Raw genomic sequence first — 59,813 nt, forward strand, 5'->3', positions numbered from 1 at the left:
AAGACCACCAGAGAAGAAAATATTGTAGCCTAAATGCTTCCTGGTGGAGTGTATAGACCAAGATTGAGTATTTGCCCTGAAAAATCACCAAATAATAAGTCTTGAGCACAAAAGATGGAAGGAGGCGCCGAAAAAGAGGCGGCGGTGGCCGGAAATTGCTTGGGTTCGCCGGAGAGTTGAGTACTTGACCGGAAAAATCGCGTCTTGATACTCGGTGAAGGTGAGGGTGCACGATTGTACCTGAAATTTGGTGAGAAGAGATGAATTGAGTGAGATTGAGAGAGTGGGGGCGAAAAATTCGGAAAGGGGGGCGAGGGTTTCGAGTGGGGAGAGGAGAAAAAAGTGTAGCAGATTTTAAGTCTGCGCGATCCGCCCGGGCGGCTATAAGTTTCCGCCCGGGCGGATAATCCTCGAATTTTTTTTTGAAAAGGGCCGCGCCCAGGCGGATGTAAGTTTCCGCCCTGGCGGATGGTCCTCGAAATTTTTTTAAAAAAGGGCGCGCCCGGGCGGATTGAAAAGGGCGCGCCCGGGCGGTTGTAGGTTTCCGCCCGGGCGGATATAAATTCCCGCACGGGCGGAAGCTTCACGACTGTGCACACCAAAAAAAAAAAATTTTTTTATATAAAACTAAACAAGAGCTAGAGAAAATAACCAAATCGACACGAAAGAAAAATTAAATCAAATGCAAGAGAAGGGGAAGAAAAGTAGTAGTCGAGAGCTTGACTGTCGGTCCGTCTCAGTTCGGCATGTCTTGGAACCGGGTGATTCCAAGTTGTGGCTCGATTGTGCCCCCCATGTAGTGCTTAAGGCGCTGGGCATTGACTGTAAATGTCTCATCCTTCCCATCTTTCAACTCTACCGCTCCCGATGGGTATACTTTCGAAATCACGAATGGACCGGACCATCGTGACTTCAGTTTTCCGGGAAATAGTCGCAACCGAGAGTTGTAGAGCAGGACGTTTTCACCTTCTTTGAATTCTCTTTCGATGATCCGCCTATCATGAGCCTTCTTTGTCTTTTTTTTGTATGACAGTGCTAGATCATAGGCCAGATTCCGGAATTCCTCCAACTGATCTAGTTGAAGCAAACGTCGTTCACCTGCATCAATAAAGTTAAAGTTTAGTGCTTTTGTTGCCCAATATGCCCGATGCTCTAACTCTACAGGTAGATGACATGCTTTACCAAACAAAACCTATACGGTGTAGTGCCTATAGGTGTTTTAAAAGCAGTCCTATATGCCCACAGAGCATCGTCTAACTTCACCGACCAATCTTTCCTATTGACACCTACCACTTTCTCCAAAATTCGCTTTATCTCTCGGTTCGACACATCCACTTGACCACTCGTCTGGGGGTGATAGGGGGTAGATATCTTATGTGTGACACCATATTTGCTCAAAAGTTTTTCAAATAGTCTGTTGCAAAAATGCGTGCCACCATCACTAATGATTGCTCGTGGTGTTCCAAATCGGTTAAAAATGTTTTTCTTTAAAAATTTTAGGACCACTTGAGCATCATTAGTGGCATACGCTTCCTCCTCTACCCACTTAGACACATAATCCACCGCAACCAAGATGTATTTTTTCGTGAAAGAACTAGGAAACGGTCCCATAAAGTCTATCCCCCACACATAAAAAACCTCACACTCAATGATATTATTTAAAGGCATTTCGTGACGGTTAGAGATGTTACCTGTCCGCTGGCATTTATCACAATGTAGCACATAAGAACGAGCATCTTTAAAGAGAGTTGGCCAATAAAAGCCACATTCAAGTACCGTGGATGCCGTCCTTATTGGTCCGAAATGACCACCTACCTCACGGTCATGGCAATGGTTGAGAATTTGATCAAACTCTTCCTCCGCAACACACCGTCTTATCATGGAATCTGCACAAATTTTAAACAAAAAAGGTTCCTCCCAAAAATAGTATTTCACGTCAGAAAAGAATTTCTTTCGTTGGTGAAACGATAGGTTTGGTGGAGGGGTGCCTGTGACAAGAAAGTTAGCGAAATTTTCATACCATGGACAATGTTTCATCTCAAGCAATTGTTCATCAGGAAACCAGTCATCTATATCATCGTCACTGCCCTTAATTCTAACATGCTCAAGCCTAGACAGATGATCAGCAACTACATTTTTCACACCCTTTTTATCTCGAATCTCGAGATCAAATTCTTGCAATAATAAAATCCACCTAATTAACCTAGGTTTCGCATCTTTCTTAGCAAGCAAGTATTTTAGGGCAGAATGATCTGTATACACAATTACTTTAGACAGAACAAGGTATGAATGAAATTTGTCGAAAGCAAATACTATAGCAAGTAATTCCTTTTCACTAGTAGCGTAATTCAATTGAGCATCATTTAAAGTCTTGCTTGCATAGTAGATGGTATGAAATACCTTGTTCTTCCTTTGACCCAGCACCGCACCAACAACTGTATCACTAGCATCGCACATTACCTCAAACGGTAACTCCCAATCAGGGATAGTCAGAACAGGTGCTGTCACCAAGCTTTCCTTGAGTATCTCGAATGCATGCAGACAAGTAGAATCAAAATTAAATTCAACATCTTTCATCAGCAAAGAGGATAAAGGTTTAGCAATTTTAGAAAAATCTTTAATAAAACGCCTATAAAAACCAGCATGCCCTAGGAAACTTCTAACTCCTTTTATTGATGAAGGTGGTGGTAGGTTTTTGATTACTTCCACCTTGGCCTTGTCGACCTCAATTCCATTCTCTGATACCTTGTGTCCTAACACAATCCCCTCTTGAACCATAAAATGACACTTCTCCCAATTTAACACCAAATTTCTCTCTTCACATCTAATTAACACCAAGTTCAAATTCTCTAAACATTCATTAAATGAGGAGCCAAAAATAGAGAAATCATCCATAAAAATTTCAAGGAAATTTTCAATCATGTCATGAAAGATAGCGGTCATGCATCTTTGAAATGTTGCAGGTGCATTGCATAAACCAAATGGCATATGCCTAAACGCAAAAGTACCATAAGGGCAAGTGAAAGTAGTTTTCTCTTGGTCCTCGGGTGCAATTGTGATTTGATTGTATCCCGAATATCCATCTAAAAAGCAATAAAATTCATGACCTGCTAATCGTTCAATCATTTGATCGATAAATGGCAAGGGAAAGTGATCTTTACGGGTTTCATCATTCAATTTCCTATAATCTATGCACACACGCCAACCCCTAACAGTTCTAGTGGGAATCAACTCATTTTTTTCATTAGTAATAACAGTAATCCCACCCTTTTTAGGCATACATTGTACATGACTTACCCACGCACTATCAGAGATAGGATAGATAATACCTGCATCCAGAAGTTTAATTGTTTCAGCTTTTACTACCTCTTGCATCTTTGGATTGAGTCACCTTTGTGGTTGTGCTAGAGGTGAGTATTTATCTTCCATCAGAATTTTGTGCATGCAGATCGAAGGACTTATCCCTTTTATGTCTGAAACCTTCCAAGCGAATGCTCCTTTATGCTCCTTGAGGACTCCCAAGAGCTTACTCTCCATATCATCTGTCAAAGAAGAGGAAATAATAACAGGCAATTTATTATTTTCTCCTAAATATACTTACTTGAGATGTGGAGGTAGTGGTTTGAGCTCCACAGTAGGTGGCTCCTCTAGGCTTGACTTTTGAGGCATTAAATCTTTTCTGTCTCCCAATTCCTCTAGTCTAAGCCTTACTTGCTTTCTCCAAGGTGGAATGGCATTCAAGTGAGCTACCATCTCCATCTTTTCCTCGTCTAGCTCGTCCTCCTGCTTTTCAGTGGTGAGAGTGGCCTCCAATGGTTCTTTCAATCCATCCTGCATAAAATCACAAACGAGAGAATCCAAGACATCAATACGAAAACAACTATCATCGTGCATTGTGTGCTTGAGAGTATTGAAGACATCAAAAATAATTTCTTCTTCTCAAACTCTCAGTCTCAATTTCCCCTCTTCAACATCAATCAGTGCTTTCCCAGTAGCCAGAAACGGTCTCCCTAGGATTAAAGGCATCTCTAAATCTTCCTCTATGTCAAGTACCACAAAATCTGCAGGAAAAATAAACTTATCCACTTTCACCAAAACATCTTCGATAATCCCACGTGGATACTTGACAGATCTGTCAGCCAGCTGCAACGACATCCTAGTTGGCTTGGGTTCACCTAATCCCAGTCTCCTAAACACAGAAAAAGGCATCAGATTAATACTCGCACCAAGATCACATAGAGCTTTTTGAAAATTAATGTCACCAATAATGCAAGGTATAGAGAAACTCCCTGGATCTTTTTGCTTAGGAGGCATCTTGTTTTGAACTAAAGCGGAGCAATTTTCAGTCAAATTCACCGTCATATGATCTTCTAGCTTCCGCTTATTTGCTAAGATATCTTTCAAGAATTTTGCATAACTTGGCATATTCAATAAAGCATCAGCAAAAGGAATGTTCATATGCAATTTTTTAAATATCTCAAGAAATTTACCAAATTTTGCATCTAATTTAGCTTTCTTCATTGCTGCAGGAAAAGGTGGAGGGATAGAAATTTTATTCTGTGCAATAGGTGTAGATGTAGAGTTAGAAGACTTACCTCCTCGCTTTTCCACCTCATCCTCACCGTGCTTGGTCTTTTCCTCATTAGACTCGAGTGCTTTTCCACTACGCAATTCCACAGCCTTCACATGTTCTCTTGGGTTAGTTTCCGTGTTGCTTGGAAAAGCTCCTTGCTCCCTATTAGCAATCAACTTAGCCAATTGTCCAATTTGATTCTCTAACCCCTTTATGGATGCATCTTGGTTCTGAAATCTCGTCTCTGTTGCAGAAATAAATTTAGTCATCATTTGCTCTAAATTGGACTTCTCCTCCCGAGGCGGTTCTGGCTTGAATCCTTGGTGCATCCCATATGGTGGACCTCTTTGTTGGCGATTTTGGTTGTTTTGACCTCCCCATGAAAAGTTTGGGTGATTCCTCCATCCCAGATTATATGTGTTCGAATAAGGGTCATTTCTAGGACGGTTCTGGAATCCCACTTGTTTTACCGGTGCTCCCTCAGGCACATAGAATGGATTGCCATATTGGCAATCCTGCACGTCATGCTCACCCCCACACTTATCACAGAAAATTTCTTGCAGACGCATAGCCGACCCACTCATGCTCATCCCATCAATCTTTCTATTCAAAGCCTCTAACTGTGCTGAAACCGCCGACAAATCATCAACTTGATTAACTCCAGCACCTCGTCTCTGCCTATCAGACTGAGGATGATAGCTACTAGCAGCCATCTCCTCCAATAACTCATATCCTTCCTCAACCATTTTTCTCAGTAAGTTACCACAGGCAGCAGCATCTATCATAGTGCGGTTAGGAGTAAGCAGACCGTAGTACAAAGTTTGAACAACTAACCCAAGAGGCATCTCATGGTGTGGACATCTCCTCAACAAGTCCTTGTAGCGCTCCCATGCCTCGTAAAGTGACTCTTGCTCATATTGAGCAAAATTAGTAATGTCGGCTCTAAGCTTCATAGTCTTCGACGGAGGAAAGTACTTGATCAGGAATGCCTTTGCCATATCCTCCCATGTAGTAATAGACCCTACAGGCAAACATTTTAACCACGACTTAGCTTTATCTCTCAGTGAAAATGGAAATAAACGCAAACGAACAACATCATCAGACACGCCATTAAACTTAAAAGTATCACAAATTTCAAGAAAGTCAGCTATATGAGAATTAGGGTCGTCAAGTGCACTTCCCCCAAATTGGACAGTGTTCTGAATCATCTGAATGATAGCTGGCTTGATCTAAAACTGATTAGCTCGGATGACTGGTCTTAAGATGCTTGGACGTGCTCCATCAAGAGACGGTTGTGCGTAATCCATCATCGGTATACGCCTTGTCTCCTCTCTGTGTTGATCGTCTTCCATTCTTTCCTTCGCTCTTTGCTGCTGTAGTCGACGTCTAGCTGTGCGTTCAATCTCGGGGTCAAAAGGCTCAAGCTTAACCTTGAGTGATCTTCGCATGCCCCACAAGAAAAATCTGCAACACAATGAGAGTATCAAATAACAATAAAATAAATAATACTAAAGAATTTAAATGAAAAACAAAAAATTTTGAATCAATAGTCCCCGGCAACGGCGCCAAAAACTTGATCGAGCAAAACTTGCACAGTGAATAGTCCCAAAATTTATTTTATAAATGAAAGCTCGATTTAAATATCGCAAGTGCACGATAGTCAAGTTATAATAAACGTAAATGAATACGAGTATCGTTCCACAAGGACTGCGTTACGCTATTTTTATTTTCAAGTAAAATTTCTTTAGCAACGATAAAATGAGTTGATGATTAAACTAATGTAAATTAAACAACTAAAATAATTAAAATGCAAAGAAGACGTATTCAAGAAAGCAATGATTAATTTGGATTAAATAAAATGAGAAATGAATTTGTTGGGAATTAGCCAGGGACGGATCCAGGAATAAGAGTTGGGGTGGGCTTGAACTCAATATGATAAATTATATATTATTAAAAAAAGTACATTATATCGTTCAACGAAGTTGTGCCTTACGGGATTTTAAAACATAAAATTCATCAACAATAGAATTTACATCAATATGTTTAACTAAATCTCGTTCAATATAGAGTGTCAAACAATCGGCAAGAAAGTCATCCTCCATTTTATTGCGAAGTGTCGTCTTCACATGCTTCATTGTTGAAAAAGCCCGTTCAATAGTGGCAGTAGACACAGATAATGTCAAAACAAGATGAATCAATCTAGTCAACATAACATAAACACTTGACCGTCCACTCTCGGTCAATTGCTGACACAATTCAACAAGTGTAGAAACCTTTAAATTCTGCATCACATCGAGTTTATAAATGTATCAATGCATACTTCAAAACAACAATTTCTTGATCTGTGAAATCTCCAGGATAAAACTTCTTCGCAAACTTGCAAATATCATCACTGTTAAATGAGTCAAATGAATTTTTAGGATCTAAAGCTATACTAAGATAAAGAAGTTTCACCGATGACTCATTGAACCGAATATTTATCTCCATCAAAATGAAATTTATTGCTGCATTAAAAACATCAAAGTGGTAATTATGTTCTATTGAATAAACCGTCGCTAATTAAAACCGCCGATCCACCTTTTTTTATTTTTTAATAATTTAGCAACGGTTTTAGCAATAACCGTCGCTAATATTTGTGACGGTTTTTGATAAAACTGTCGCCGAACCACATCGGCGACGGGTTTACTAAAACCGTCGCAAATGTAGCGACGGTTATCAAAAAACCGTCGCTAAAACCGTCGCTAAATAAAAAAAATGGGCTGGGCTGCAGCCCAGTATAGCCCTAGCGTAGATCCGTCTCTGGAATTAGCAGTTCACCTACCACTCGTGTTTAAATAATTACACTCGACTTTTACTCGTGCATTCGATGGAATTCCCTAGACTAATTAATATACTCTGTCGAGCTATATTAATACTAATCATAAACATGCAGTACTCAAGTGTCCTCAATTATTTAACAGTTCAAGATTGCATTACATTCTATGGAATCCACTAGCTTTCATCCGGGTGAACTATCACTATCGACACGTACCCAATTCCGTATATCTACTAAAATTGTAAATCCGTGGTTTATACTATTTGATCCTATTGTTAATTATTCTATCGAAATCATCAACAACATGAAATAATCAAATGAAGTTAGCTAGGCTTCGATTGAAACAAGAAAGAACAATAGCATAAACAAATCACTAATAAAAACGTCGAGAAATAATGTTAAACATCGAGTACGGGGTAGGATCCCCTCAAATCCCAACAAATCTAGAGTTTAGCTACTGAAATTCATGATAAAAACCAACAATCAATGTAAGAAATAAAATACTGAATAATGAAAATACTAAAGATGACGATGGATGACGGCCACGACGCGTGAAAATCTCGAGGTCTTCGAAATCTCCTTTTTCTAGCCTCTCCTCCGAGAAAAGTGATGAAAAATATGATAAAGTCTCCCCAAACGGCTGCTGATCTCGTGTCTTAGGTTTTGGTGTAGGATAGAGTCCATAAAAAGTTGGAAACAAATCTTCCCGAATCTCGCTTCTCGCTAGGGCGGTATATTTTGACCGCCCTAGCGAGAGGTCCTCGCATAAACTTCCTCGAGCATGTCCCTGGTTTCGCTGGGGCGGTCACTTTTGACCGCCCTAACGAGACACTTGCGCAAAAATTCTCGGCCAGACCAAAATGCTCGCTGGGGCGGTCAAAAGTGACCGCCCTAGAGAATCCTCTTCGATATTTTGACAAATTTTCTCCCACATTTTGGTTCAATTCCTACAAAATAACCACAAAATACACGAGATCAATCACATGCTAAATAATGCTAAAAAAATGCAAAATTAAATTAAAAAAACTAATATGATGCATGAATTCGACTCAAAACCAACACTAAAAACACGTAAAAATGAGTCCTATCAGCTGTAGGGGCAACAGAAGCCCCAGGGGCAGTTTAGGAGGCCCCAGCAGCAGAGACCTCCTCAAGCGCCAGGGGCACCTCAGCCAGATGATAGACAGCCATGCCCGCAGTGCAACAAGTTCCATCTCGGCAAATGCTTACGGGGGACCTACAGATGCTTCGTTTGCAGGGATGAGGGTCACAAAGCAGCGGACTGCCCTAAGTACAAGGGCCCCACTACTTTCCGAGCTTATGTGATGCATGCCGAGGAGGTCAATGCAGAGACAGACTCGACAATGATTACTGGTAACCCTTGTGTTTAATATTTTACTCTATCGCATGATTGCATGGGTTTTATTCTTGTATGGGGAATTAGTTTTTGGGATTGATAACTTAGAAGTAATTACAACGCATGCTCAACCTAGTTGGGACTAAGAATGTACTTGTTTGATTGGAGAATTTTAGGAACCAATTGTAATAACCGTTAACTTTTTTATGGGGTAACTTTGCATATTTCGAAAATTTGGAGGACCAAAGTGTAATTTTCGAAACTTGAAGGGGCTATTTGGAAATTTTCGATTTTTCTCAGACTTAATTTCGAGATTTTTAAGAATAATTGAGTTAATTCTTTAAATTTGAGGATTTTGGGATAATTGCCGGTAAGAAATTACTTAATTTTAACACAATTAGATTTGATGATATGTTTTGTCGCAAGGAGGATATATATTTCAGGTGCAGCCACGCATGCACTGCTAGATTCAGGGGCTACACATTTGTTTATATCTGAATCCTTCGTCAAGCGACTGGGGATCATACCAGTAGCGATGGATTCAGGGTTCAGAGTATCAATCTCATCCGGGGACCTGATGTTCACTTCTCAGATAGTGAAGAGATTGGAGCTTCGGTTACAGAAATATACGGCGCAGGCGGATTTGTATAGTGCTACCGTTGCCGGAGTTTAACATCATTTTGGTTATGGATTGGATTTCTTTGAACGGAGCTGTCATAGACTTTCGACAGAGGTCAGTGTCTGTCCGACCACCCAGTGGTAGGCCATTTGTTTTTGAGGCAGCCAGGCACCATAGTTGTCGCACGTCATTTCCTGCATGTGTGTGAGGAAGCTTATCAAGAGAGGCTGCCAGGAATTCTTAACCAGCATTGTATCAGTGACATAGCCAGTAAGTCAGAGACTCGAGGACGTGGATGTGGTCAGTGAGTTCTCCAGTGTTTTCCCTGAGGATGTTTCAGACATTCCACCAGACAGAGAGGTGGACTTCTCTATTGAGCTCATTCCAGGTACAGTGCCGATCTCTAAGGCACCATATTGTCTAGCACATGCAGAAATGAAAGTGCCGAAAGACCATATACATGATTTTCTAGATAAAGGTTTAATTCTCCCTAGCTTTTCTCCATGGGGCGCACCGGTACTGTTTGTCAAGAAAAAGGATGGCAGTATGAGGCTTTGCATTGACTACCGAGAGCTGAACAGGGTCACAGTCAAGAACAAGTATCCGTTGTTGAGGATCGAGGATTTGTTTGATCAGCTTCAGGGAGCATCAGTGTTCTCGAAGATATACCTCCGATCCGGATACCATCAGCTGAAGATGAGAGAGTCTAACATGCATAAGACAACCTTCCAGACGCGTTATGGGCACTATGAGTTTATGGTGATGCCCTTCGGTTTGACAAACGCGCCAGCGATATTCATGGATGTAGTGCCCAAATTCAGTACACGTATAATTCATGCATTTATTTAATTATTAAATCATTTAACTAAATTTAAATTGATTTTTAGCAGTGCATGATTTATGAAAATGCATTATTTTAAATTAGTCATGTTTATTGTGATGCACGTTAAAATGTTTAGCGAGTTTCATGTTTCAGGCGATTATTCTAAGCGGGATCGAGGAAAAGACCGGTGACGATTTTTGGCATTTTAAAATGCGGTATTGTATTTTAAGCTGGGTTTGGGGCATTCTAAATGATATATTTAGTATTTAACCTTTTAAAGCCTTATTTATGTATTTAGTAATTTAAGAGTTTGGAACTTTTAAAATTAGTGTGTAATCATTTTTAAATGGGGAGTTTGATTAAATTAGTGTGTGTTAACTTTTGATTATTATTTAATTTAGTTTATTTAGCACTAAATTTTCCTAATTTACTACTCACACACATTCTACACACACTAGAAAACGTGTAACACACACAACACACACTACACCACTCATCTTTAGGTTTTATTTGAAAGAATACTAGGGTTCTTCAATAGAACAGCAGCCGCCCCACTCCCCTATTTTTATTCCAGCGATCTGGTGTGAATTCTTCAAAGATTTTAGCGCCACGTTCGTCTCGGATCAACCTCGCTTCCTTCTCCGCTTCGGTATCGCCGTTTCGGTAGAGTTATCATCAAAAGGCACGTATATTCTGTTCTTGATGCATCGATCACGTCATATTATGCGTGCGTTGTTATTTATGCTTAAAACCATGTGTACGATGTGTAGAAGTTTGAGCAATTGTGTTGGGATCACTTTCGAAACCACTTTAGGGATCAAAAATCGCGTTTTACTGTTCTGGTTGAAACTGCGAATTTTCAGTCGAGAGTTTGAGAAAACTTTCAACTAAAAATTTGTAGAACTCTTCGATGCCTTCAATTTGATATAAAATCCGAGATTTTTGGACGAAAATTGAGTGAGTTATGATGTTTTTCGTGAAACTGCTCAAACTGCGACTTTTACGAAAATTGTGTTCTTGAAGTTTTTGTGTTGCAGGCTTCGTTGGAAATCGACGGGTGATCGCTGATGCGTATAGGTACTTTGTTAATGATGTTGGGATGGTTATTATAGTGTGGTTTTGCATCGTTAGGCACCAAGTTGAATTAAGCGTCGTAGGAAGAAAGTTGGTGTCGAAATCCGAATTGTGTTGTTGGTTGTGGGTTGTTACTCTTGGGGTTATTTTTAATGTTCACTTGGGTTTGACATAATGCCTTAGTGTTCTAAGAAGTGTCTCGTGGTGTCTATTTGTAGTCCTTACGATTGAGTTTAGGTGTTAATCATATCAGGTTCAGAATTTTCACGTGTTGGCACGTCCCGCAGGTACACGGACCCGGGGACAGACCCTGGCACGGGGTTCGTGCCTTTGCTTCTTTTCGGTGTCTTTTTACATAGTCTAGACGGCTCCGGTCGAAGTCCAACGAATCCCTCAACGCCAAGTAAATATGTCGACGTGCAAGAAAATATTTTAAGTTTTTGAGGTATGCTAATTGTCTCGTGACCAAATTATGAATGGGTTTGGAAGTCGGTGAACGTGGCCGAGGACCTCTCCCACCGTTAAATTATGAACAGGTTAGATCGTGGTTGGAAAGCGTTAAATTATGAACGGGGACCAACCAGCCCGTTAAATTATGAACGGGGATCTCATGTATGTGGCAGTGGATACGTCCCTGTCAGCCCAGTACTGTGGTTTGTCTGATCAGGCGTTTATTATGTATGGGTCACTTGCCTTGAAACATCCTCTACGCAAAATGATGAAGTAATGTATGTTCTAGTATGCAGTATGTTTATGAAAAGTTTTCACGTTATGGCACGTCTATGTTATGTATGTATGTTCAAGTTTTAGTACGCAAATTCATGTTCAAGTATGTATGTTCTATTTTAAAGTTGCATTCGGTTTTATTATGTAGTACTCGCTACTTCCCAGTCTATACGTGTTGAGTCTTTAGACTCACTAGACTTGATCGATGCAGGAGAGTATGTTGATGAGGAGACAGGAGGTGGCGACCAAGGGGCAGGCTTGGACTGAGCGAGAGGCTAACCCGAGGACCGCAATGTTTATGTATTATGAAAATGTTAAATTACTCTGATTTCATGTTTTGAGGGAAAAACTTTGAGCAAACCTTTTGTGAGCAATTTTATTGTAGTTAATTTGAACAACCATGTCTTATGGGGGACTTGGTTGAGATATTTTATGGCAAACTTTGAATGTTATTTTATGTTTAAGAAAATTTTTAAATTTTTCCGCAAATTTTGAGTATGAAAAGTACGGTACGTTACAATGGATCTCATGAATCGCGTGTTTTAGCCATATTTGGATCAGTTCGTCATAGTTTTCATTGAAGACATTCTGATCTATTCGAGGAGCAAAGAAGAGCATAGCCATCATCTAAGGACCGTACTGCGGACATTACAGGACATGCGGCTGTACGCCAAGTTCAGTAAGTGCGAGTTCTGTCTTGACAAAGTGGGCATTCTTGGGCCACATTATATCTCGAGATGGTATTGAGGTTGACCCCAGTAAGGTCGAATCAGTCAGAGATTGACCAGTGCCTAAGAGCGTGACAGATATCTGTAGCTTCTTGGGATTGGCTGGGTACTACATGAAATTCATTCAAGGCTTCTCTTCAATTGTAGAAGACCGTTCAGAGCCGTCAGAAGATTTATGCAGATCAGAGGCGACGAGATCTTGAGTTCGCAGTAGGGGATCATGTTTTTTTGAAGGTCGCACCGATTAAGGGTGTGATGAGGTTCGGGAAGAAGGGCAAGCTTAGCCCTAGATTCATCGAGCCATTAGAGATCCTAGAGAGAGTCGAGACACTTGCATACAGAGTTGAATTATCGTCGAATCTGGTGGGAGTTCATAATGTGTTCCACGTCTCTATGCTGCGGAAGTTCATGTCGAACCCTTCACATGTGCTGAACTATGATCCACTGCAGCTGACACCGCACCTGTCATTCGAAGAGAAACCCAATCAGATACTGGACACACAGGAGAAGAGGCTCTGGAATAAGGTGATCCATATGGTCAAAGTCAAGTGGCTAAATCATTTTGAAGAGAAGGCTACTTGGGAGACGGAGACCGAAATGAGGAGTCGCTACCCGGAGTTATCGGTACGTTCTAAATTTTGAGGATGAAATTTTATTTAGGGGAATGGGGAGTTGTAAGGGCCAAGGAATTTAATCTACGTAACCTGAAAGCATGCAATCTAGGATTTTATTTAAATTATGTGTTTAATTTTTTTTTATGCATAATTATTGCATGATAGGATTTATTTCCATGATATTTTAAAAGTTCATGTATTAGGATTTTTAATTTGCATTTCGCGCTCGAACGTGGAACGAAAATAGGGGAATTATCAGGAAAATTATTTTAAGTACATGATTAATTTTTATTAATTAATATAAGGTGTTTTAAAATATATTTTCAAGAAATTGGCTTTTTTGGGTATTTTTACCTCCAGAGCATATTTTTAATCGGTACATAAATTTTATCGAAACGAAAGACTTTTGAGGGTTCGGCAATATTTCAAAAACTTACCAAAACGAAATATTTAACCGAGAGTATGTTTGGACTTGATGAGCCTATTTTTATTACTTAATGGGCTTAAACCCTTTTAATTTTTTTAAAAGCACCATTAAGGCCCATTTGCACCTTAATTACTACTTAAATATTATACTAATCTATCCTTAACCCTAACCCTCTCTCAGCAGCCGACACCTCTCCTTCAGAAACACCTCCCCTCGTGAATTGCAGCTGAAAGTCTCGGCCAAGCTTGTTCTCTCAAGAAAAATTCCTCCGGAAATTCCCCGACGCACGTTTCTTCGACCTTCTTGTGTAAAATACATTAAGGCACACATGTATAACCCTTTTCTCCTCATATACGCTGATAGTATGCTGAATTTTATACAAATGCATGAAAGTATTTTGATCTAACTCGGTGTCACGTTTTTATGCAAGAATTTTCCATGTAATGCATCCTTTTGTTAGCAACTCACGTTCTTCTGAAATTTTGTACAAGGGGTTGTTAATTTCATGATGCAAGGGCTGTACACGTTGTGTGTAAGGGTGTCTAAGTATTGGAGTTCCGATTTTTGTCAAGCTCGAAGGGGAATCACTCGGGTCTAGTGGTTGTAGTACGTTTGAGAGCAAGATCGAGGGGTTTGGGTTGACAGCCGTGAATGGCTCAATTCCAGCCTTGAAGCGCACCCTTGGGTCCGTTGTAGGGCTAGGAGGGGTCTGGGAATGGCTGGTCACGGTATGGAATGTAATTGAAGGAGCCTAGGTTGAGGGTGGTCTCGCCCGCGTCTAGGGTTAGGAGTTTTAAGGTGCTCGAGTGTTGTGGAATATGTGGGCTGCAAGTCTCGATTTGTTGTGGTCTAGTAGAGTCCTAGGGTGGTCTAAGTGAAGTTGTTTCGAGGCTGGTCCTCTTGGTCTTGGGCTAGGAACGAAAACTTGGAAAGGCGTTGCACACCTTCCCGAGTGGAAATAGGAAAATATTACCATGGATTTCATTGTGGGATTGGCGAGGACTATCAAGGGGTTTAATACTATATAGGTGATAGTTGATCGTCTTACGACATCAGTGCATTTTCTACCTATCAAGACGATATTCACCATGACACAGTATGTCGAGCTGTATATTCGAGAGATAGTTCAACTACATGGGATTTCAGTATCTATTGTTTCTGACAGAGATTCGAGGTTCACATCATCTTTCTGGAAGAGTCTGCATGCAGCGATGAGGACTAAATTTTTATTCACTACATCATTTCATCCTCAAATCGATGGTCGGTCAGAAAGGGTGATTCAAATTTTAGAAGATTTACTCCGAGCTTGTGTGATTGATTTCCAAGGAAGTTGGAAACCTAAGTTACCTCTAGTGGAGTTCACCTATAACAATAGGTATCAATCATCTAAAGAAATGGCTCCTTACGAGACACTTTATGGAAGGAAGTATAGATCACTCATACATTGGGACGAGGTTGGCGAAAAAAGAGAATTTGGTCCGGACTTGATCAAGCAAAAAGTGGAGCTAGTAGTAAAAATCCGAGATAGGATGAAGACTGCACAAAGCCGACAAAATGGCTACGCCGACAAGCGACGAAGAGAGCTAGAGTTTGCAGTGGGCGACCGCGTATTTGTGAAAATAGCACCTATGAAGAGTGTTATGAGATTTGGAAAGAAATGCAAACTTAGTCCAATGTTCATAGGACCATTTGAGATTTTGGAGAAGATTGGAACATTAGCCTATAGAGTGGATTTGCCACCGATGCTAGATGGAGTACAAAATGTGTTCCATATCTCGGTGCTGTGTAAGTATATGTCGAACCCTTCACATGTACTGAATGATGAACCACTACAGTTGACTCCAAACATGTCACACGAGGAAAGACCTATACAAATTCAAGGTAGACAAGAAAGAATACTTCGAAAAAAAGTTATACCAATGTTTAAAGTCGAGTGGCTAAATCACTTGGAGGAAGAAGCTACTTGGGAAACTGAGAGGGACATGAGGAGTCGCTACCCGAAGTTATTCGGTAAAATATGAACTTTTCAAGAACTCGACTAATATTTTCACGAACTTCCCTAAACAGAATATTTTAAATATTCACTAATGAGCTTAATGGGCCTATTATACTATGTTAATAGATCTAAGCTTGCACACATGATTTAATTAACAAATAAAAAGTCATAAACCCTACCCCAAAACCCTTAAACTCACACACACCACACACAACACACAAGAATTCTCCTAGCAGCAATCAAGCACACACACTCACACATATTGTTGAAGGGAAGGTCACGTTTTGAAGGGAAAAATTCATCAAGATCCTCCGTTCGTCGACGTTCTTCGCATCTCAACTTTTTTTTCGTGCGTAAAATATGAAAATGCACGCCTAATCTCCTTTTACTCATCTATCACACCATATTATATGTTCGAAGCATTTTTGCATGAAAAATATGTTAAAATTGTATTTATTTTCGTTTTTATGCCATGACATGTCAATAACTCAATTTTTTGTGGTCCAAAACCTATGATATTATTGCACAAAGGGGTTGCCATGGTAAGGTAACTTAGAAGGAAGATTTTACAGCGTGTTAGGGGTCACATGAGTCACAGCTAAGGGCTAGGCAAGGGCTATGAAAGGGTTGAACGAAAATTGCATGTTTTGCGCTCTAGGGTTTCGGCTAGGAGGAAGCAAGGCATGTGGCTCGACCAGGGCTTTACCAGGGCTTGGGCTAGACGTGTTTAGGAGTGAGGAAGAGTCCTAGCATGGCTAGAACTCATGTGCAGTGGCTAGGTAAGAGTCCATGCGATATAGGACTATTTCCCATGCAAACCGAGGGTAGCTGATGTGCAGAGGGAGACACGGCTTGGCCAGGGTGGTCTAGGCTAGGGCGAAGGGTGGTCCAGCAATGGTCAGGAGGGTTTTGGCCTATGTGGTAGATCGGTAGGAGAGTCCTAGTCGAGTAGGAGTCCTAACGCACTTAAGGACGCAGTCGCGGCTCACGTACAGGGGGTTGTGGCATGGGCTAGGGGCTGGTTAAATCGGTCAGGGTTGGTCAGCAGGGTCCCTAGGTGGTCTGGTCAGGGGGTGGTTTGGCGCGGCTCGGGTGTGGTTCGAAGATAGCTCAGTTGAACAAGTTAGGGTTTGAAATAGTGAACTAAATGGAAAAGGGTTCGAACCATGGTCTACAGGGATCGATTCATGGTTCATGAGGGTTGTTTAGGTATAAAAAGTCCATGTTTAAAGTTCGGGAAGAATATTTAAGTTTCAATTAAATCGAGATTAAAACGTTTCAAGAATTAGTATTAAGAATTACGTCGAAATCCTTGAGATTACGTTAATAAAAATATTAAAAGTAAAGAATTAAGCATATATAATTATTTGGGATAGTCTCGAATTAATAAAAGTGAGGAAAAAGTCAAAGAAATTCTAAGTCTAAGGGTAAAATGGTCATTTTACACCTGAAAAATGTTAGACGTCCTGGCAATGCCCTGAATACTATAAAATATGTTAATATGTTTATTTCAAATGTTTATGAAAGTTTATGATGAAACGTTAATGCTAAAAGACACGCTGCATGCTTGGTTTAAAAGAAAAACAATTTAATTGCGCTTGAATTTTTATAAGTGATGGAAATATGAAAAGTTAAAGGAGGTGAATTATTGTGACTAATATGATGATACGATGATATGTGAGGTCAAGGCTCAGTTGACGGGTGAGAGGGTCGCTGATGTCTCCGCCGCTCGGTACCGCGGTAATACGTAGATGGATCTATCGACCTTCAGCTAATACAAAAGTCACCATTGAGGATCTGAATTCAATAAAAAGAGAAACATATACATATATGATGAAAGAGAATATGATATGATATGTTGAAAGGAAAATGTTAAAGTTTATGTTCATGAAAAGTTATTTTTAGTAAAAATATTTTCATTGTTTCTTGTGAATGTATATGTATTACTTGTTATCATGATTATGATTTGCTGAGTCAATAGACTCACTAGGTGTGATCGATGCAGTTGAGCATGAGATTGATGTTAATGGAGGCCTTGATGCTTGATCTTGCTAGACTGAAGATGCACACAACCCGATGACCGTCTCTAGTTTCCGCAAATAAAACTATGTTTATGATTTAAGTTTACGTTAAAGATTTTATGACTTTTATGGTGCTTTTGAGAGGTTTTTGAGAGGATGTTAGAGTTAAGTTTATTTTTAAATATTATTAGTATAGGTTGGTTGAAGTTTTACGACTTTATGCTTTGAATTACTTTCTTTTGGATTTTTAAATAATAGTTGGTCGGTTTATTTTTAAATGGTGCAAAATATTCATAATTTAAATGCTTAGTGTTTCAGACGAATGAATTAAAAAGAAAAAAATTTCTAGTACTTTTTATGAAAAATGAGTAGTGTGTCACTAGATATATTAATGTGTGTATATGTATATGTATATGTATTGTGTGTGTCACTAGATATATTAATGTATGTCTTAATAACCCCATTTTGAGTATTTTAATACTCGTATTATTTTAACTGATTATATATATTTTATATCATTTGAATCTCAATATTCTAAAATATATATTTTTAACAAACTTTTCAAATTTATTTTGCATAAATTTTATTTTAATTTAATTTCTTAATAATTATTTTATTTATGTCAAATTATTAGATAATTAATTACAGTGCCTTACATTCGGCCAACCACCTGAGCTTTTATGGTTCTGAGTTGATTGATGCAGCCAAGGCCGAGCTCAAATCAACCCGCCCATGAAAATTTTCATGCGCTGATATACTTGCCTTTGCGACTCGTGACAACGCATGCGAGCTTAGTAGCATAAACTACACGGTCCCATCAGGTCGTCTCGATGGGAGAGTATCCATAGAATAAGATTTTACTCAAAATATTCCTCCCCTATTTTCAATGCAGCACAACTCATTCAAAACTTTCCACGAAAAGAGCTGTTGACAGACGAAATGGTGACCCTTTCCGAGGCACACTCCATCGAAATATCCCATTGTCTTTTTTTTCCTGAACCGAATCTAAAATTTCAAGTCCACTCATCTGATTGATCCTTCCATGGACTTGAAATTTTCTAGATAACTAAGAAGGAGGTGTCCTGCACCTTCATCCAATGCTAGAACTAATCCAACTGTGCCTCTAGACTTCCTTTCTCCAATAAATTGGATAACAAGTAGTATTTACTTCTAAAAAACAAATTGGGTTGCTAAATTCATATCAGACACTTAGCATTAGTTATTCCACTGCTTGGATAGTGATGAACGACGCAAAAAATGGATTTTCGTGGGCCAACAAGTTTTTGAAGGCCAAGATAAAAATGGGTTTATGTTAGAACATTTAACTTTAGTGATTTAACAAGGTTGTTGATCCAATAGATAATTACAGAGCCTAACTAGATCGAATTCGAGAAAAAAATGAATATTCACGAGGAAATTTTTCTACGTTAAAATCAGAGTTCAACTCCCTACCTAGCCAAAATTATAGTTCATTATTCAAAGTCAAAAGGGTACTAATAGTAAAAGTGATCAAATGACAACTGATGGAACCAAACTGATGGCATTTTATTTTAGTTGATCAGTCAGCCCAAATCCAAATATTCCATGAAGTTTATCAGTTTACTCATTGATTAAGAATCAGAGCTCAGTTGAATTCTCGGATAAAGTTTTCCGTACTAATAGTCACTGATTCTCAAAAGCATGTCAGAATCCATACACACTATCAGAATTATATGATATGGCAGAAAGGAAGGTGACGTTGCAACAACATACAAGATTCAAAAAGATGACCTTTCAGGAAAATTATATGAATAGATCAGTTAGACAAAGCTTTGAATCTCTCGACTCTCTGAAAATTTTGTGTACGCAATAAAAGTTTTATTTGCTCAAATTTTTTTAGAGCCAAACTGATCGAAACAAGAACACTTTGATTAGTTATAATTTGATCAATTTGTTTTTAGAATTTCTTTGTGAAATATTTGTAATTGAAAGTAAGAAGTTTTATTGCTCATTTGATTAAGAGTGAAGTATACTAAGATTTTCAGTTAGACAGTCATAACTCCTACTGAAGTGGGTGATTTCAAACCGTTTGTAATTACCAAAGTCTTTATTGTAATCCTTCTGTATGGAAGAAGGGGTGACATAAGAGTATTGAAATATCCGAATATCCAGAAACATACTCATGAATTTACATTTGAGTCTCCCTATTTTACTTTTCATTTGATGTCCCAAATGATTTTTTTTATAAGCCATTTCATGTTCAAACAGTTTCAGTCAGTCTTTTTCCGTCCAGTTTCCAATTCTAACTTACTGAGAACCCAACTAACAAGATTTTTATTACAGTATTGTTAACCCAATCGAAATATTTGTAAATTTTGTTGAGATTTTTTATTCACCCATCTCTAAATCAATCTTCGATCCTAACTGTTTTATTGAGGTCGTTACCGGAAATCAGGATGAGATCAGATTGTCAATTAAGTACTAGCAATTTTGTGTTTTATTTTTCTCTTTGTGCATTTTTCTTCATATTTTTTGATGATTAATTCAATTATAACTCGAATTTAAAATCTTAATATAATTTTATTAATTGATTATCTCTTTTTCTTGTTATAGTGTTTTATATTGAATGAACAGACAAATAAAAAAAATAGTATTAGAGGCTAAAAAAAATCTTAATTAATAATAATATGCATAATTATTATTAGTTATTCTTGCGCCCGAAGTACTCTTATCGTTGCTTTATCCTGCTAATAATTATGGTTGAAATATGTCAATACAAAAATAAAATAATTTAATATATGTACAAACATATATATATATATATATATATATATATATATATATAATGTATATGGTATCTAAATTACATTAGAAAATAAAAGCAAAACCTAAGTGAGAAAGGCAAGTATTATTATATGGTTTGTTGAAAACTATAAGATCGACTCCCCGCCTACAGTTGTCTCCATGCTACATCTTGAGTATTTATCCTCATCTAGTATGGTCAAATTTTAGTCATTAGATCATCAACATATATATCAACTTCCATAAAAATGTAAGATGACTTACATGATCTAACGATATTAGAAAATGAGAAGAAACACTCTCGGTATAGTATAGACTAATCTCATAGTATGGTAATGATAATTGAGAGCGAAAGAAGCGTTGTTCCGTAGTGTTTGGGTACGTAATCGGGTCACAGTCTCAGCACGTGCGAAGTCTAGGAATGCTTGCAAATTGGCATCAATGGCACCTCCATACGTGGCACACCACGTAGTCGACTGAATATATACAAATAAGAGATTTTAATTTATCAAGGTCAGACTAAACTCGATCGATATATAAAAATAATTTAAATGTCATCAAACGAAGTGACGTAATGTCCCTTGGGCAAGGCATTTCCATGCGCGAAAAAGGTCGAAACAAGACGCTAAATATATATTTTTCTTTGTTGTTGAATGCAATAATTGTCTCTGCTTGGTAGAGCGATCGAACCGTGGTGCTTGAGCTGCTGTGCAGTTTAAAAGATTTGAGTTGCACCATTGCTACTAGCTATAGCTTTTGCTAAAGCGGCAAGCGCTCGATCCTACAATTGGTATCAGAGCCAAGGTCACGGGTTCGATTCCCATTGATTGCAAGGAGTGCAATTATTGGGAGGAAGATTGTTGGGTGTAATAATTGTCCCTGCTTGGTAGAGCGATCGAACCGTGGTGCTTGAGCTGGTGTGCAGTTTAAAAGATTTGAGTTGCACTATTACTACTAGCTATAGCTTTTGGTAAAGCGGCAAGCGCTCGGTCCTACATTTGTCATTTGGCTTATTTTCTAATCTAATTTTGTTGTGTAGAAATGTTGCAAGTTTTGTGAGTTTAAATAGCTCTGAAACTAACTGCACAAATATTTTCGAATTAATGCATTACATAATTCGAAATATGATATTTTTTTACAAAGAAATTAATGTTTCTCAAATTGTCACGCCCCGGGACGGGGGTTAGTTGACATCGGCGTTGCTCTCAAATTTACATTCGAAAACAACAAGCCTCAGAAGTACAAAATTCAGAAACCAGTCTTTTATTCATAATAATCATTGTCTGATACAAACTCAATGATAAATGTTTTACAGCGGAAATGTAAAACCAGAAAATACAATGTCTGGATAGATGCAGTGGAATATAAAATATAAATCAGAACGAAGACAACGATCTTCATCACCAGCCCCAAAACTGATGTTGCTCCTCTTCTTCTAACAACTCTTCCTCGTTCTTATCTGAGATGGTTTGGTGGGTGAGTGATATGATTGTCACTCAGTAAGCGGGGACGGGAATAACTCCTAGTTTTCGAAATCATTTTCATACAGAAAAAGTAATACGAATAATATACATAAATTCTTATTTTCATAACAGAAATCAGTATTCAGTATTCTGAAATCAGGAATCAATATTCAGTAATCAGTAATCAGAGATTTAACAAGTAAGCACTGAGCACGTTCGTGAATTTAATGGCTAAACTGATATCAGTCCCCTATATGTTCTCCTCTAAGGGGTGAGGCCAGTAATCAGTAATCAGTAATGTTCAGAATATATATTCGTACCATTAGTTCACTAAGTTTCAATGCTTCGAAATCAAATATCAGGAATCAAGAATATACTTTGCTTTAAAACATAAATCATCAAACGTTTTTCAAGATATTTATACATAAGCCCACTTACCATAATTTGCTAAAAGTGTTTCGGTTGAAGTATGAAATCTGCTTGTTCTTGCTACTGGTTTCTACTGCTAGAAAATCAGCACTCTCTTAGCTCGAAAATTTAAGTGATAATCTCAAGATTTGTGTAACCCAATTCAGAGGTCTGAGAGTGTTATTTATAGGCCAAATTATGACTGTTAGCCCCCCAATTAATGACCATAATCTGACATTAACAGCTTTTATTCCATGTTAATGTTTCAGTTACAAGTCTAAGCTGAATCAGTAACTGTCTGCTGCTTTCTCGCTCTTCTGCTGCTGGATTCTGTCTGCTGGAAAATACATGTCTACTGGAAAAATACCAGCTTCTGAAATATGAGTTGTTGCTGGAATTTTGATAGCTGCTGAAACATTTCTAGCTGCTGAAATTCAGGTTCTCACACAAATTCATATCATATCAAGCAAAAACAAAGTAGAAATATGATATTACAAAATTGAGTTTCTTGGGTCATTTTTTATTAATTAATATGAAAATATTTAGTTCGAATTAAAGAATTTCGCACATATAAATATAAGGGTACTTTTGGTTGGAAGATAAAATTATGAAATGATTAAGAGAGAAATGATAAAAAGAATGATTGAAGTAGATAATGATAAAATAATATTATGTTTGATATGATTGTTAAGAATGAGATAATTAATAATCTTTTGATGAATTGATAAAATTGCCCTTCCACTTTTGCGACGGTGTTGGTCAGCCGACGGTGTGATTGTCGGCCGGTAGGAAGAGGGGGTGGTCGGATGCGGCGGCGCGCCTGGAGGAGGAGGGGGTGGTCGGCAGCGACGGGCGGCGGGGGTGGTTGGTCAACGGTTGGTGGGCGGTCGTTTAAGGGAATTTGTGGTGAGTTTGGATTTAGGAGAAAAGTAAAATTGAAAAAATAGGATGGATTAAGAGCATGATAAATAATTATAGGTGAAGACTGATTATTTTATCACAGTTAATATAACATAATCATTAATAAGAGAGATTGACTTAGTTAAATAAAAATCTTACCAAACATGAGATTAGGTGGGTTAAAGATTCATAAACCCACCTTTTCCCCAAACCAAACGCAGCGTAAAAGTATAAAAAATTAAAAACTTTCGAAATGATTTACTTTAAAATTTGTAGATTTAAATAAAAATCTAGTTTGGAATTCCAATGAAGTGATACAAATGAGCCGATGCGATTTTATAAATCGCAAAACATCAAAGCAAAATTAAACCGGAGCGAAAGAAAACGTAGGGGTTCCCGCCCGACCATAATCCTTTTGAATTATGCTGCAGGAAATAGAGAAATCATAGCGCCAAAACCATGGGTTCACAATCTGTGAGTGATCTCTGGTCAGAAGTTGTGGCAGATCCATCAGTTGAACTTCCAGACCCAGAAATTGCGATAATTTATCGAAGGCAAAAGGGTAGGATTATCCCCAGTAAAGACGCAGCAAGGTTAAGGAAGAAAAATCCAGAAATTAGTTCAAGTTTTTAAATATTTTGATTTTTGATTAATTTATTTGAAGCAGGCAATGGAGATCGAGCAGCAGCGGGAACGAGAATATGCAATTTCTGGGGCAAGTCAAGCGAGTCAGTTGGAATCGCTCTCTCTCCACTAGGTTTATGCCCTGCTTCCACTGTGATTTATATTATTGGAGTTCTTTCGATTTTTTAGCTTGTTCGCTGCAAATTTTATGTTATTTTCTGGATGAGGCAATATTAAAGGTTACTGTATTTCGTTTACTGGACTGCAGAGGAAGAACAAGTATTGCCGCTTTTGCATACGTGGAATATCAACCACAAAAACGTAAAGCTAGAAGAAAATCTAAACCGCCTCTTCCTAAGGTGTTTTCCAAGCTCATATTTTGTTCTTGATTTCCGATTTCCACTAATAGAATCGGGTTTCAAATCTGTTTCTTTTGGGTCGATTTGCCTTGAGAGCATCGGCACGAATCTTTTATTGTTTTGATTTGTAAAATTTGTTATTACTAGTATATTATGTTTGTGAAGACTGATGTAGTTAGAAACATGTTGCTGATGATTCCTTCTTTCCATGCATATTTTGGTCCACAGGGGAAAGCCAAACAACCTCCAAATTTTGATAAAGAACGGGCGTATTTTGAAGAGGTTGATGCCTTTGAATTATTAGAAGAAAGCCCGTCTCCCAAGAAATCTAGTACATGGACCACGGGTGACAAAACCGATACTGTCATACCATATTTGTCTTCAGTATTGAGGAAATGGCTGATTTCTAAGAAGTTAAACAGAGCTTACGTGTTTCCTTGTTCGCTATCAAAAGTACTGGAGACTCCTACGCCATCCCAAGATCCTGCGCATCATGATAATCATTCATCTTCAATTCTGAAGTACTTAGGAAAAGACTCGGTGGAAGTCCGTTTAAGCTTAAATCCAACCCATTCCAGCTTAAATTCAATCCAAGAAAAGCTTGATTCAAGCTCGGGAATGCTTCTCGAGGAATCTTGTGAAGATATTGGAATTGCTGTTAGTAAACTTTCCCTGACCTCAAGGCCTTCATCAGTGGATGATCGCCATTCGAGTTCTTTTTCAGCTCTTTTGACTGCTTGTGGCCAGTCAAGTCCATCAACACTAGCAGACATGTTGTTGAGTTACTGGTTTGTTGTCCTTTCCTACTCTCACATTTTGGTCATTTCTCAATTGTGACTGCATATCTTTATTATTATATTATACAATGTCTTGCCTCACGTTCTGTAAGTGTGTTTATATATATATAATTCTTAATTAAAGTCAAACATCATTAATTAACCCAAAACTCACTTAAACTTGGAATTATAAATCCCAACTTAAGAATTTAAGGCACCAAATTATGATAAAATATTTACCCCTAAAATCAAAGTGTAGGTTTGTCGCTATTGTGCTCCTTCAGAACCTAAATAAAAACCCTTACATTTATGAAGGAAACAATTGAATGGAAAACTCCAGGCGCGCCTGGACCGTGCCTTGAACCTCTTTGATGTCTGTGTGCCCGGGGTAGTTCCAAGTGCATTGACAAGTGCTTCTTTAACAACTCTGAATACTCCTGCATTAGATGTGCATTCTGTTTATAACCACAGGGTAATTTAAAGACGAGGTTTTCTCTAAATTTGGTTTTATAAGAATTTCACATGCTTGCAGTTTTGACTTGTTTTCATTTACTGACTTTACGCCACTGTACTTCCTGAAGTCCATGCTCCAGCTAATGAAATAGTATCTAAAATCTTTTCATGATTATGATTTCTCAACTGTGAAAAAAGACTGATCTGGATGAACTTAGGATTATAATGCAAAGTACAACTTCGTTTGTCTACTCATAAATCTTTTAAGTTAGCAGGTTTTTGGAAGTTTTAAGCATGCTGGTGTTTCTAGTAAAGTTGCCACCTTTGTAAATATTCTTGGATATTTTCGTAAAGAAAATGTTTCATTAAGAGTTGTTTGATTTACTTCTTGTTTCCTTATGTTTGGAATTACAATGTTTGAGGACAGTGACCGAGGAAATATAACCAAGGTCGGGGAAGGAACGTATGGAGAAGCATTCAAGGTTGGCAATAATGTATGCAAAATTGTGCCATTTGATGGTAATTTGCGAGTGAATGGAGAAGTTCAAAAGGTATAGATTTTCATTCCTTAAGTAAGATCAACCCATAAGGAGACTAAATTGATTTTGGCAGTATTTTGATAAAAGCAGATTTTTTGGCTAACCTTTACATGCTCTAAAGAGTCAAATTATTACCTTCGGTTTGATAATGTTGTTGCTATCAGCCAAAGCTGATTTATTGCTTGCGGATAATTTCATTGACCAGTACATTAGTGGCCTGTGTTAACACTTTGTCTTCGTGATAGGATGTTAGTGTCACCATGACTTTTGATTCCTACATATTTGTATGCCTCTTAGACATGTTTGGCAAAATCATAAACCTAGGTAATGTAAATAATTGATAGCCAACTGTGTAAATGCTATCATCTCAATTTGTAAAATTTAGTCTTCTTTATCTTGGTTTACGAAGAAAGGAATTTTTTTGCCTTCTGATCCTTATGCCTTTATTTGCTCCAGAGATCGGAAGAGTTGCTTGAGGAGGTTGTCCTATCCTGCACTCTCAACCGCCTAAGAGGATATGAAGGCCATGTATCCAATGCCTGCTCCACCTTCATAAAAACAATAGAGTAAGCCTTCTGCTTCTCTTTAAGGACTATATGACAATAGTAAGCTTTGTCACTGTAAGAGCTAACACATGAAGCTAACTCTTTTTTGTTGCTTTGGTGGTAAGAAATATAGATAGAGAACCTTATTAGTTTCTATGATAACACCTGCTTTGGTATGATAGGTTATTATTTTATACCTTTCATCTGTTTTGTTGAAGCCGTCGTTATTTAATTTACAACTTGTAAAAATTAGCGATCTTTCAGAAATGGTTTGATTAGATTTCCTATGGTATTAAAGACCTTTCATAAATGGTTTGATTAGGTTTCCTCTCTTATTTTGAAGTTGATAACCAATTTTTCTTAGCTTTCTCTTAGGTTGAAGTTTTTCTTTCTCTTCCAGGCGACATTTCGCCCAAGTTAACTTGTAAGATGATTAAATTTTGAACTCTGGAGTTATATAGAGTAGCCTGTATCTGGTTTGTATGTTCTGGGTGTTATGTACTCGTATACATTATGGAAGAATAAACTCGATCAGTGGATATTTAGATAATGCAAATCTAGTTCCCAGAAGCAATAAAAAAGGTAATTCAAATCTAGGCTCCTTGTAAGATGATCCACAATGGCTGCCCCAGAGTGAAATAGGCTTGGGATGTTAATTCCTCCATTGCTTATTGGATGTAAGTAAAAGTATGAAGAGATTTGTTCATGGAAATGTAGGATTTAAGTTGTTCTAGGCGATAATCTCATATTCAGTCCTTTTCTGCTTAAGGATCCAATGGAGGATTTCAATTGTTCTAGGCGGTAATTTAATATTCAGTCTTTCACTGCTTAAGGATTATTAACTGTAGATTTTCATGTCTTTGTGAGGGGATTATGCATTTCATAACTATATTTTATCCTACACCATTAAATTAGATGTTGCAAAAGTTCTGCTCTGTTTTGCATCTTTTCATAATCTTAGACGGTAGCAATGGTAGGATATCCGCGGGAGGTTCTATTAGTTTCTTGAAAGAAAATACTTGCATCTAATTCAAGAAAAACTGAATTATTTATTTACAATTAGTTGACATCCTATTGTCGTTACTTTCTTGTAGTTTGAGGGTGTGTCAAGGCCTTTATGATTCTGCTTTGGTAAGTGCATGGGAAGACTGGGATGGAAAGCACGGCTCGGAAAATGATCATCCTAAGGAATTTCCTGAAAATCAGGTATGCTTCCTGTTATAAATGTGGTCTTGCTTTATTCAGGAACAAGTTTAAGGTAGATATTGTACTTCGCTTTATTTATTGTCCGTTTATTAGATTTAGTTCACTAAATCAACTAAGCCTTTGTTCCCAGTGCTATGTTGTTTTTGTTCAAGAACATGGTGGTCAAGATCTCGAGAGCTTCGTGCTTCTCAACTTTAATGAGGCACGTAGTTTGTTAGTTCAGGTAAAATAGTCGATATTATTTATACATCTGCCTACTTGTGTTAGTTTGTACGTGGTGCATTACACAATAGAATCAAATGTTGCAGGTCACATTGGGTTTGGCTGTAGCTGAGGCTGCATATGAATTTGAACACCGAGATTTGCACTGGTTTCATCGACATACTATGATCTGTTACATCATCTTGCCTTTTCCCACAAAATGCTGACTTGGGTTTGTGTTCTAAACAGGGGGAACATTCTGTTAAGTCGGAAAGATTCTGCTACTCTGCAATACATTCTCGAGCAAAGAAAAATACAAGTCAAAACTTTTGGACTGCTTGTATCCATAATTGACTTTACCCTTTCACGGATTAATACAGGTCTACATCAATCTTATTTATTTTTCCACATTGAAGCCAAGTTCTTGATGTTATTAATATGGCAGAATTTGAGTTTGTCAACAGGTGAAGATATACTGTTTCTGGATTTATCTTCAGATCCAGAAATTTTCGAGGGTCCAAAAGGAGACAAGCAAGTAAGAAAAAGTGAAAGTTGCATACCTTGTTCAGTTTTTTATACTAAATTTTCTGATCTGGTGGTCAACAATTATTATTCATACAGGCAGATACATATAGGAAGATGCGGGACGTCACAGATGATTTCTGGGAAGGGAGGTACACAATTTCAGTTTCTATTATTGCTTACTGCATTGCTTCATTCATAGTCATTCACGCTGCATCCAACACAGAAAGCATGATGCATGAGCATTATATATCATAAAACAAATTGTGGACATCATGAACTAAAAAACCTTTCCATCAATTGGAAATTGGATAAGATGTTATTATCAATTTGTTCCATACATGTCCAATGTTTCTTTCGATGATTTTGGTACAAACAATGACCATTTTAACCATTATGATAGTTTTCCCAAGACAAACGTGTATTGGCTTCAATATATGATTGACATCGTGCTACAAAAGAAATCCTTTGTAAGTCTTCGTTCGGAAAGCTTAATTTCTCAACATATAGAACTTCATATCATTAGTAATTGCAAAGTTACAACCTTTTTTTTGGAATTTAGTTTCAAATCTTCTGGTATGGAATTTTATACTACAGGACCGAAGCTCAAAAGATGAAAGAGAACTGCGTTCTCTGAAGAAACGGCTGAATAATTATGGTTCGGCCAAAGAAGCAGTTTCGGATTCTTTCTTCAGTGACTTATTGACTCATGAATCATGAGGAAGCACATCAAGTCTGCCACAAGACAAGGGATTCTTGTAATTATATGTAAAGCTGTCTTTTGATGTATGTATTGGAGGTTGATCCAGCTTTTGAAATATTCTGCACGCAGAAACCAAGTTGCTTTCCTGTCATAAATCTCTTTATTTTCACTGTTACAGAAGATTTAGGACAGAGATGGGATTTTTTGAACTGTAATTGTAGCTACAGTTTCAAATTAGTAAAATGTCATTCACAATTTGTACCATGTTCCTGTCATATTTTAGATTTCAACTCTGTAGGTGTATTTAAACGTGTGTGCTAATTTATTGAAAACTATTAATTGTTCGTTGTGAGTGTGTTTGAGGTAATTTGAAATCGATTTGTTTTTTAAATCCATTCAACTGGTTGGATGAATAAATTTGGGGTGAAATTGAAATTTACTGTCATTTCATATTTTCATTTAGGTTGTGTATGGTTGAAATAATTTTTGAAATCATGACTTTTAAATTCATTTGGTTGTTTGAATGAATTTATATTGGGTGTAATTCAATTCATCTATTGTTATTTTACACGGATAAAATGATAATTATGATGAATTTAAAATATACCCGTTATCAATTTTATTTTTAATACATCTCTTAAAATATTTTTAAATCAAACCATTTTTTTCAAATTAAATCTTTCCATTCATGTGATCATCCCCGCCCGAATTTTAGGAATTTTTTTCAGTTCGAACTCGAACTTTAAGCTCAAACTTTAATTTTTTCGAGCTCGAACTTAATTTTTTCCGGCTCGAATTTGAGCTCAATTCGAAACTTTTGAGCTCGAGTTGGAGCTCTTTCGAGAAATTATTTTTATTAGAAAATCAAGACTCCTTTCAGAAATTATATTACTTTTATATAAATATAAAGAGACCTAACTTAAGCCAAGAATTTACAAAGCGTAATCCCGTTTATCTTTGTTACATAAGCTTCACTCGGTATTTATTCAATAAAACTTTTTTTTATGACTTTTGGGTACGAGTTAGTCTCATGTGAGACCGTCTCACGGATCTTAATCTGTGAGAAGGGTCAACCATACGGATATTCACGATAAAAAATAATACTCTTTGTATAAAAAGTAATACTTTTTCATAGATGACCTAAATAAGAGATCCGTCTCATAAATACGACCCGTGAGACCGTCGCACACAAGTTTTGCCTTTGGTTACATAGCTACAAAATGTATTCGTCAAGCTTACCAAACCCAAAATCGAAACTAGAATTCAATGTATATAAAAGACAAAAAAGGAGAACGAGGGTTAGAGCCGCCAGACTGAAAGCAAAATGAGAAGACAAAGGCAGAAACCGACGCTCAAGTTAGGATTATATTTATTATAATATAATAATATTATTATATTATAACTAAATAAAAGCTAGTTAGTGTCTCGCGAAATTTCGAACAAAATAATTTAAGTTTGAGTTCGACTCGAAAAATAGTTCTAATTTGAAATTTTGAATTTGAATCAATTATTTTTCGAGCCGACCAAAAAAGTTCTCAAGTTGGCTTGATTTGTTTGCAGCCCTAATTTGAACAACCCAAAAGATTTCAAATCCTTCATTTAAATTTGAGCTAAATCCATTTCACTCGTAATCCTTAATCCAAATACAACCATATACATATTTATTAAACAATTGTAATAGATTTCAAATTCAAACATAAATTAAGTCATTTTTTTTAGTTTTAATACAGGTAATTTGAAATCAATTATCAAATCAAATCTGTGAGAACCCGAATTTCCAGCAAAAGCATTTCAGTAAGCAATGCAAAATTTTCAGCAGAAGATAATATTCAGAAGCTGGTATTTTTCCAGCAGACATGCATTTTCCAGCAGCAGCAGTAGAAGAACGAGAAATCAGCAGAAGCAGAAGAGCGAGAAATAAGCAGCAGACAGTTACTGATTCAGCTTAGACTTGTAACTGAAGCATTAAAATAGAATCAAAGCTGTTAAATGCAGATTATGACCATTAATAGGGGACCTAACAGTCAGATTTCGGCCTATAAATAACACTCTCAAACCTCTGAATTGGGTTACACAAATCTTGAGAGTATCACTTGAATTTATGAGCTAAGAGAGTGCTGATTTTCGAGCAGTAGAACCAGTAGCGAGAGCAAGCCTATTTCCAGAATTCAACCGAAACTCTCCAGCAAATTACAGTAAGTGGGTTTATGTATAAATATCTTGAAAACCGTTTGATGATTTCTGTTTTAAAGCAAATTATATTCTTGAATCCTGTTATCTGATTTCGAAGCACTGAAACTTAGTGAACTAATGGTAGGAATATATATTCTGAACATTACTGATTACTGATTACTGGCCTCACCCCTTAGAGGAGAGAACATATAGGGGACTGATATCAGTTTAGCCATGAAATTCACGAATGTGCTCAGTGCTTATTTGATAAACTTCCGATTTCCGACTACTGAATACCGATTACTATTTTATGAACACTGAACACTGATTTCTGTTATGAAAATAAGAATTTTTGTATATTTTCGTATTACTGTTCTGTATGAAAATGATTTCGAAAACTAGGAGTTATTCCCGCCCCCGCTTACTGAGTGACAACCATATCACTCACCCACCAAAACATCTCAGATAAGAACGATGAAGAAAGGCTAGAAGAAGAGGAGCAGATCCAGTTCTGGGGCTGGTGAAGAAGATTGTGAATTCTCAGTTTTATTTATGTTATTTTCCGCTGCGTCTGTAAGACATTGTGATGTCTGGTTTGTTTTACATTTCCGCTGTGAAACATTAATTATTCGAGTTGTATCAGACATTGGAATATTCAGTATTTATGAATAAAAGACTGGTTTCTGAAATTCTGTACTTTGGAGGCTTGTTGTTTTCGAATGAATATTTGAGAGCAACGCCGGTGTCAACCAACCCCCGTCCCGGGGCGTGACAAAATCTGTTGGGTTAAATATATACGAGTGAGAGTAATAAAGAGAAAAAGTGACATCCTGGTAAGTTCTCTTGCGTTAAGCTGCTGACATTACACCACTTGATCTGGTTGGCTAGTTGAGCCGTAAAAAAGTGACGTCGGATATTAACGAGTAATACTATCTATGTTGGGGACAAATTCGACGATAAAGAAAGAGTAGGACTGATCTCTAAGTGATTTGAGACAATATCAACAGATAAACACGCACATCTCGAAACTCATATGCTTAACAGCCCGAACCATTAGCACCTAAGTAGGTGCACCCTGCGCAATCATGAGTGTAAAAAAATAAAGTTGCGCATGACAAGCAACTATAACTATTGATCTAGTGGTAGGCGTTTTGTAATAGCCCAACCTTTTATTATGTTAATCCTTATGGTTTATTATTGTTATGATCATGTTTTATGCTTTACTGGTTGAGATTATGTTGAATGGTTACTGGTTATGGATATCTTTATTGAAATGGTTATTGTTTTGGTATTATGTTCATAGTTGATGATGATTATGGAAATGAATGGGTAGAATAGAAAGTTGACTTGAGCCAAATAGAAAATGGAAGTGCAGAAATGGTATGACAAACGTGGCAGTAGTTGTGGTTTTTAGTATAATGTTTTGTATATTGATCCAATTGATGTGAGGCCACTTTCATTAGAAAGATAAGATATAAGGCTATAACTTTCTTATTTTGAGTTTTGTTCAAATCCTTAGGGAAGACGAGCCAAAAGCGGCCCGAAGTGTGTCGTGTGTTTCGTTGTTCCTGCACTGACACATGTTGGGAGAATGGGCATAACCTTTTACTCAGACCTCCAAATGACCTGAAATTTTGGGAGATGCAAGAAAACACATAGGGCTACAACTTTCATGTTGACCACTTTTGCAAATTCGGAAGTTAAAACGAAGTTTTGGGCAGAATGAGGCGCGCCACCGCGCCAGAACTCGCGCCATGGCGCGCGGGGTACTGTTTTTTTGGGTTTTTGGCAGCAAGGGGCGCGCATATGCGCCGGAAAAGTCGCGCATATGCGCCCACCAGTCTGTATAAAAATTAAAAACACGTTTTTGGGCAATAAAAGGTTTATATATTGCCTTGGATAGGGCTTATTCTTATTTCCACTTCTCCTTGATCGATCAAACCCTTCCTCTCTCAAGTTTCTTCCCTTCAATTCTTCACTCCAAATTTAAGGATCATAGCATATTTCTTAGTTGTTCCTACCTAAATCTTCAAACTTCAAGGTAAGAACTTAATATTCTTGGAGTTTATAAGGGTTTGGAGTATTGAGGGTTAAGTTGGGTTCATGATTCATTGAATTATTGGAGATGATTTATGATTGTGATTGTTATTATTGTTGTAGGATTCATTCAAACTCATCATAGCCATCATAGTGATTGTGGAGTGTAAGTAGAAGCTTTTCTCTTGTGCTCACATGATGAATATATGTATCCAAGCCATGTTTATTGATATATAGCTCCCTCCATTGATATGCTCTTGATATATAAGTTGTTATATATTCATTGTTCAAAATATTTTCATTGAATTCATTGTCAAGGGAGCTAAGATTATATTGTGCTTACCAAGTGTTTGTTCTATTGTCTCAATGAACTTCCCTACGATTAAAGTCAAGGAATGATAGTAATTCATGCATGTCATTGGCCAATCACATGATTCTAAAGTATCTCTCACAGTATTGATATTTATATCAAAGAGATACTTGCCACAGGTCACAGGTCACAGTACTGTCATTTCCTTCTTTTAATTCATGATATTATACCCTTTACATTGATTGGAGATTTATGATTCATTCTTTACCGCCATTGCCATAGCCATGATCTAAGCCAAGCTATGTATATGTAATTGCTATGTACAGCTTCTTATTTACTGAGATTATTCTCATTCCAGTTATGTCATGTGATGCAGGTGATAAAAAGGACTGAAATGGATTGTTCAAGGCGGGGGAAGTCATATAAGAGGCCAAGGGAAAGACTTTCTATCATGTTTTTTTTAGGGAGGAGTGAACATATATAAAGTTTTAAAAACATCATGTATTTGGTTGAATGTGTTGGCTTGTAGTTATGTGTTGGAGGATATTTTGTGAATGTTCATATATATTAGTATAGATCATGTTTATGATGTAAAGGATATATTGTTCTTTCCCTTTTAAATGCTAAGGTTTCCGCATATGGTAATTAGTTAATGTTATTGTCATGGGAGTGGGTTGTTTCAATTGGTATCAGAGCGAAAGTTCTTGGACCGTATATGACTTCTTCTACCTAGGACAATCCGGTATGTTTTCGATCCTGCATCTATTGATTTTAACATTGAGAGTTGATCATATTCCATTGTTATTGATTTATTTTCTTCATATCTATGTTAAAGTGAGTTTACATGTAGGAAATGCCTACTAAACGAAAGGTTACTGAAGGGGATGATAGGACCCCTACTACTGATAGGACTACCAACGTTGTAGATGAATTCAGTAAATTAATACAAGAACAAGCGAAAGTTCATGGTGAACAAATTCAACAGTTGTTGAGCCTGCATACCTCAACGCAAGGTCATGGTCAAGGAAGAGGACAAGGTAGAGTGGAAAGCAACGAAGGTAGTTCTTATGATGTATTCAGGCGAATGAACCCTCCCGAGTTTGTTGGTGGTGCCGATCCACTCGTAGCTCTTGAATGGGTTAAATCCTTGGAGGCTATATTCGATTATCTGAAGTTCACTGATCGAGATAGAGTGAGTTGTTCTGTGTTTATGCTAGTGAAAGCTGCTCGCATCTGGTGGGAAGCTACCAAAGTGACTGTCAATGTTCGCGAGTTAAAATGGGAAGAGTTCAAAGAGTTATTTTATGCCAAGTACTTTTCAAGAGAAGTTAAAGCGAAGAAGGTCAAAGAATTTCTTGAGTTGAGGCAAGACTCCTTGTCTGTTGCTGAATATACATTGAAATTTGAAGAAGGATGCGTGTTTGTTCCATTTATTGCTGAAAATGATAAAGACAAAGGAGAACACTTCCTTCGTGGGTTGAAACCAGAAATTCGAAGGGATGTTCATATGGCCAAGGTGATCACTTATCAAGACATTGTTGAAAGAGCCTTACTTGCCGAGCACGATGAACAAGAAATTGAAAAGGAGCGGCAATTAAGAAGGCAAGCTTTCCAAGCGAGAGGGCAAGGGGCAAGTACTAGTGCTCGAGGTGGTCACAAAGGAAAAGGTAAAATGGAACAACGCAATAAACCTTCTGCGCTTTCTTCAGATACGGAGCGACCATTATGTCCTAAGTGTGGAAAGCCACACAAGGGTGAGTGCTTAGTGGGAAGTGGCCGATGTTATCGATGTAAAGAAATGGGGCATACGGCACAAAAGTGTCCTCTATCCTCTGATAAAGGAAAAGTTCAAGGCAGAATCTTTACGATGACAAAAAAAGGAGCCAATCCTGATTCTTCAGTCATATCAGGTAATATTCTAATATCTGGCAAGGAAGCACTTACATTGGTTGATACTGGTGCAACTCATTCCTTTATGTCTGAAGTATTCATGCATTCCTTATCTCGTGAGCCTACTATCATGCCTTTACAATTCAATATTATGTTGCCTTCTGGTGATGAGATTTGTCCTACAAGTATTCTTAAGGCATGTCCAGTACAGATAGGTTCGAGATTGTTGTATGCTAATTTTATTGTAATTCCAATGGTTGCTTTCGATGTTATTTTGGGTATGGATTGGTTATACGCTTATCATGCTGTGATCAACTGTGTGGAAAAGACCGTGAGGTTTGTAACTGATGGTCATGAGGGTGATGACTTTATTGGGCTAGGTTCCTCGTTAAGTATTTCCCTTATTTCTTATCTCCAAGCTACGAAATTATTGAATAAGGGTTGTACTGGTTTTCTTGCCTTAGTATCAGATGTGAATAGGGACAGTAATGTGCAAATTCAGAATATTGATGTAGTTCAGGAGTACCCTGATGTATTTGCTGATGATGTGCCTGGCTTACCTCCTGATCGAGAGGTAGAGTTTGTTATTGAATTGAGTCCAGGTACAGCCCCAATTTCTAAAACTCCATACAGAATGGCTCCAACTGAAATGAAGAATTGAAGAATCAATTACAGGAGTTATTAGATAAAGGATTCATTCGTCCTAGTTCCTCCCCATGGGGAGCTCCGGTTTTGTTCATGAAAAAGAAAGATGGATCGTTGAGGTTATGCATTGATTATCGTGAACTCAACAAGATAACTATTAAAAATAAGTATCCTTTACCTCGAATCGACGATCTTTTTGATCAATTGCAAGGGGCCACTGTATTTTCAAAAATCGATCTTCGATCCGGATATCATCAATTGAAAGTGAGAACGGATGACATACCCAAGACTGCTTTTAGAACGAGGTATGACCATGATGAATTTTTGGTGATGTCGTTTGGATTAACTAATGCTCCTTCAGTGTTTATGGATTTGATGAATCGTGTCTTTAAGCCGTATTTGGATGCTTTTGTGATTGTATTTATTGACGACATTCTGATATATTCAAAGACACAAGAACTGCATAGGGAGCATTTCAGGATCGTATTAAAGACATTGAGAGAGAAGCAATTATATGCGAAGTTAAAGAAATGTGAGTTTTGGTTAGAGCAAGTGGCGTTTTTGGGCCACATCGTGTCAAAAGAAGGAATAGCAGTCGATCCGTCCAAGATTGAATCTATTAAGCAATGGTCTATTCCAAAGACAGTTTCAGAGGTACGAAGTTTCCTTGGCTTGGCAGGGTATTACAGACGATTCATAGCAGACTTCTCGAAAATAGCATTGCCATTGACCAGTTTAACATGGAAAACTACCAAGTTTGAATGGACCATTGAATGCCAACAAGCTTTCCAAACCTTGAAAGATAAGTTAACTTCTGCCCCTGTATTAGTACTTCCCTGTGGCACTGAGGATTTTGTTGTGTATACAGATGCTTCAAAGCAGGGATTAGGTGCGGTGTTGATGCAACGTGGGAAAGTAATCGCTTATGCTTCTCGTCAGCTAAAAGAATACGAGAAGAATTATCCCACGCATGATTTGGAGTTGGCAGCTGTAGTATTCGCCTTGAAGATATGGCGGCATTATTTATATGGTGAGAAGTGTGAAATTTTTACAGATCATAAAAGTTTGAGTTATCTGTTTTCGCAGAAAGAATTGAATATGAGGCAGCGGAGGTGGTTGGAACTGGTAAAAGACTATGATTGCACCATTAGCTATCATCCTGGAAAAGCTAATGTCGTTGCAGATTCTTTAAGCCGTAAATCCAGTTATCTATTGGGTTCCATGATTCAGAAACCGTTATTACTCGATTTGCAAAGGAACGAAATAACTCTGGTATCTCCAGGTACAGTAGATCAGTTATCTGCACTAGTTCTTCGCTCTACTTTGATTGATCGTATTCTAAAGGAGCAACAATTGGATATTCAGTTATTAGAGTTGAAGAATAAAAATGATTTAACAGGAGTTTCTGAATTCGGTTTGAATCATGATGGTTTATTGACCTTTCGAGGTAGAATTTGTGTTCCTAGGGGTGATGACATTCTGAAAGATATACTTATTGAAGCTCATACAGCGCCTTATTCAATTCCTCCTGGCAGTACCAAAATGTATCATGATCTTCGACGTCTTTATTGGTGGCCATGTATGAAGAAAAATATCATGTTATTTATTTCTGAATGTCTAACCTGTCAGCAGGTTAAAATTGAACATCAAAGACCTGCTGGAACTTTGCAATCTCTCCCAATACCTCAGTGGAAATAGGAGCATATCACTATGGACTTCGTAACAGGACTTCCAAGAACACCAAAGGGTTACAACTCCATCTGGGTAATTGTTGATAGGTTAACCAAGTCGGCTCATTTTCTGCCGGTCAAAACGACGTTTACAATGAACCAGTATGCTGAAGTCTATGTGGCTGAGATTGTAAGACTTCATGGAATCTCTGTATCAATTGTATCTGATCGTGACCCGAGGTTTACTTCTGAATTCTGGAAAAGTTTGCATAGAGCCTTGGGCAAAAAGTTGGCTTTTAGCACAGCATATCATCCTCAAAGTGATGGGCAGTCAGAGAGGGTGATTCAAATTCTTGAAGATATGTTACGAGCCTGCACGATTGATTTCACGGGAAGTTGGGATTCTAAGTTACCTTTGGTGGAATTCACGTATAATAACAGCTACCAGTCTTCAATCGGCATGGCACCCTACGAGGCTTTATATGGAAGAAAGTGCCGATCTCCATTGTACTGGGAAGAGGTAGGTGAAAGGAAGATGTTGGGCCCAGAATTGGTTCAACAAACAGCAGATGTTGTGGCATTGATCCAAGAAAGAATGAAGACCGCTCAGTCTAGACGGAAAAGTTACGCTGATGTACGACGACGGCCATTGGCTTTCGAGGTTGGTGATCACGTGTTTATTAAAATAGCTCCTCTCAAGGGAATTATGCGATTTGGCAAGAAAGGTAAACTAAGTCCTCGATACATTGGGCCGTTTGAAATTCTTTACAAGATTGGAGACCGGGCCTATCGTCTTGCATTGCCACCAGACTTGGATCGAATGCACAATGTCTTTCATGTGTCTATGCTACGCAAATATCTTCCCAATCCATCTCATGTTCTTCGACATGAATCATTAGATCTTTTACCTAACCTAAGCTACGAAGAAGTTCAAATTCTTGATCGCAAGGTAAAAGTATTAAGAAACAAAGAGATTAGTATAGTAAAAGTTTTATGGCGGAATCATATAATTGAAGAGGCGACTTGGGAACCTGAGGAAGAAATGAAACATCGTTATCCCAATTTATTCAACGGTAAGCAAATTTCGGGGACGAAATTTTTATAAGGAGGGGAGATTGTTATAGCCCAACCTTTTATTATGTTAATCCTTATGGTTTATTATTGTTATGATCATGTTTTATGCTTTACTTGTTGAGATTATGTTGAATGGTTACTGGTTATGGATATATTTATTGAAATGGTTATTGTTTTGGTATTATGTTCATAGTTGATGATGATTATGGAAATGAATGGGTAGAATAGAAAGTTGACTTGAGCCAAATAGAAAATGGAAGTGCAGAAATGGTATGACAAACGTGGCAGTAGTTGTGGTTTTTAGTATAATGTTTTGTATATTGATCCAATTGATGTGAGGCCACTTTCATTAGAAAGATAAGATATAAGGCTATAACTTTCTTATTTTGAGTTTTGTTCAAATCCTTAGGGAAGACGAGCCAAAAGCGGCCCGAAGTGTGTCGTGTGTTTCGTTGTTCCTGCACTGACACATGTTGGGAGAATGGGCATAACCTTTTACTCAGACCTCCAAATGACCTGAAATTTTGGGAGATGCAAGAAAACACATAGGGCTACAACTTTCATGTTGACCACTTTTGCGAATTCGGAAGTTAAAACGAAGTTTTGGGCAGAATGAGGCGCGCCAGAACTCGCGCCATGGCGCGCGGGGTACTTTTTTTTGTGTTTTTGGCAGCAAGGGGCGCGCATATGCGCCGGAAAAGTCGCGCATATGCGCCCACCAGTCTGTATAAAAATTAAAAACAGGTTTTTGGGCAATAAAAGGTTTATATATTGCCTTGGATAGGGCTTATTCTTATTTCCACTTCTCCTTGATCGATCAAACCCTTCCTCTCTCAAGTTTCTTCCCTTCAATTCTTCACTCCAAATTTAAGGATCATAGCATATTTCTTAGTTGTTCCTACCTAAATCTTCAAACTTCAAGGTAAGAACTTAATATTCTTGGAGTTTATAAGGGTTTGGAGTATTGAGGGTTAAGTTGGGTTCATGATTCATTGAATTATTGGAGATGATTTATGATTGTGATTGTTATTATTGTTGTAGGATTCATTCAAACTCATCATAGCCATCATAGTGATTGTGGAGTGTAAGTAGAAGCTTTTCTCTTGTGCTCACATGATGAATATATGTATCCAAGCCATGTTTATTGATATATAGCTCCTTCCATTGATATGCTCTTGATATATAAGTTGTTATATATTCATTGTTCAAAATATTTTCATTGAATTCATTGTCAAGGGAGCTAAGATTATATTGTGCTTACCAAGTGTTTGTTCTATTGTCTCAATGAACTTCCCTACGATTAAAGTCAAGGAATGATAGTAATTCATGCATGTCATTGGCCAATCACATGATTCTAAAGTATCTCTCACAGTATTGATATTTATATCAAAGAGATACTTGCCACAGGTCACAGGTCACAGTACTGTCATTTCTTTCTTTTAATTCATGATATTATACCCTTTACATTGATTGGAGATTTATGATTCATTCTTTACCGCCATTGCCATAGCCATGATCTAAGCCAAGCTATGTATATGTAATTGCTATGTACAGCTTCTTACTTACTGAGATTATTCTCATTCCAGTTATGTCATGTGATGCAGGTGATAAAAAGGACTGAAATGGATTGTTCAAGGCGGGGGAAGTCATATAAGAGGCCAAGGGAAAGACTTTCTATCATGTTTTTTTTTTAGGGAGGATTGAACATATATAAAGTTTTAAAAACATCATGTATTTGGTTGAATGTGTTGGCTTGTAGTTATGTGTTGGAGGATATTTTGTGAATGTTCATATATATTAGTATAGATCATGTTTATGATGTAAAGGATATATTGTTCTTTCCCTTTTAAATGCTAAGGCTTCCGCATATGGTAATTAGTTAATGTTATTGTCATGGGAGTGGGTTGTTTCACGTTTGATCCTAACAATTGATATCAAAGCTAAGTCATGAGTTCAAGTGTAGTGTCCGGTCATCCCTACAATTATTCATACATATTGTCTTAATTGTGATTTTCATGATTATTTTAGGTGGCTTAGGATATCGTATTAAAATGTACGATTATGTGGTGATTCCTTATGTATTGTGACATGAATTCCCTTACGACCTAGTTTAACTATGCATTGTGATATTGTTATGTAATGATAGAAAATAATATGTTGAACTATGATTAGCATTGACATGATGAGGAATTAAATGTAAAGTAAATCAAGGAATTGAATTGTTGGTTTTATTATCAAATTCTCGGAGATGAAGGATTAAGTTGCTTGTTAATATTTGGGATGAAAAGTATGTGCATTATTGCATATATGGTTGATATAATAAGAATGTAATAATATGATTAAAGGATCAAAAAATGATTTTTATGTCCAAAATACGTAGCCAGGACGCCCAATCACATGAAAAGTGGTGCCTAAGTGCCCGATCATTAGCAAGGGCCTACCCCTAGCGTTGTAGCACTCCTCAGGGAAAAAAAAGCGCTTGAGTGTCTTCCGTGCATATTTGTATTTTCACAACGCGATTTTTACCATTTAAATGAAAAAGCACTCGATTTTGAGCTCATTTCTTGCATCAAAACCACCCCCAACCTAGGAATCATGAAAATAAGGTCTACGCAGAAAATCCTTCTATATATTCATACAATTCATGTTTTTATTAGTGTAGATGCAACCTATTGGTTGAATTTCAAGATTTTGAGTTAAGGTTTGATGGAAATTTTATTGATTTTCACATCCTAGAATCAACCAATCACATTTCCACATTTTGTTTCAGCAATTATTTCCTGGTGTTCTTTGCTGGTGACCGGCTCTAATATCATCCTGTCACTCATCGAGCACGTGTCCGCGCCTGCGTGACTGCAGAATGGACCTCTATAGCAACTACTTCGTATTCCTCCTCGCTTTACGAAAATGATCCACTTAAGTTGCTATAAAGGTCCATTATAAGCCCATTATAAACTCATTTTAAATCTTTAATATTTAAGATGTGAAACCAGAGATATCACATATGATATATGTAAAAATGTACAAGGTTACTATTAAAATTTTGATGCTTAAAGCACTATAATTTAATAGTATGAGATTGAACAAGCTTCATTTGACTATTATGTTTATGAATATCCTATATAAGAGGATAAAACAATATGCATGTTTAAGTTTGAATGAATAAAAATATGAATGAAATGAGGTTTTATGAAGGTCCATTTTCAATGTGCAAGTTATTTAACATAAAAAGAAAAATGACTATAGTGACGGTTGTGTCTCAAATATTATTGATAACGACTACGATTGTGTTTCAAAGACTACGGTAGCAGAGCTGCTACAACGACTGTATATATATTTGCCAATAATGAATACAAACATGAACTAGGCTTATGTTACTTATGAATGTCATAAGATGAGAATATATTGGACATACATTGATTTACTGTGGTTAAAACTACGTCACGACATTGATGAGTACGATTTTTTCTATGCAACTTGTTATCCTAAGCCAAACTTGATGAGTTTTTAAACTCATATAACACATATGTTGCAGGTCCAGGTGCTAAGAATGAATAGGGCGTCGAGCTTTCAATGGATACTTGCAACGTGTCTGGTCTTATAAGAAACTAGATATGACTAAAATATGGCTTTCGTATATCATGAACCTAATATGTCTATGCTATGTTGAATAAAATAAGTATGATTTTGGGGTTTTACAAATAAGGAATTGTATCTTATGAGTGTGTTTATGTGATTGTTTGAAATTTTACTCAGAAGATAATACTATATTGTTTTGAAGATCATATGTTTTTATTTACAGATTGTGTCAAGAATAAATTATTTTCAATTTTTAAAGTCAAACATGGAATAAACTTACCAATGAAGAAGATGAGAAATTGAATGAAAAATAAAAGAGCGGTAAAACCGTAAAAAAGAAAGTGAAAGAGAAGAGAGAAAAAAAGTATCGATTTACTTGGATTTGAGAAAATGAATCTTTAATATAAATAAATATAATTACTATATATATATATATTAATTTAAATGGGTATTCGGGTCGGGCGTGGGTAGAATTATATCAAACCCGCCTCCATACCCGAACCCGAAAATCCCCATACCCGATTACCTAATTATTTAATCGGGTCTAAAAATCCCTCCATATCCTCTTCTATTTGGGTCGGGTATCGGATCCTCCAACGGCTTCAGAGGAAATTGTCATCCCTACGTATAATCGTATTAGTCGATGGATCCATCTACATATAATCGCGGTACACAGAGACGGGGAAATCAGCGACAATATTACCTATCCGCTGAGTATTGGCCTTACATGTCATCACATTATCGTATCATCATATGAGTCACAACCAACTCTCTTCCTCCAAAACCTTGTCATCGTATTCATCACTTATAAATCATGCATATATGAAAATTTTATTAAAATCAAGCACACAACGTATTTTTCATATTTCTATTAAAAGTCATGTTTGTGACAACATAAACATTAAAAACATGTCAAACTGTTATCAGAGAGCTGCCAGGACTGCTAACTCGACTCGAGTCCAAAATGATCATTTGCCTCTGGAAACCCTAATTGACCATTATACCGTTGGGCCTCAAAATTTCGAACTGAAGCCAACAAAACTCCTTAAAATACCTCAAAACATATTTATAATCGTTTCTTAGATGTAAACTTGAGTCCGTTTTATAACTCATACGATTCATTTTAAAACTTGGACTGGTGTCCGGTTTTAATCCGAATCAACCTGAAACTTCACCAAAACTTTCCAAGCTTAAACCATGCCTCAACCATACCCTACCAGCCCTTAAACCACCTACATCAGCCCACTTAAGACCCTCGAACAACAATTGAAAGTTACATGATTTTTCTGTATCAAAGCAAGCCGAACCCTAGTGCACTACTCGAATTCTCGAACCTAGACCAAACCAACGGGGACCAGACCTGAACCAACTCTTCCTAGCCCACCAACTCTTCCTAGCCCACCTCGGGACCCTCCTTGATTGACCTAGGCACATCCCTTGGACCCATGCTTGCGCATCCCTCGGTTCCTCAAGAAACACACAATTTAGCCACTGTATCATCCTAAATCGACTCCTAGCTCTTGGAACTCCCTTCTACTCAAGACCAGCCATGTATGGAGCTCTTGGACCGCACCATGACCTGGTTCAGCCCTCCTTGGCCGAGCCTACCCTTTCCTTTCACCCGACCAACTGCAAACCTTATCCCCTCAAGAAAACCGATCGGCCCTCACCAAAACATGACCAACTCGTGACACCAGCCCCTTGACACCTTAACTCCCAATGCATCCATCCACCTAACACTTCAAACTGGCAGTTCCTTACACAAAAACAACAAACACATGAGTTTCATGCAAAACGGAAGGCATATTTCATGACAAACCTTGCAAAAACGATGCAACATAATATATCTATGCATCCCTCATGAAAACACACACATATGAGCCTAAATAGCGTGAATGATGAGATAAAAAAGATTTATGGTGTGTCTTTGTGTAATTACGCTCGAAACCTTTGAGATATAGGCGTAGAACTTGCACCGGAGACACGAAGAAGGATTTTTTTAAAAAACTTGAGAGAATTCTATAGGGGGAGTTGCTAGAAGTTTCACAGAGAAAGCTGCTGGAATGATGAAGGGGGTGGCCAAGTGGGTTTAAGAAAATCAGGTTTAGGGTTGAGTGCAGGCTTAATAACATAATTAGTGCTAATGGACCTTAAATATAAAAAAATAAAGAAGTTAAAAGGATTTTAGGCCCATGAAGAAATAAAATAATCTCATTAAGCCCAAATACACTCCCGAAAAATATTTCATTTAGGTACGTTTTGAAAATATTGCTCGAGCCCTCAAAAAGTCCCCCCACTCGCTAAATTTTGCGTACCGATTTAAAATATGACTCGTCGAGTAAAAATACCTTAAAAAGACCCATTTTAAAAAATCACCCTTATTAACACCATATATTAAATGATTATTTAATAAAAACATTTTTTCTTAATTATCCCCGTCTCCGTTCCTCGTTCGAGTGCGAAAACTACTAAAAGCTCTTATGCATGAAACTTCAATAAACTATTCAATAAAACACATATTCATGTCACAAACATGCAATAAAAATAATTAATTAAAATACCTAAGAAACTTGATAACTTGCATGCATGTGGTTCACGTGGACCTTCAAATTTTTGGAACGTTATATAAAGAATATGACTTACATGTAGGACAACATTATGCCACCAAAACTTAAAGCAAATGAAGGAGATAGTAGTTGTGGGACTCGTGAAAGGGAAGATAATCGTGAAACCCATGCCAATGGAGGCAGTGGTGCATGAGTGGTGGATAAACGATCGACTCATGTGTCCTACTTGTCTAAAGCATCATTTTGGAAAATGTTTCCAAGGAACAAAAAAAAATGTTATCGTTTCAAGAAAATGGTACATATTTCCAAAAAATTGTTCTGTTGACTCGAGTTATAGTACCAAAAGAGTTGAAGGGAGGTTGTATTCAATGAGTATTGAGAAGGCGGATCCTGATACCTCTATGATCACAAGTTTCGGATTTTTGGTATGACAATCATTGTATTAATTGACTCGGGAGCCACACATTCTTTTAATTTCGAGTCATTTGTATGGAAACTGGGCATTAAATCCAATACAACCAAAACAAAAATGACATAGCATTGTCTTTAGGGCAAGAGATTCACACCGAAAGGATTGGTCGAGCATGCTTAGTTCATATGCAGGACCGAGAAATGTATGCCGCTTTGAAAGTTTTGGGAATGATAGACTTTGCTGTAATTTTTGGAATAGATTGGCTCTCCAAATATCGAGCTACAATAGATTGTGGAATGAAAATAATCAAGTTTATGCCTATATGATGAGAACCATTTATAGTCGCAAGTCCAAGTATATCCTCACATATTCCTATTTTATCTATTATGAAAGGACGTAAACTGGTTCAAACGGAAGGATATTTAGTTGTTGTTACAGTTAATGATCAACCGGTTGTTAAAGTAGAAGATACTGGTGTTGTGTGTGAATCCAATTTTTTTCAGGCGATATTGCATATTAACCACCAAATAGAGATATAGAATTTGCGATAGATGTATTTCCGAGAACCAACCCAATTTCTAAAGCTCCTTATCAAATGACTCCCACAAAAATGAAAGAATTTAAGGATCAGTTACATGAATTACTTGACAAGGGGTTCGTACGACCTAGTTCCTCTCCATGAGGTGCACCGATGTTGTTTGTAAAGAAACATAATGGTACTATAGGCTTATGTATTGATGACAGTGACATGAACTTGGTGAATATAAAAAAACAAGTACCCTCTGCCTAGAATATATGATTTTTTTGACCAAATCCAAATAGCAGCGATCTTTTCGAAGATTGATTTAGGTTTAGGCTACCATCAATTGACAACAAGGGAGGATGATGTTATGAAAATGACTTTTCTCACCAGGTACGTCCATTATGAATTTTTTGTTATGCCATTTGGGTTTATCAATGCAACAACTGTCTTTATAGATTTAATGAATCTTATTTTTAAGATGTTTTTGAATCAGTTTGTAATTGTTTTCATCGAGGATATTTTAATCTATTCATGAATGAAAGAAGAACATCGAGGATATTTGTGGTTGGTATTGCAAATATTGAAGGAGAAACAATTGTACGCAAAATGGAAGAAGTGCGTATTTTGGGTAGAAAAGATGTTTTTTAGGGACATGTAATTTCAAAGCAGGGTGTTGCAATGGATTCCAACAAGATCGAGACAATTAATAATTGGCCCAAACAAACCAATGTTTCAGAGGTACGTATTTTTATTGGTTTTGTCGGTTATTATCGGTCTTATACTGGGATTTTCCAAGATATCTTGTCCATTTAGTGATTTGACAAGAAAGGAAGTGAAATATGTGTGGGATATGAATTGTGACAAAAGTTTTCAAGATTTAAAAGTTAAGTTCACATTAGCACCCGTACTTGCAATATCGGATTGTACAAGTGGTTTTTAGTGTATAATGATGCTTCTATTTCTAAGCATGGACTACGAGTGGTATTACTGCAGAATGGAAAATTCATAGCCTATGTCTCATGACAGTTGAGTAAGATTTGTAAAATTTACACTGATCACAAGAGCCTCAAATATTTTTCACTAAAAAATAATTAAACATGCGACAACGGCGATGGTTGGAAATCTTCGAAGACTATGATTGCACATCAATTATCACCTCGGAAAAGCGAATGATGTAGCAGATGCATTAAGTCAAAATTTGGGTTTTATTTCGAATTTGATGTAAAAAAAACTCATATTACGACGAGACTTGCGGTATTTATAGATTGAGAATGTTCCTGAAGGTTTTGAAGTGAAACTAGCTACATTAATGGTTCGACCTATGTTGCCGGAACGAATTAAAGTTGAGCTGCGTTCTGATGACAACTTGAATAAATTGAAACACAAGGAAATGGAAAGAGAAGGTTCTGAATGTACACTTAATGCCGAAAGGATATTAATGTATAGAGATTGTATGTGTGTACCAAGCCAAGGGAACGTTAGACGTGATATTTTAATTGATTCTTATGCCACACCGTATTTCATTCATCCGAGAGGAAAAGAATGTATAAGGATTTACAACGTCATTTCTGGTGTCCAGAAATGAAAAAAGATGTAGCACGATTTGTGGCTGAAATTCTAACCTACCAAAAAGTAAAAACAAAACATCAAAGGCCGACATGACTCTTGAAACCATTACCCATACCTGAATGGAAATGGGAATGCATTACAATTGATTTTATTTTTGGTTTGCCTAGAACACAAAAATGATATAACTTCATTTGGGTAATCGTAGATCGATTAACAAAATCAGCTCACTACTTTCCAGTTAAATCTACATATACCATGAATAAATATACTTTTTATTGCATCAAGGAGATTATGAGATTAAATGGTATAATAATGTCCATTGTATCAGACAGAGATCCAAAGTTCACTTCTCTACATAAGCTATGGGAACTAGGTTTTCATTTAATACAACATTTCATTCTCAAACAGATGGGAAATTAGAGCAAGTCATTCAGATTATGGAGGATATGTTGAGAGCATGTACTATAGATTACCAGGGCAGCTGGGATATTAAGTTACCATAGCTGAGTTCACCTACAATAGTTATCAAGCAACTATTGAAATGACACCGTATGAAGTATTATATGGTCGGAAATGTAGCTCTCCAGTACATTGGGACGGATTTGAGGAAAGGAAAATTTTGGGCGCAGACTTAGTGCAACAAACAACAGAGATTGTTGAGAACATTAGATCCCAAATGCAAAAGTGCAAATAAGAAAAAAGTTTTGCCGATATACGTCGTAAAAGATTAGAGTTTTCATTAAGTGATAATGTGTAAGGACCGTGTATCGTATTATCGTAAATCTTATATGATTATCGATAATTAGTGAAATTGTCACATGATTATGTATTTGATGTATATCGTGACAAGGAAATTGAGAAAATGAATATTGTATATGAATTGATGTTGTACGAACTTGATTTGAGAGGCCGGACGCCAATTTAGTACAAACTTAAAAATTTGTACAGAACATGTGGCGCCCGGGCGGTAGAAAATGACCGCCCGAGCGCCAAGGAAGAAAGGGCTAGTGTTCTCGGACAGAACACTCCGCGCCCGAGCGGTAATTTGTGACCGCTCGAGCGTGGTGCATTTGAGACTCGGGGGCAGAACCTCTCGCGCTCGGGCGCGAGAATTCTACCGCCCGAGCGCGGTAAACGGTGGATGAGGTAATTATATATTTGTTATCTGCGCGTCGAGGGCTTTAGACTGAGGTAATTTTCTTCTGGTTTCAGCAGCTTTAAATATCAAGGTGCTGGAATAGCATGTATTTGAATTTGAATTTCTGATATGTAGTAGAATAACCGACAATAAACTCGTATTCGAAGTCGGAATTGAATTATGATATGATTTTGATTTGATAGGAATTATTGAAGTTTCAAATGATATTTCAAAATCATATTAATGATTTTGGAATATGTTATTGATTGGAATGAGTATGTTATTGATGTAGATAAAGTGTTTTATCAATATCTTCAGGCTACATCAACTGGAAACGAAGAATTGAGGTATGTTGCGACCGGGTAACATACGACAGGTATCTGTATTATATGATATATGATTGGATTGATTGGATTGGATTGGAATACGTGTCTATGTGCCTACTTGATGATTTGATGTGGCATACATGACATTGAGATTGAGTATCGATGTACAAAATAAATGTTTTGTTAACACACATCATTTTATGCATACATCGATACATGACATGCACGTTGAGCTATGATCCTTGGATACCCTGATATGATTTGATTGGATTCCGGGGTTTGTGAACACAATCGCTATGCCGGTATTATATGACCCGTAAAGCATAGACAATTGTGGCCCCATATGATTGGATATGAGATGTGGGATTGATGGCGCTTTGTCGACGCTATCATATGTGTATTCCCATATCGGCCGGTGTGCCAGCTCGAGCATTGATTTGATTTGATAGCGATTCGATTCATTCTGACATGTGCTCAGTGGATGGGCATTTGACCTGATACCTCCACGACATACATGCTGTAATGCCCGGAAATTTAATCCCAGTAATCGGTAATTATTGATTTATAATTTGATATGATTATGAAAGGATTAATCGGGACACGAAATAAGAGTACACATGACTTGTGTAAGTTTCGGACAGAAGTAGTGGCGCCCGAGCGGTAGATTACGACCGCCCGAGCGCCAATGTGCAACAAGGATATGTTTCGGGCAGAGAAGTTGGCGCCCGGGCGGTAGAAAATGACCGCCCGAGCGCCAATGGGTATCTCGGAAGGAGTTGGACAGAGAATGCCGCGCTCGAGCGGTAGATTATTACCGCCCGAGCGCCGACCAAAGTGCATGAAAAATGAACACGTTTCATTAACCGAGCAAATGAATATATATATATATACGAAAATCCTTCAGAATATTGTTACGAAAGAAAGAAGGAAGCTCGAGAAGGGTTACTGTTTATGTGTTGAAAATCCTTACGCCTTTTATGAGAAATCCGTCCAGCTGATTTTGAATCCGACTTCGGTACCGAGTTCCTAGCGACGTAGGCTACAACTTGACGTAAGTTTTGCTACGTTTTGACATGCTTTGAAATTATGCTATTGTCAGAATTGAATGGAACTCATATATGTCATTCTTGACATAGTAGACATCATAGAATCGAAGTCAGATTAAGAAACGGACTGATTATGGAATTGTTATGAATTTTCTGGGGTATATTGATTTATACCAGACAGATTTGAATCATGATTAGATTACGGACTGTATTGGATATGGGTTATGGATTGTAACTATTATCTGGTGATATAGTATTAACGGGAATACTGAGATTGTACCGTTATACTGTTGATTTTGAATTAAGTCCAGATTGATCAGATTGTTATTGATTTGGACGGTATATTGATATGAGATTATTGATATTGTCATTGCCAGACAGGCTGTGAGTTCAGGACTTCGACTGAGCCAGAAACCGACGACAGAAAGGTATAAGTCAATGTGGTATTGGGAGATGGACTTGAGTCGGTTTAGACTTGGGTTTCCCTAAATCACATACTTTATTTTATTGCATGGATATTTGCATTTCATTGATTAATGTACTTGTTCTCTTGAATTTAGATGACAGGTATTAGACGAGTTATCTTGTGACAGAAGTGTCAGATAGTGGTGGTATCACCACGGCACATTGCACGATGTCTCAAGATAATGATATTAGCGATAGAGATACAGTCCATGACGGATAGGTCAGGACTCCAAATGTTTGGTTATATCGAGTAATAGGAATTGGGATTCTTCTATTACGGAATTCGATATAGGAACACCGGATATGGTTATATCGAGTAATAGGAACGGAGTTCCTTCTATTACGGAATTCGATATAGGAACACCACATTTGGAAACCGGGATCCCTAGACTAGGATTGAGTCTAGTCTGAATTATGATTGATGTCGACAGTTTGATTTGATATTGTTTATGTTTCAGATTTTGATACATATTCATGTTACCTGATTACCTGCTTTATATTGTTTATATGATTGCATGTTTCATTGATTATACTGGGGATTATATTCTCACCGGTATATCCGGCTGTTGTCTTGTCTGTATGTGTACTTGAAAACAGGTGGGACAGGTCCAGGGTCGAAGAGATGAAGAGCTAGATCGTGATTAGAGTGGTGGCACCGGACTTGGACTAGATGTAGGGTTAAACACTTGACTTTAGTTTTAAACCCTAGTTTGAATAAATGTTGAAATACAGGATTTGTATTTTATATACTGATATGTATATATGTTGTATGTCACTACGTTCCGCATTTTAAAAAAAAAAAATTAGACCCTGTTTTATTATTGATTAATTAGTCCCAATGATGATTAAGAACTTGATTAGCGTCCGGGTCCTCACACATGCATTGCATACCATATATCATTGTTTAGATATCTGTGGTATATATGATTGGTTGTTCCATACGGAGCTTTGCTCACCCCCAAGGGGGGCTGTTGTTGTCTTTGTGTGTGGACAATGGCAGGTACTCCAGGATATCAGGAGGCCAGAGAGGGTACTTCTGGTGGGAGCCACAGCTTGGGCTGAGGTTTATGTTTATGTCTGGGGTTTATGTTTATGTCTTGTTCCCAGTATATATGTATATGTATCTATATACCGGGGCATGTCCTGAGGATATGAGATGTTTGTATGTGATTGGTTTTGATTATGTGTGGGCGTGTATTATGATTGAATTTAGATACTATTTTTAGTATTTAAAAATCAGAAGAGATATTTTGGGCTCGTCGTAAAAGAAATTTTAAACTCGTTTTCCGCTGTAATTACTTAACCCTAATCAAATGCATTGTAATAACGATTAGGAGCTAAGGGCCCCACATAATGTATTTATAAGAATATTACCGATTAAAGGCCTTCTACTTTTTGGCGAGAAATGAAAGTTAATTCTTAGATTTATCGGTCCATTTGAGATTCTGGAACAGATTGGGGAACAAGCTTATAGGGTTTGTTTACCACGTGAATTGTCAAATATTTACAATGTATTCCATGTTAAGAAAATATTTGGCAAATCCTTATCATGTACTTCATTATGAACCACTTGAGCTCGCTCCTAATCTGCCGATACACATACTTGATCACAAGACCAAAACACTATGAAAAAAGGAAATTCAACCGATGAAGGTTTTATGAAGAGTCACAACGTATAGGAGGCACCATGGGAGCATGAAAAATAAATACGACATAAATATCCTACCTTGTGAAGTAAGTTCAATTTCAAAGACAATTTGTTAAAGGATGTAGGAATTGTAACGCCTGGTATGTATAGTCTTAATTATGATTTTCATGATTATTTTAGGTGAGTTACGATATCATGTTAAACTATGCAATTATATCATAATTCCTTGTGTATTGTTAGATGAATGCCCTTATGACCTAGTTCAACTATGCATTGTGATATTGGTAAGTAATAATATAAAAAAAATATGTTGAACTCTGATTAATATTTCCTTGATGGGGAATTAGATATTAAGCAAATTAAGGAATTGAATTGTTGGTTTTATTGTCATTCATAAAGAAAATTCTTGGAGACGAGTATATAGTGAATATATAGTGTTGAATACTTGAATCAATGGAGATTGATGTAAGAACATAATGATATGAATAAATGCGCACAAAAATATTTTTTAGGCCCAAAATACATAGTCAGCGTGCTCAAGCCCCTGAAGAGTGGCACGTAAGAGCCTAAAAATGGCCCGAAAAGTGTAGCATCGGTGCTTAACTGCCTAACATTTCACATGGACAGTGCTTAAGGACCTACCCCCTAGCACTACAGCGCCCCTCAGGAAACAAAGAAGTGCTCGAGCGCCTGTCACCCAGCGCTGCATCGCCTATCAAACAGAGTTGTATGTTCAAATGCGGTTTTTACCATTTAAATGAAATGAACTCGATTTTGAGCTCATTTCTTACATAAAAATCACCACAACATAGGAATCATGAAAATAAGCTAGGTTTCTTCCCTCCCAACCATTTCTCCTTCTCAATTCAACCAAGGAAGTACAAGTTGAAGCTAGATTCAAGATCTACTCATAAAATCCTTCTCTAGGGTTGTAAGTGTTCATATAATTCATGTTCTATTAATGTAGATGACAACCTAGGCCGAATATTAATATTTTGAGCTAAAGATAAGGATATTGATTGAAATTGTATTGATTTTCACAGCTTGAAATCAAGCAATTGTCTTTCCACATTGTGTTTAAGTAAGTTGATGCTTATTATTGCTATTCATATGGGATTATGTATATGTTTTGAAAGAATTTTGACATAAAATTAAGGCTTATGATATATGTAAATATGTACAAGGTTGATATTATGATTTTTGATACTTAAAACACTATTCTTTCATAGTATGAGATTGAACAAGCTTCATTTGGGTATTATGTTTATAGATATCTTATATTAGAAGAAAAAAATATATGCATGTTTATGTTTGAATGAATATAAATATGATCCAAATGATGTTGTTTTATGAAAGTCTATTTTCAACATGCAATTTATATGGCATAAAAAGTAAAGTGATTACGGTGACAGTTGTGTAACAGATTATCGAGCACAAAGATGATTGTGTTTCAAATACTGCAATAGCGGAGTTGCTACAATGAATATAAATATGTATTGGCCAATATGAATACGAGTATGAAATATTATTATGTTACTTATGAATTCCATATGAGAATATATGGTACAAATATTGATTTACCATGTTTTAAACTGTGTATATCACTACATTGATAAGCACGATTTTTTCTATGCATCTTGTTATCATACGCCCAACTTAGTGAGTTTTTAAACTTATATATGTTGGGAATTAAACCATCAAAGATCAAACTAATTTGAGAGAAAAATCAATCTATTCAATTAATAGATTTAATTTACAGAAGGAAAAAAAACTCTCTAGCACTCTCAAGGCTCTCCTCTACTTGGGATTGAGATTCCTCAACTGGGAATGGGATACTTTAAACAATGAGCTGAAGCCTCTATTTATAGAGAATATTCTGCACATGTGGACGGTAGACAGTGGACGGTGGACGGTGGCAGCCATTGAAGAATTCTCCAATGGCTGCACCTACCCTTCTAGATGGTGGCTGGAGATTTCCAATTTGAGTTCTTCAATTCTCCCCCTCCAGCCATATCCAAAACAAGCATTACAGCTATGTCTCTGCATAGCTCTAACTTTTCTCGCGTTACCACTTTTGTCAACATATCTGCTGGATTCTCCTTTGTATGAATCTTAACTAGTCTCAACAGTTGTCGATCCATAACTTCACGTATCCAATGATATCGGATATCAATATGCTTTGTACGGGAATGATACATGGAGTTCTTGCTTAAGTCGAGAGCACTTTGACTGTCACAATGTACCTTGTACTCTTTCTGCTTGATTCCAAGTTCTTGGAGATATCGCTTTAGCCACAACATTTATTTCCCAGCTTCAGCTACAGCAATATACTCTGCTTCTGTTGTGGATAAAGCAACACACTTCTGCAGTCGTGACTGCCATGAGACAGCTCCCCCTGCGAAAGTGTAGATATATCCTGAAGTAGATTTGCTACTATCAATATCTCCGGCCATATCTGCATCCGTATAGCCCTCCAATATTGGATCAGCTTCCCCGTAACAAAGACATAATTTAGTAGTACCCTTTAGATACCTGAGAATCCACTTTACTGCCTCCCAATGCTGCTTCCCAGGGTTGGAGAGAAAACGACTCACCTTTCCCACTGCATGAGCAATATCTAGCCTTGTGCATACCATTGCATACATCAAACTTCCAACAGCTGAAGAATATGGTATTGATGACATTTCCCCGATCTCTTTCTTGGATAAAGGACATGCACTCTTGCTCATCTTGAAATGATTGGCAAGTGGAATGCTGACTGGTTTGGCGTTGTTCATGTTGAACCTCTCGAGCACACGTTCAATGTAATTCTCCTGAGATAACCATAACCGTTGATTGTTTCTGTCTCGAACAATCTGCATTCCCAAAATCTGTTGAGCTGGTCCTAAGTCTTTCATTTCAAAAGACTTAGAAAGTTCATTCTTCAACTGACTAATCTTCGTTGCATCCTTTCCCACGATCATAATATCGTCTACATAAAGTAGAAGAGCAACGAAACTCCCGTCTGAAAATTTCTGAATGTAAACGCACTCATCTGCAGCAGTTTTCTTATAGCCTTGACTTGCCATGCATGAGTCAAACTTCTTGTACCACTGTCTTGGTACCTGCTTTAGACCGTACAAGCTTTTCTTAAGCTTGCAAACGAGGTTATCACCTGAAACCTCAAAACCTTCTGGCTGCTCCATATAGATTTCTTCTTTTAAATCACCGTGAAGAAAAGCTGTCTTCACGTCCATCTGTTCAAGCTCCAAGTTCATACTTGCTACCAAGCCAAGTATAACTCGGATTGACGTCATCTTGACTACTGGTGATCTCATCAAAGTCAATTCCTTTCTTCTGTTGGAATCCTTTGACTACCAATCGTGCTTTGTATTTCACCACTTGTCCGCTGCCATCTTTCTTCATCTTGAACACCCATTTGTTTCTTAGTGCCTTCTTCCCTTTTGGAAGTTCTACGATCTCATAAGTGTGGTTCTTCTGCAGAGATTTCATCTCATCTTGCATTGCTGACAACCATGTTTCTTTGTCCTTATGAGATAGTGCTTCTTGGAAACTCTCTGGTTCTCCATCTTCAGTAAGCAGAAGGTACTCGGATTCCGTATATCTTCTAGATGGAATCCTTCCTCGTTCAGACCTACGAACTTCTGGAATAGTCTGAGAAGATTCACCATCATCTGGGCCTTGTGATGGTCCTGGAACATCTGGTGGAGTGGGTTGTGGCTCCCCCTGCTCAACACCCCCTTCTTCCTCAGCTTCTGCTTCTGGCATGTCTTCTGTCACTATATCGAACGGGTTTAGTGCTGCATCTGAATTTAGAGCACCAACATTTGACTTCTGAGACATTTTAGGTTTTTCCATGTCTTCTATTGTCTGGCTTTCATGGAACACAATGTCCCTGCTTCTGATCACCTTTTTCTCCTTTGGATCCCATAGTCTATATCCAAATTCTTCATCTCCATAGCCAATGAAAATGCATGGAGTAGTCCTTGCATCAAGCTTTTGTCTGAGCTCCTTGGATACATGTGCGTACGCCAAACATCCAAATACTCTTAAGTGTGAGTATGATGGATCCTTTCCAGACCACAGTTTCTCCGGAACTTCAAAATTCAGTGGTACTGATGGTGATCTGTTGATCAGGTAACAGGCGGTTCTGACTGCTTCTCCCCAGAATGACTTTGGCAGTTTAGCCATACTGAGCATACTCCGAACACGTTCCATGATTGTCCGGTTCATTCTTTCGGCTACACCGTTGTGTTGAGGGGTGCGATGGACTGTCTTCTCATGTCGAATGCCGTATGTTTTGCAATATGCATCGAACACCTTGGAAGTGTATTCGCCTCCATTATCTGATCGGATACACTTCAATTTCTTCCCAGTCTCACGTTCTACCATGACATGAAACATTTTGAAGTATTCGAATACCTGGTCCTTCGTTTTCAGGAAATAGACCCACACCTTTCGAGAAGCATCATCAATGAATGTCAGAAAATATTTATTTCCGCCTAGTGATTCATCCTCCAGGGGACCGCAAACGTCAGAGTGTACCAGACTGAGCAACTCTGATCTTTTCGTTGAATAGGAACTGAATGAGACTCTGTGCTGCTTACCAAATAGACAATGATTGCAAGGATCTGGCGCAGCATCTTTGTCAACGATGATAAGCTCTTTCTTTATTAGGGTAGACAACCCTTTCTCACTCATATGGCCGAGTCTCTGGTGCCACAAATTTTTAGAACCCTCCTTCTCAGCTACGTTGAGGGTGTCTGTACATATCTTCATGTGATTCTTGTACAGTTTGCCACAAATGTGTCCTCGAGCGACTATCAAAGCACCCTTTGACATCTTCCATGTGCCATTGCTGAAATGATTATCATAGCCCTGTTTGTCAAGGGCTATTCCAGAAAGAAGATTGAGCCGAAGATCTGGCACATGTCGGACATCCTTCAAAGTGATTGTACTTCCAACACTTGTCTTTATTTGGATATCTCCAATTCCTACAATCCCAGAGGAACTGGAATTTCCCAACTTCACTGCTCCAAAGTCACCAGCTTTGTATGTCATGAAGTACTCCTTGTGCGGAGTCACGTGGTAGGAAGCTGCAGTATCTACTACCCATTCTGTGTCTTCTTTTGAAACGTGAAGGCATGTCTCATTATGGGTCGAAAAAAACGCTACATCTCCAGGAATGATGACTAGCGTTTCTCCACTCTTGTTCTTCGACTCAGAACTGCTCTGGCCTTGCTCCTCTAGCCATTTGTAGCAATTCTTCTTCATATGACCCTCTATTCCACAGTGATGACATTTATACGAAGGTTTTCTGCCATCGGTGGATCTGCCTCTGCTCTTGCTTCTGCCTCTCCATTTGCCTTTACCCCTTTGTTGTTTCTCTTGTTGTCTTCCTCGGGGCTCTGTGACAAGGGCATGAGTCTGGTCTGTGCCCATATTGTAGTGACCCGTTCCAGAATCACCTACTAATCAAGAACTAAGCATGCAATTAACCTAATTAATAATAATCAGAGATAACAGCGGAAATATGGCCAACAACCATAGTTATACAACCCAATCGAAAACGAAGTCTAGACTAACTCAAAATGAAATATCCAGTACAACCATATCGAATCAAATGGAAAACACTGAAAACTAAACCAACCAGCTACTCAACGTCCTCCTCCTGCTCCTCCTGAGCCATCCAACCTGAGGCCTGCCCCGAGGGAATGGGGTGTCCAAGAATAAACAAAACCGAGGACGTGAGCGATAAGAACGCTCAGCACAAAAGCATGAGTATACAAACCTATATGAAATGCACATGCTATGACATGATACCAGGGTAGTCAAGAAACAGGAGTCACCAAAAGGATCTCAACAATGCTCAGTCTAGAGGCGCCAAGTGGATAGTGCCGCGCGGTACACCTCTGGGTCACTGCATCCACTACAAGACGGACGTGGACCTAAAATGTCCCGGACCACCGAAGCCCTCCCGACCCGTCGGCCACTGTGTACTCTCGGTGTCCATGCGTCCACAAGACAGGGCTGAGCGGCCCCAAGATATAGCTTATCTCGAAAGAGATACAGCTCAACAGCAAAGGCTATCTCGAAGGAGATATGGCTCAACGTGCAATGCAACATGCATCATAAATCGTGACATAATAGCATGCATCATATGACATATATCAATGCAGCAAATAATCATGCAACCCATATATGAATGTATACTCAACCAGGATATCTCGGATAGTACTTTCGTACCTCTATCACAGCAAGCCTAGCCTTACGCAACACCGCTAATCAGGTCTAGCACAAGCCTACGCATCAAAAGCATACTCAATCAATACTACCATGCTCGACTAGCAAAAACAGTACTCCCTAGTACTACCAAAGGTTTAGAGTTTTACCTTCGTCCGTCGCTAGCCTGCTGATGACGCTAGCTCTCAACTAGAGCACAGCTCTGCTACAAGACCAGCAGCTCCCCGCTAGTGCCCGAACCTCGGAAAAAGACTAGAACCTATCAGAAACGACTGAAATGCTCTGGAACTCTCTGAATTGGCGAGTCACAAATGAGAAATCCGAGCACTATTTATAGGCCATGTTCGGATCCTCCGAACAACACATCGGAACGTCCGAACTCTACGTGTCCATTGGCTCTTGACAGCTCATGATTGGATCCTCCGATCATACGCTTCGGACCGTCCGAACGTGCATGCAAACTGACGTGTCGATCCACTCTTGACACCTCATGTTCGGATCCACCGAACTCACTTCGGATCGTCCGAACTCTTCGGTGCTTCCGAACCATCTTCAGACCTTCCGATCATGATTAATTACCATTAGTCCGTTAATTACCCAATTTGGAATTCGGGCTACTACACATATCCTTTCTCCTGGCCTCCTCGTTGAACAGGGCATCCTTAACCATGGACATGGTAAGTTTGCCATCTGGAGCCGAGTTGCTGAGAGAAACTACAAGTGTTTCCCAGCTATCAGGAAGTGAACTGAGAAGTAGAAGTGCCTGCATCTCATCTCCAAGCGGCATCTCTACAGACGATAATTGATTTACCAGACTCTGGTACTCACTGGTATGCTCGGCAACAGAAGTTCCACTTTTGAACTTCATATTGACTAACCGCCTCATCAACAGGGCTTTATTCCGAGCGGTCTTGGCCTGGTACATGTCCTCCAGCTTCTTCCAGAGAGCATATGCGTCTGTCTCCTGTGCAACATGGTGGAAGACACTATGATCAATCCATTGTCGGATTTGACCAATAGATTTCCGGTTTAATTTCCTCCACTCCGACGCTTTGGTTGGATCAGGATTTTCACCTTTCAATTCTACGGGATCGTACAAATCTTTACAGCTGAGGAGATCTTCCATCCGAGGTTTCCACAGCGTGTAGTTGGTTGCCGTGAGCATAATCATAGCTCCAGAATATGATGTTGACTCTTCTGTGGTCATATTCAATATTTATTTATCAAAATAGGAGCTGAATCTCGT

General features: G+C 37.9%; 2 protein-coding genes and 1 non-coding gene across 4 annotated transcripts; all 3 read left to right on the plus strand.

Moving 5' to 3' along the window:
• The first annotated feature begins 5,416 nt into the window (after nt 1-5,416).
• LOC140810997 (small nucleolar RNA R71) lies at nt 5,417-5,523 on the plus strand. Its single transcript, XR_012113391.1, has one exon. It is a non-coding gene; the product is annotated as a small nucleolar RNA R71 (small nucleolar RNA).
• An 18,157-nt stretch (nt 5,524-23,680) lies between these two features.
• LOC140810782 (serine/threonine-protein kinase haspin homolog) lies at nt 23,681-29,524 on the plus strand. 2 transcript variants are annotated; one of them, XM_073168673.1, is made up of 14 exons: nt 23,681-23,918; nt 23,990-24,082; nt 24,218-24,308; nt 24,537-25,096; nt 25,965-26,088; nt 26,533-26,642; nt 27,716-27,827; nt 27,958-28,050; nt 28,136-28,197; nt 28,278-28,408; nt 28,493-28,563; nt 28,650-28,702; nt 28,954-29,020; nt 29,148-29,524. In XM_073168673.1, the coding sequence occupies exons 1-14, from the start codon at nt 23,785-23,787 to the stop codon at nt 29,268-29,270; spliced, it is 1,824 nt and encodes a 607-aa protein (XP_073024774.1). In that variant the 5' UTR covers nt 23,681-23,784; the 3' UTR covers nt 29,271-29,524. The 2 variants fall into 2 exon arrangements, with proteins under 2 accessions (XP_073024774.1, XP_073024775.1); XM_073168674.1 differs by having other exon boundaries at nt 23,993-24,082.
• Nucleotides 29,525-34,625: 5,101 nt separating this feature from the next.
• Nucleotides 34,626-45,390, plus strand: LOC140810263 (uncharacterized). Its single transcript, XM_073168136.1, has 6 exons — nt 34,626-36,264; nt 36,855-37,297; nt 37,415-37,851; nt 38,086-38,265; nt 38,419-38,926; nt 45,280-45,390. Exons 1-6 carry the CDS (start codon nt 34,626-34,628, stop codon nt 45,388-45,390), a joined length of 3,318 nt encoding a protein of 1,105 aa, XP_073024237.1.
• Nucleotides 45,391-59,813: the final 14,423 nt, after the last annotated feature.

Source organism: Primulina eburnea, chromosome 13 (assembly GCF_022965805.1).
Source record: "Primulina eburnea isolate SZY01 chromosome 13, ASM2296580v1, whole genome shotgun sequence".
Lineage (NCBI taxonomy): Eukaryota > Viridiplantae > Streptophyta > Magnoliopsida > Lamiales > Gesneriaceae > Primulina > Primulina eburnea.

Excerpts from the sequence above, each read along its gene's own strand:
- LOC140810782 (XM_073168673.1), top strand. The coding sequence starts at position 23,785 with ATGGGTTCACAATCTGTGAGTGATCTCTGGTCAGAAGTTGTGGCAGAT. Across the intron at positions 25,097-25,964 it reads GACATGTTGTTGAGTTACTG|TGACCGAGGAAATATAACCA; the intron begins GTTTGTTGTCCT and ends GTTTGAGGACAG. Across the intron at positions 27,828-27,957 it reads AGGAATTTCCTGAAAATCAG|TGCTATGTTGTTTTTGTTCA; the intron begins GTATGCTTCCTG and ends CTTTGTTCCCAG.
- LOC140810263 (XM_073168136.1), top strand. The coding sequence starts at position 34,626 with ATGCCTACTAAACGAAAGGTTACTGAAGGGGATGATAGGACCCCTACT. Across the intron at positions 36,265-36,854 it reads TGTTATTGAATTGAGTCCAG|AGCAAGTGGCGTTTTTGGGC; the intron begins GTACAGCCCCAA and ends AGTTTTGGTTAG. Across the intron at positions 37,298-37,414 it reads ATGATTTGGAGTTGGCAGCT|CGGAGGTGGTTGGAACTGGT; the intron begins GTAGTATTCGCC and ends AATATGAGGCAG.